The 60,948-nt window shown below is 48.0% G+C and overlaps 2 protein-coding genes across 5 annotated transcripts in view; both read right to left on the bottom strand.

Moving 5' to 3' along the window:
- Positions 1-717: 717 nt before the first annotated feature.
- ACTG2 (actin gamma 2, smooth muscle) lies at positions 718-26,959 on the bottom strand. Its single transcript, XM_074285469.1, is given in 10 exon segments — positions 718-954; positions 2,381-2,562; positions 4,932-5,123; positions 8,006-8,167; positions 10,241-10,326; positions 12,434-12,494; positions 12,497-12,545; positions 14,245-14,373; positions 16,699-16,860; positions 26,932-26,959. Coding segments are annotated over 9 exon segments (1,131 nt in total). The 5' UTR covers positions 16,825-16,860; positions 26,932-26,959; the 3' UTR covers positions 718-810.
- Positions 26,960-44,819: 17,860 nt separating this feature from the next.
- Positions 44,820-60,948, bottom strand: part of STAMBP (STAM binding protein) — a 17,064-nt gene continuing 935 nt past the window's right edge. The window contains exons 2-11 of one of the 4 annotated variants that reach the window (XM_074285454.1): positions 60,390-60,480; positions 55,420-55,637; positions 50,158-50,233; positions 49,752-49,847; positions 48,124-48,490; positions 47,025-47,149; positions 46,624-46,761; positions 46,008-46,120; positions 45,551-45,650; positions 44,820-45,393 (exon numbers count right to left, since the gene is read on the bottom strand). In XM_074285454.1, coding sequence (XP_074141555.1) covers positions 45,337-45,393; positions 45,551-45,650; positions 46,008-46,120; positions 46,624-46,761; positions 47,025-47,149; positions 48,124-48,490; positions 49,752-49,847; positions 50,158-50,233; positions 55,420-55,622 — 1,275 coding nt within the window. In that variant the 5' untranslated portion in view covers positions 55,623-55,637; positions 60,390-60,480 and the 3' untranslated portion in view covers positions 44,820-45,336. Of the gene's footprint in view, positions 45,394-45,550; positions 45,651-46,007; positions 46,121-46,623; positions 46,762-47,024; positions 47,150-48,123; positions 48,491-49,751; positions 49,848-50,157; positions 50,234-55,419; positions 55,638-56,475; positions 56,596-60,389; positions 60,530-60,948 lie in introns of those variants that run through there. The other 3 variants (XM_074285455.1, XM_074285456.1, XM_074285452.1) reach the window with 3 other exon arrangements.

The raw sequence follows: 60,948 nt of genomic DNA, 5'->3' as shown, positions 1-60,948 counted from the left end.
CTTTTAGCACATTATGACTAATGTAGAAATATATTTTGTAGAGCTTCACATATATGTGTATATATGTATGAGTATATATGGATATATGGATGTTTGTAATATATATGTATATAAATGCATGTATATATATCTGTATTATAATTCTTGCCTTCTCAATGGCAAAATGGCAAAATGGTAGGGGGAAGTAGTGAAGGAGCAGAGAATTTGGAACTGAAAATAAAAACAAAACTGAATTAAAAAAAAATAAACTGATGCTGATTAGATGGAATTTGGCTAACAAACTCCATCTAATCAAAGCAAAGTAGGGAGCTATTTTTGCCCTAAGTCAGAGTGAGGTTCCAGAGAATTAAATGATCCATGTATTATTCTCCATTTGTACATCATTCTCCATGGTTACTCCCGGAGGGTCAGGGCAAAGGGTGCCACCAAGAACTACATTGAATTGAAATGAATGAATATTTATTGAGTTAATATATTAGGTTCAGCTGGGATGAAGGAGACCTGCTTTCTACTCTTGCCTCTGTGTGTTCTCAGGCACTTCTCTTCTTTCTGGGATTCAGTAAAATGAAATGACCATTTTGAGTTGGATCAGATTTCTCTGAGATCCTTTCAAGCTCTAAGTTCAATAATTTTATGTCCCGCAAAGCTGGTCTCCATTCCCACCAACATTCAAACTAAAGGCATTATACGGGGAAAGAAGAGGCCCATACGGAGAGATAAGGCTTGCGAACTTTAATGCATTGGGATCAGCAACAGAGCAGAGGGTGCAGGAGGAAGAGCAGCGCCAAGGAGGCCCAATGGACCCACTCCTTAGAAACACTTCCTGTGGACAATGGAAGGCCCAGCCTCATCGTACTCTGGTTTGCTGATCCACATCTGCTGGAAGGTGGAGAGAGAGGCCAGGATGGAGCCCCCAATCCAAACCGAATACTTGCGCTCAGGAGGAGCAATGATCTGTGAAGAACAAGAGGGAAATATGATGGTCAGGGTTCAAGGCAGTGGGAAAGGATATGCTGAAATCTCCTTAGCCCTTCCCAGGACCCTTCCTAAGGTGATATTCCACTCTAAGACAATCAAGACTGCACCTTAGAGATACCATAAAATTCTTTCACCTGAAAGTTGGAAGATGTCTTAGAGGCCATTGAATGAAACATTTTACATAGGAGGGAACTGGCATACAGGGAGTAAAGTCACTTGCCTACTCACATAAAAGTGAATATCAGAATCAAATTTTCTTTCTTTCTTCCTTCCTTCCTTCCTTCCTTCCTTCCTTCCTTCCTTCCTTCCTTCCTTCCTTCCTTCCTTCCTTCCTTCCTTCCTTCCTTCCTTCCTTCCTTCCTTCCTTCCTTCCTTCCTTCCTTCCTTCCTTTCTTCCTTCCTTCCTTTTTTCCTTTCTTTTTTTGCTGAGGCAATTGAAGATAAGTGACTTGCCCAGGGTCATACAGCTGAGACTTGTTAAATGTCCAAGGTCACATTTGAACTCAGGTCCTCCTGACTTCGTTGCTGGTGCATTCTTCACTGCACCACCTAGCTGCCCCTCAAATCAGATTTTCTATGCTGGTTCTCTGGCTCCAAATACAATGTTTTTTCCAGAACAGCTCATTTCCCTTAGAAATGAGTTTGGGAGAAAATTCCTTCTGACATTTGAAGATACCTGCCAGCTTATCCAAAGTCCAGCTTCTTTACTTTCTGAGCTTAGATTACACCAAGCTGACCCTCTGAGCAACTCCCTTATGGTTCCATCTACACCTTCGTGATTCCAAACCTAGTACACTACCCATGATCCCTTTTTCTCTCTGTCTCTCTCTCTCTCTTCATAGTTTGATAGATGTATATGTGTGTATATATATATTTTCACATTTTTATTTGAAGATAATTCATGTCTATTACCAAAAACCAAATCAAAACAAACAAAACTAAAAACCCAAACCCAAACCCAAAACATAAAACCCCTGGCACCTCACAGTGGCTTTTAGAGAGGTTAATAAATGTTACTCAATAGCCATGCTTATAACAGAGCCCACCCAACTGTTTTAATCAGTCACCAATTTATTCAGTTCCTTAGTATATACAAGGAACTGTGTTTGGTGCTGGGGATACAAATATGAAAGTCTTTTCCATCATGAGGTAGAATTTCTACTACTTGTACTAAGCAATCCCCTAAACTATCCTGGCCTAGATCTGAACTCTCACTTCCACACTCTCGTAAGGCACTGACAAAATATTGAATTGAGTAGGAATAGAAACTGGGCAGATCCTTCCCTCTTTCAAGAGCATTGATTTGAATCAAATCTGTGCAGTGAGAGGAGGACAGAGGAAGGATCGTCCAGTGACCAAAACAGAGCGAGTCCTTGTGTGCAGGGCTGGGAAAATGACCCACCTTAATCTTCATGGTGCTGGGGGCCAGGGCCGTGATCTCCTTCTGCATTCTGTCTGCAATGCCAGGATACATGGTGGTCCCCCCAGAGAGGACATTGTTGGCGTATAAGTCCTTCCGGATGTCAATGTCACATTTCATGATGGAATTGTAAGTTGTTTCATGAATGCCTGCAGACTCCATACCTGTGGCACATGATAGCCTTTAGTTAGCATCTTGGATGGTGACATTCATCAGGACTTTCCTATTACTACCAAGGATAGCACCATCCTTTCAGTCACCTAGTTTTTTTTTTTTTTTTCTGAGGCTGGGGTTAAGTGACTTGCCCAGGGTCACACAGCTAGAAAGTGTTAAGTGTCTCAGACTAGATTTGAACTCGGGTCTTCCTGAATTCAAGGCTGGTGCTCTATCCACTGCGCCGCCTAGCTGCCCCAGTCACATAGTTTTGAAACCTCAGATTCATCCTTGACTTTTTACTCTCCCTTACCACAATTCCCATATGCATTCAATTACAAAGTCTTGTCACTTCTGCCTGTCACATTTCTCCTCTTCTCTCTGCTCATATGGTTACCTTCCTCATTCAGTTCATTTCTCCTTTTGATAACATAACAGCTAGTTAGTCTCCCTGTCTCATCTTTCCTCTTCTCCAAAACAGCCTCCATAAAGCTAACAATATTATCTTAATGTTCAGGTCTACCTAAGGCACTTCCAGCTCAAGAATATTCAGTGGTTCCCCATTGCTTCTCAGATAAAATACAATCTCCTTTGTTTCACATTCAAGGCCCTTCCGATCTCATGCCGGCCTATTTTTCCATGTTTATATATTTATTCCAGGTTTATAATTTCTCATTATTTATTATTAGGCTATCTTTTTCTTTGCTTTGCTTCCCCAACACATGTACCTGGCACATGTAGACACCTCATAAATGTGTAGAGGCCTGGAACAATGGGGAGCCAAACCAGATATTAGCAGGTTTCCTCTGGGCTGAAGGGTCTTATATCTACCCCAGAATTCCCCCACTATCTGTGGCCCTCTACAAAATATACACTGATTGATCAATTGATGTCATGTATTCTGTATTTTAGGCAAATTGGCCTGCTTGCTGTTCTATAGATTCCACACTCTCTCTTCCATTTCTGTGGCTTTGCACATTCTATAGTCCTGCATTCTGCTCCCAAACCCCACGCCCGGAATTATCTCTCCAGCTTAGAATCTGGAGTTACCTTCCAGGCTGATCCCAGATTCCATAGCCTTTAGGAAGCCTTTCCTGATATTTTTAATCATTAGTGTTCCCTCCATCCTAAAATTATTATTTTTTCTGTTTAGATATTGAATGTGTTCCCTCCTTCTCCACCCCACACAGGGATTTTAAGTTCTCAGAAGGCAGGGATGTTCCCTCCATCCTAAAACTATTATTTTTTCTGTTTAGATATTAAATGTGTTCCCTCCTTCTCTACCCCACACAGGGATTTTAAGTTCTCGGAAGGCAGGGACCCCCTTCTCCATTTGTCTCTATATCTCCAGGCCTATCAGAGAGCAGTTACTTAATCAATTCCTGTTGAATTAAAGCAAATACTATTAGTTAATTCTTTTTTTTTTTTTTTTCCCTGAGGCTGGGGTTAAGTGACTTGCCCAGGGTCATACAGCTAGGAAGTGTTAATTTGACTGAGACCAGATTTGAACTCTGGTCCTCCTGAATTCAAAGCTGGTGCTCTATCCACTGCGCCACCTAGCTGCCCCTGTTAATTAATTCTTAATGAAGTTATATCTTATCTCCCTATCTAGAATGGTATGCTTTAAGAGAGAAGATACTTTATCTTATGTTTTTATGTGTTCACCATTTTACTGTGCTCCTGGTAGATGTTCAATTAAAGTCTGTTGACTGATTAGTTTGATCAGCCCAGAGGAGGCAATAGTCCCAGAAATGGATTTTTTTTTTTTTTTAGTACTTTCTGGATTGTACAACTGATTTAACTCATGGGGATTCAATTCCTACTCATGGAACTATTCCCATACTCCTTTGGGAAATAGTTTCAGTATTTTAAGCTGATTAGGGCTCCGTCACAAGGTTTACTCCAAAGTCTCCCCAAAGGAAAATATCCTTCCAAGTTCTTCCTCTCTGGTTTGCTATCTGCTTTTCTACATAGCATAGTATGATATAGTTGAAGGAGCATTGGACAAAGAAATTCAGGTCTACAACTGCCTTTTTCTATTACTAAACTGTGTGATGTCTAAACGGTGTGACTAAACTGTGTGACTTCTATGAACAAAGTCACTCCCCCTCTCTGGGGGAGGCTGTTATAGTTACCAAAAAGAGAAATGACAACTCACTGAACTAAAATAGGGAGGTAACTAATTTCATCATGAGTAAAATTAGAGTTCTGAATGAGAGAAACTATTTCTGGTTCTAAATCCTATAATTAAAAATTAAAAGAAGTTGTCTAGGCTGTAGGATTGGTTTCTCCTTTTCCTACGTGAAGAACTCAGTCTTCCTCTCTGCAACCCACTCTCTATAAGCTTCCTTCAACACTTCTCCATCTTGCAGGATCTCACCAATGAAGGAGGGCTGGAAGAGGGTTTCTGGGCAGCGGAAGCGCTCATTGCCGATGGTGATGACCTGACCATCAGGTAGCTCATAGCTCTTCTCCAGGGAAGAAGAAGTGGCAGCTGTGGCCATCTCATTCTCAAAGTCCAGGGCCACATAGCAGAGCTTCTCCTTGATGTCCCTTACAATTTCACGTTCAGCTGGTGGGAGAATCAAAATGAGAGAGAGAGAGAGCAGAGGTGTCACATTTCCAGTCTTCAAGTTCATTCTGGGAACTGTGGGACATTTATTCTATTCCCATCAACTACTCAATATCAGAGTCTTACTAAGCTTCTATAAATCAGTGGTCCTCAAACTTTTAAAATAGGGGGCTAATTCACTGTTGCTCAGACTATTGGAGGGCCCAATTATAGTAAAAACAAAAACTCACACTGTGTCTTCGCCCCTCAGCCCATTTGCCATAACCTGGCAGTCCCCATAAATGTCCTCAGCAGGCCGCAAATGACCCCCAGGCCATAATTTGAGAACCCCTGGTATAAATCCTTTGAGAGGGGGGCAGCTAGGTGGTGCAGTGGACAGAGGATTGAATTCAGGAGGACTGGAGTTCAAATCTGATCTCAGACACTTAACACTTTCTAGCTGTGTGACCCTGGGCAAGTCACTTAACCTCAGCCTCAGGGGGGAAAAAAAATCCTTTGAGATATTGACACTGAAATTTCAGTGTCAGTGTCATTTCATGATGAACAAAATGACTTCTCTCATTTATCTTTGCCCTCTTAAATCATTAAAGTTGAGATCTCCAAGAAAAACAATTTCCAAATGTTTTCTCACTCACAAATAGAGCTTAGTTGGCCCCAGAAAATCCTGGGGGATGGACTTCTTTCACTAGTGAATATCTACAGGAGCTGTTTGAGTGCTAATTATTGTCAACTCTGCATTTATGCAGAATAGCCAACTGCCTCTATAGTGTTATTTGAAAGAGGCCAAGAAAGGCCTTCTTATAACTCTCTGCTGCCTAATAATGAGGCTATATTTTAGCTGTGGCCAATGTGCTGAATTGCTTTTGTTCTTCTCTACTGATCTCTTTCAAGGGAGAGCTTTTATTTGGGGGAGTGATGATGATAGTGATAAAAACGAGGAGAGAAAAAATAGCCCCAATGAAACATTAAAAAATTACAGAAGAGCAGAAGGAAGCTCCTAAGGGAACACACAAAACTAGGGCATTACTGGAATTGCCATGGGAAATTTCACATAAAGTTAAAAAAAAAAGTGAATTTGGACATGATCTTCATCATAAATAACTCACTTTTCCTGTTTTTTTTTTTTTTTTTTGTATTAGGATAAATTCATCTTTGTTGATATTTGTGAAGTTTATAATAATGAAAAGAAAACAATTTTTGAAGGTAGGAAAAAGCCTCTGTTTTGATGTCTGAAACAGCATCTTTAAGGTTTCTGTCTTGTAATTTATGGCTTCCTGCCTTCTCCAGAGACTCTTCAAGTCTTTATCTGGCATTAATATCTTGGTGTGAGTTGGTTTATCTGTTTTTCCCAATGGACAGCTAACACGGGAACAAGCTTGGATGGGGGGACAGGGAAGGGAGGTGACCCAGAGCATGAATCGTTGTCCATGGAGGGCAGATAGAAAGGCCAAATAAGATCATAAGGTAACCGGAGAAAAAGAGAAGCAGGGGTGCTGATCATGAACTTGACCCACTTCAGTCTGATTTTATAAGAGTTAAATGTTTCCTTGCTTCTCCTTAACCTCCTCCCTGTTCCCGTTCTGTGCACCCTCAGAGACTGAAAGACTCAGATTGCCAGATATATATCCCTCAGGCTTAATGTATCCCATCTGTAACTCTTAAAATTCTTCTCTTCATTGGAAACAAAGGGAATGTCCATCACGTAGGGAATGGGCAAGAGATTAATGTTATTTTTCAGAAAAAAAAGATGAAAAAGATTTTTGAGAATGTAATTAGACAGTAGAGAATTTTAGAATTTGACAGGTGGAAAGAGCTTTAGTGGGCACTGATCTAGTTGATCCAGGAAAGAATCCCCACTGGGACACAGCCAAGAAGTGGGTGATCAGCCTGTACTTAAAAGGTTTTGGGCAACCTGTTCTGCCTCATTATAAGGAACCTTCCCTGACATCAAACCGAAATCTGTACCTTCAGAAGGTTCCTACATTTATTCTTGGTTCTTGTTTTCTTGATGTGGCTGATTCCCAACCTTCCTACTTCCTCCAGTCATTTCTTATATGGCATGGATTCAAGACTTTTCTGCAGTCTGGTTGCCCTCCTGTGGATGATTTGTAGCTTACCAATGCCTTTCTAAAATCCTGATGCTCTGATTCATTTACAGGAATATGATATTTCAGAGGAGATCTGTTCTCGTCAGAGCAGAGAACACTGGGATGATCATCTCCCTATTTCTGAAAGCTCAGCCTCTTCTAGGGATGTCTAAGATTGGATTAGCTTTAGTAATGGCCACAAATCATTATTGCCTCTCATTGAGCTTGTACAAGGTCCCCTAAGATCCCTAGTTCCTTTTCAGAACAACTGCTGTCTCTCTATGCTTCCTCCAGCTCACATGTGTTAATTTGTTTTTTATATCTAAGTGAAAGACTTGATGTTTATTCCTTGTAGAAACTTGTATAAAACAATACGGAAAGAAGGAAGCAGAGTCAGGAGAAAAATATGCAAAATGACTTCAAGAACATGAGTAAAAATAGCATTAAAAGAATCCAGACCCCGAGTAATTCTAATGGACAATTTTAGTTCAGGAGATTACCTAATGAGACACATATCTCTCTTCTCAACCAAGAGATGGGTGACTGGAGCAAGAATGTTGCATACATTGTCATATAATAACATTTAACAGGTATTATCTTATTTTTCTTATTTATTTTCTTTTCTTATTTCTTATTTGTTCTTTTTTTATTACAATGGAGAGGTCAAATTATGGTTGGAAAAGAGAAAATGAGAGTAATATAAAAATAAACTTTAAAATAAAAGCAGTCCTGCTTATTTCGCATCTCTCTAAAGCCTTCCCCGAATCCCTCTCTTCTTCTCCCTGTCCCCCATACCTGTGGTCACAAAGGAGTAGCCTCTTTCTGTGAGGATCTTCATGAGGTAGTCGGTGAGATCCCTGCCAGCCAGATCCAGACGCATGATGGCATGAGGCAGGGCATAGCCTTCGTAGATGGGCACGTTGTGGGTGACCCCATCTCCTGAGTCCAGGACGATGCCTATGAACAAGGGAAGCAGGATCCATGAAACTCTCTTTCCTGCTTTCCCCCAATCATCTCCCTGATTACTGAATGACTCCCAGATTCCTAGCTTTCATCCTTTCATCTTCCAGGTCCCTCAAACTGTAAAATGAAGTGATTTCCAGTTGATCCCACCCAGCTTAAAAGCTCTGACCTGTGGTCCACATGAATACTTTTGATTCAATTGCAATTCACTTGATATGGTTCTCCAATCAACCCTACTGCCTCAGCCTCAGGGTCAGTATCCTGATCTTCATGACCAGGGTTTACATGAGCATATGTACGCAAGCATACGTGTGCATACAAACACTCAACCACAACTTTGATTACAGCTACAACTATTGCTTGTCTTGCATCTGTTGTAGTGTAAAGGACAAGAGATCAGAACCCACTTCAGAAAGGGAGGTGGGTCATGTGTTAAGAATAAGGTGTAAAAAAAAAATAAATAACAGTCCACATATGATACATTGGAGTTTACAGAGAGCTTTTCAGATATCAACTCACTTGATCGCTACAACAACCTTGTGAATTAGGTGATGTTATTAGACCCATTTTACAGAAGAAAAAATTCAGAGAAATGCAATGATTGATAATAGTCTGAGGCAGGATTTGAACTTGGAATTTTAGATACCAAGCCCAGAACTCTGTCCATTGTTCCACTTAGTAACAGAAGGATAACTCTTGTGTTCCATGTTGACTCCCAGAATGTAAAAAAGATGGGAAAGGGCCTTGAATGTATCAGTTTGATAAGATGGGAAAATTTTTTAAAGTAATTTTTTAATTATAATTTTTTTTGACAGTACATATGCATGGGTAATTTTTTTTTAGCATTATCTCTTGTACTCACTTCTTTTCCAAATTTTCCCCTCCCTCCCTCTACCCCCTCCCATAAATGACAGACAATCCAAGATGGGAAAATTTTTAGGAAGAACCTAGAGGAGATTTGGGGGAGACATGTACCTACTCACCCAGGCTGAGAAGCCTGGCTCACTATCTGCAATGATGCAGCAAATGGCCCTGAAGCCCAACTAATTGACATATTGTCATGTTCTTATCACTTTATATTAAGAATAGTGGTAGGGGGCAGCTAGGTGGCACAGTGGATAGAGCACCAGCCCTGAATTTAGGAGGACCCAAGTTCAAATCTGGTCTCAGACACTTAACACTTCCTAGCTGTGTGACCTTGGGCAAGTCACTTAATCCCAGCCTCAGGGAAAAAAAAAAAAAAAAAAAGAATAGTGGTAGGGGGGCACAGAGGATAGAGCACCAGCCCTGAAATCAGGAGGACCAGAGTTCATTTAACACTTCCTAGTTGTGTGACCTTGGGCAAGTCACTTAACCCCAGCCTCAGGGGGGAAAAAAAAAAAGAATAGTGGTAGAAATCTAGTTGCTCCAATGATATAGCAACTCCTCAGCATAACCTTGAGAAGCAAGGGGGACAAAGATAAATTTTCCTATTTGACTGGTTGGTCAGCTCATTCTCTTGTGTAAACCACATAATAAGTACCCTGTCTCCCCCATATTTCCTCTCCTGTCTCTACTTTCTTGCTTGTTAGGATGTCCACCAGAGGGTGAGCTGGGTTAAGGGGAGGCGTTGAGACCAGAGTAAATGCATTACTTAGAATTCAGAGGATGAGGATCTCAAAGCATATATCAGAAGAGAAAAGAGATCCAGGAAGGGACTTTCATCAACTATTTGTTGAACGGTAGGAATGGGGAAGAGCTAAAAGCATCGGTCAAATTTGAAGGGTTGGTATTCTCATGGATCACACGTCTAACACTTATTATTGCAGAGTTGACTGAAATACCACCAGGGAAACCTGGCTCTCCTACTAGAATGTCAACCAGTTCCATAATCCATAGATTAGGAGGAAAAAGGGACCTCTGAGGTTATTGAGTCCAGTATGAGTTTTGTTAGCAAGTCTAGTCTTCTGGGCTAAGTAAACTCTTGAGAAGCTGAGATTCACCTCTCCTGCCCCATCTACTGTTTTTTCTTCCACCTTCCCCCCAACTTCATCATTTCACAAGGGCAGGGAAGTCAATGAAGCTCACCAGTGGTACGGCCCAGAGGCATAAAGAGGAACAGAACAGCTTGGATAGCGACATACATGGCAGGGACATTGAAGGTTTCAAAACATGATCTGAAAATGTGGACAGGAGACAGAGAAAGTTAATTTAATTCAACAGATATTTCTTATGTTACTGTGTATCTGATGCTCTCCTTGGAATAGAAAAACCCCAAGTTTTCCCCTGATCTCTAGGTGCTTAAAATTATCCTGAGGAGATATAAAATGGAAATAGACTACAAGGATGATGGAGAAATGGAGAAAAGAAAAGGAAAGAGGAAGAAGGAAAGGAAGAGAAGGAAAGGAGAAGGGAGGAAAAAAGCAAGAGAAGGGGGCAGAAGAGGAAGAAAAGGAGACAGAAAAGACCAAGGGAGGTCTTATTTATTATGTGACCTGAATTAAGACTTGAAGGAAGGAAAGATCTTTGAGGAGAAAGATCTTCCAGGTATGGGGAAAAAGCTTGAATAAATGTATAGAGATTAGAGGTAGAACAGTGTTTGTGAAGAATAGCCTAGAAACCAGTTTCACTAAAGTGGAGAGTTAGTGAAGGTGCTATCAAAACAGGCAAATGGAAGCCAGAGAGTGGAGAGCCTTAAGTGACTACTCAGGAGTTATCTTTTGCCCAAGTTATCATTAAATGTTTTTGAAAATGGCAGGGATATGGTCAGATTGATGTCACAGAAAGCTTATTCTGGCAGTTGTGTAGAAGACTGAGTGGGATTGGAGAGTAGAATGGGAGCAGCCAAATCAATTAGGAGTCTATTGCCATCACCTGGGTAAGAGTTGATGAAAACCTTACCTAGGATGATGATTATAGGAGTGCAGAGAAGGGGGCAGATGCAAGAGGTCTAGGAGTTAGAACTGACAAGACCTAACTGATTGGCTATGGGGATTGAGGGAGAGAGAGAAGATGGAGGATGATTCTAAAGCTGAGAATCTGGGTGACAGGGAGGATGGGGATGCCCATAAAAGAAGTAGAGGAGGTTAGAGGAGGGGCAGGTTTAAGGAAGAAGAAAGTGAGTTCTGTTTGGATTCTATTGAGTTTGAGATGTTTAATGGGACATCCAGGAGCAGATGTTGATGAATGTTGGCAGCTAGGAAGAGACATTAGAAATGGGTGTATAAATCTCAATGGTGTCTGCTTAGAGATGAAGGATTCCTTCAAAACTTTAAGCCCATGTGATTGCATCCACATGGATGGTTCATCAGTTACCACTGAAGATCAAAGTCCCTTCACATCTTAGCAGATGATTTCATGAATTGCTTTCCCCATCACTTGGTGGCCAATTTTCTGGGATTGAGCTTTCCCAAATTTAGCAGGCTGAGCTTCTAATATGGATATTTAGTATCACCAAGGTCAGCCTGAGCCATTTCTATCTTACTAAGACCTGCTACAACTTTGGGAAAATTCCAAAACAAAAACAATAAATGTGTGTGTGTGCGTGTGTGTATGTGAAGAGAGAGAGCAAAGAGAGAGAGAAAGAGACAGAGAAGAGAGAAACAGAGGAGAGAGAGAGAAGAGATAGAGACAAAGAAGAGAGAGAAGAGAGAGAAACAGAGAAGAGAGAGAAAGAGAGAAACAGAGAAGAGAGAGAGAAAGAGAGAGAGAGAGAGAGAGAGAGAGAGAGAGAGAGAGAGAGAGAGAGAGAGAGAGAGAGAGAGAGAGAGAGAGAGAGAAGAGAGAGAAACAGAGGAGAGAGAGAGAGAGAGAGAGAGAGAGAGAGAGAGAAGAGAGAGAGAGAAGAGAGAGAAACAGAGGAGAGAGAGAGAGAGAGAGAGAGAGAGAGAGAGAGAGAGAGAGAGAGAGAGAGAGAGAGAGAAGAGAGAGAAACAGAGGAGAGAGAGAGAGAGAGAGAGAGAGAGAGAGAGAGAGAGAGAGAGAGAGAGAGAGAGAGAAGAGAGAGAAACAGAGGAGAGAGAGAGAGAGAGAGAGAGAGAGAGAGAGAGAGAGAGAGAGAGAGAGAAGAGAGAGAAACAGAGGAGAGAGAGAGAGAGAGAGAGAGAGAGAGAGAGAGAGAGAGAGAGAGAGAGAGAGAACAGAGGAGAGAGAGAGAGAGAGAGAGATGAGAGAGAGAGAGAGAGAGAGAGAGAGAGAGAAGGAAGGAAAAAAGGGAGAGAAAGATGACCTAGATGAGATGGCACCTAAGCATTCCCCCGTTATCGCCCTCCTGCATCTCTTACTTGGGTCATCTTCTCCCGGTTTGCCTTAGGGTTTAGAGGAGCTTCTGTCAGCAGGGTAGGTGTTCCTCTGGTGCTACCCGCAGCTCATTGTAGAAAGAGTGGTGCCAGATCTAAGGGAGACAGAAATCACTTTTCATAAGCAAGCTCCAGCTAAGCCAGAGGATCCAGGGCATAAGTGCAATGACTATGCTATGTTCCATCCAAAGAAGAACTCTAGAATAGAGCTGAGACTTGAAGACCTGTTTCCCTCTATGTAAAGCAAAGGGATTAGTCACTTTGTCTTATTTGCCTCAGCTTTCTCATCTGTAAAATGGGAATAATCATAGCATCTCTTTCTAATAGGGATGAGAATCAAATGAGATAAGATTTATGAAGCTCTTAGCATAGTGTCTAGCATATAAATGTTAAACATTATTGCTGTTCTATTTTGAATCCTGTTTCCTCCTAACTCTTGTTCTTTGTTCCAAGATCCCATTCAGCTCTTATGTTTTTTCTTTGTTTTTTTTTCTTTATTAATTTTATAATTATACATTTTTGACAGTATATATGCATGAGTATTTTTTAAATAACATTATCCCTTGTATTCATTTTTCCAGATTTTCCCCTCCCTCCCCTTACTCCCTCCCCTAGATGACAGGCAATCCCATAATTTTACATGTGTTACAGTATAACCTAGATACAATATATGTGTGTAAATCCAATTTTCTTGTTGCACATTAAGAATTGGATTCCAAAGGTATAAGTAACCTGGGTAGATAGACAGTAGTGCTAATATTTTACATTCAATTCCCAGTGTTCCTTCTCTGGGTGTAGTTGTTTCTGTCCATCATTGATCCAGCTCTTATGTTTTATGCTCTATGTTCCAAAGTGCTTGATGTTCTATATTCTAAGATTCTTTCCAGCTTTGACATTATATGTTCTCTAAGGTTCTCTCAGCTCTGATATTCTAGGATCCCTAATGCCTTTCAATTTTGCCATTTTAAAAGTTCATGGTTTTGTGACAAGGAACCAAGATTCCTGGGGTCTATTCTTGCAATTCAATAGGTTCTTGGCTTGAATAAATCCTTTCTTTCTTGTCACAAAATGGAGAAGAATGGAGTTTGATGCAGAGATCTGGGGCCGGAGAGTTCTGAGCTCCTCAGAAGCAGGTACAGGGTCAGGACCACCTGTCCTCATTAAAAACTGCATTCAGTAAGTTATGGCATATGAGTGTAATGGAATATTATTGTTTTATAAGACATGACAAGCAGGCTGATTTCAGAGAAGTCTGAAAAGACTTGCATGAACTGATACTAAATGGAGTCGAGCTGAACCCAGAAAACATTGTACATAGCAACAAGAAAATTATGTGGTAATCAACTGTGATAGACTTGGATCCTTTTCAACAATGAAGTGATTCAAGGCAATTCCAAAAGACTAAGGATGGAAAGAGCCATCCACATCCAGAGAGAGAATTAGAGACTGAATTTGGATTAAAGCCAGTGTTTTCATCTTTTTTTTTTTTTTTTTTCTTTTTTGATTGTGTTGTTTGCTTATTTTTTTTTCCTTTCTCATTTTTTTTCCTTTTTGACCTGATTTTTTTCTCACACAGCATGATGACTATGGAAATATGTTTAGAAGAATTGCATGTTTAACCTATATTGGATTACTTGCTGTCTAGGGGAAGGGGAAGGAAAATCTTGGAACATAAGATTTTGCAAAGGTGAATATTGAAAACTGTCTTGGCATGTATTTGGAAAAATTAAAAAGTATTTAAACAAAAAAAGAAAAAGAAAAAACTGTATTCAGGTGTGGGGGGGAATTCAATACCTTCTCCATGTCATCCCAGTTGGTGATAATGCCGTGCTCAATGGGGTACTTCAGAGTCAGGATACCCCTCTTGCTTTGGGCCTCATCCCCCACGTAGCTGTCTTTTTGGCCCATTCCTACCATCACACCCTGTAAACCAAAGCAAAAAAGGAGTTTAGGCAAAGCTCGAAAAATGCAGTCTTCCTCAAAGACAATGGGTTTTCTGCCATATTGAATCTGTAGCACTCAATCTAGAAGTTAAGATTAAACCCTTTAATGCAGTGGTTCTCAAACTTTTAAAATAGGGGGCCAGTTCACTGTTCCTCAGACTGTTAGAGGGCTGGACTATGGTAAAAACAAAAACTCACACTCTGTTTCTGCCTCTCAGACCATATTTTATAACCCAGTGGGCCACATGAGTGTCCTCAGTGGGCCGCATCTGGCCCATGGACCATAGTTTAAGAACCTCTGTTCTAAGTTCTAGGTTCTCTTCCATTTCCATTACTATCATCATCATCATTGGTCACAGTCATCATCTGCTAAAAAATAAAAAACAAAAAACCTTCAATAGTAAAACCAAACTCTAATCTTTGCAATGACTCTCTTAGTCAGGGAGAAGAGATTGGGAAACACTCTTTTACTTTTTCATTGAAGATGTGGGGAGTTGGAAGTGAAATGTGGCAAACACCTTGGATGAAGTCATTGTGTAGACTGACTATTTAACTGCTTTTTTTATTGTTGTTGTCAAATTGGAAGACAGAAGGAGTGGAAGGAAGAGTTAGCACCAGCAATGAGTATGATAGAAGAATAAATGGCACCAATTCAACTTAAAAAAGAAGCATTAGCTATTTTTCATAAGAATATTCATATTCTTGCCTTGGACATATTGACTATCTGACCATAACCAAATTGCTTAGTTTCTAAGTACAGCCCAGAAAACTTTACAAAAACCACAACTTGTAAAGGAGTTGTCTGTGTGTATCACTAAAGGAAGTTTTCAAAAGAATATTTTATCTACACTGATAAAAAGAGAAAATTCAAAGAGTCAATTTAAAATCCAAAATTTTACTAACAACATATTTTTGAAATTGCTGTTTGCTTGTCATTTTTGTCCAAAAAAGCACAAATCAGTACAAGATTTAGAATTTTTACCAGAAGCCCATTAAAAAAAAAAAAAAAACATTGTTTGCTTTACTTTTTGTATATATTAGAAATAAAGTACCCAAATGCAAAAAGAAAAAAAAAAGAATATTCATATACTTCAAACCCTATAATCCTAGGTAAATCCCTTACCATGCTTTGCTCATTTTGAGTGAACTCTTCTATGCCCCAGGTATCATAATGAAATACCAGAGAAACTGAGGCAAGATAGAGATTGGTTTTTAATTTTTTAATGTGGAGAGTTCCAGACTGGCCGGCTGGATGGAATTCTGGTCCAAAACACTCCGCACCAGAGGAACTGAGGCAGGGAATTTATATAGGGCTTTTTAGCTAATTAGGGTTTGCAAGCAGGCCACAGAAACTGAGAATGCAATTAGTCTAACATTTTGCAGTTGTTATCTTTTCTTCAGAGAGAGAGAGCAGGGAGAAAGCAGTTAACTTGATATTTACAACTTGGAGATTGGCTCTGGCCCTGTCAGACACAGGAGGATGACCATTCTTGGTTAAGAGGATTATAACGAGGGCGCAATTTAGGGCGAGATGACATAATTCTATTTCCAGGGTAGTTTTGGACAAGGATGGAGTCAGAGTGGCGGGCACCTTGATATTGTTTTTCTTTTCTATTCTTCATTGGGTCACAATGGTATATGAAGATGGTAGGAGTTTCAAGGTTTTTCCTGAGCTCTTTTTCCTAATGGCAAGGATGAGGGGGTGGGGGTGGCTCTACAATCATCTTAGTAATAGAACCAGAATTTCTGCAGCACTTTATGCTATCTAGCTCATGTCTTCTCAAACTTGATGATGTTAGACATTAGGGATTTTCTCCAATACCATTAACCAAGAATTAGAAGCAAAGCCTCCAGTCCCAGCTCTGGCATAGACATTGCTGTGACTTTGGGCCTTATCTCTGAGCCTCAGTAAAATGAAACAGTTGGATCACATAGCCCTGCAGAGGGAAGTGATTTCCTTGGGGTCATACAGCCAGCAAGTGCCTGAGACCACACAGAAACTCAGGAAGCACACTATGGTGCTACCTAGCTGCTTGTAGCACAGGGAATTTCCTCTATCAATGCAGAAATAGTCATCCAGTTGCCCAGGTAACAGAGAGAGTAAATGAATTGCCAAGAGTCCCCTAGCCTGGAAAGATCAGGATTTGAACTCAGGTTTTCCTGACTATAAGGCTGGTTCTCTCCCCACCACTCTAAGCCAAGAATTAGTTAATGGGAAGAGGGAGTAATATGATCTCCTTTCATCCCTCCACCATTCACTATGCAGCCCTCCCAAAGCAGTGACACATAACGTTTGGACACTGACCTGATGTCTCGGGCGCCCCACGATAGAAGGGAAAACTGCCCGGGGTGCATCGTCCCCAGCAAAGCCAGCCTTGCAGAGGCCAGAGCCGTTGTCGCACACGAGGGCGGTGGTCTCCTCTTCACACATGATGGGCTGAGTGAATAGATTAAAGGACACGAACACCTAGGAGAGTGCCAGAGAGGTCTATGGTTAGAAAGCGCTCTAATGCAAACCTGAGCATCTCAGTGCGGGAAGTCTTGACCTACTGTTCTCACCTCCCCTTAGATCCGATTCCCCGAGGTCAGGGAAAGCTGTCCAGTGTTTTGAAGAAGAGCGCCATGGAGTCAGGCCCCTGAGACCTCAGGGGAGCCAATATTTCGATTCCACAAAAGCTTAGTGAGATACAAAAGTTGCACCTCTTCCATTTTACCTCCCAGAGCATGTAAGCTCTTTGAGGGTGGGGATAGTTTGTAGTTTATTTATTTATTTATTTATTTTCCTCTGAGGGGATAAATGACTTGCCCAGGGTCACACAGCCAGAAAGTGTTAAGTATCTGCGACCAGATTTGAACTCGGGTCCTCCTGAATTCAAGATTGGTGCTCTATCCACTATGCCAGGGGATACTGTCAGACAGATGGCTAATTGTCAGAAAGCTGGACTTGGATTCAGGAATATCAGAATTCAAAAGCTGCCACTCTGGGCAAATAATTTAACTTTTCTCAGCCTCAGTTTCCTTGTCTAGAAAATGGGGGTTATAATAGCACTTCTTCAGAAGCATTTAGAGCATCAACTAAGTTAGCACAAGTCCAGTGCTTTGCAGACCTTAACATGCTTTATAAATGGTAGCCACTGCACTATTGTTTGGATCCCCAGTCTCCAGCATAGTACCTGGATGACCCACGATGCCCGGGGTGCATCATACCTGGTAGATAGAAGAAGCTTAACAAATACCTATTGAAGGCAGGATCCTGGCTCTAAATGATTTGATGCTCTAAATGCTCCTAGAGAAGAAACTAAGGAACAAAGAAAGCTAGGCAGTAGGGATACCAATACAAAAGGGAGACATTTCTTGCCCTCGAAAAGCTTACATTCTCCTAGGGAGCTACAATATTATCACAGGTAAATATACACACAAAGTGAATACACAGTGATTGAGACTGGAGTTGGGGCTGGGATTAACATGAACAAACAGCAGATAAGGAAGAAGTATCTCGAGTTGAGCCTTGAAGGTAGCTTGGGGTTCCAAGAGGCAGAAGTAAAAAACAGACATGGTGACTGCTCGTGCAAAAGCACGGCAATAAGAGATGGACTGTCATTGAAGGGTCTTTATCTGTGACAAGGTTGGATGAGATCATAACATCGTGAGTCTTGAGCTGAAATGGACCTTAGAGATCATGTGAGAGGCAAGAGATTCGTTTCTGAGTACCTTCTATTAATACTTTTAGAAACATGTGGTGGACAGTACACTGGATTAGAGTCTGGAAGATCTATAAAAACTGCCTTTAGATATTGACTAGCTCTCAGAGCAAACCTAGTCATCCCTCTGGACCTCAGTTTCCTCATCTGTAAAATGGATATATTAATACTTGCTGCTGGGGCAGCTAGATGGCTCAGTGGATAGAGCACCAGCCTTGAATTCAGGAGGATCTGAGTTCAAATCAGGTTTCAGAGACTTAACACTGCCTAGCTGTGTGACCCTGGGCAAGTCACTTAACCTCAGCCTCGGGGGGGGGGGGGGAATACTTGCTGCTACATGAGGTGGTTTTGTCCAGGTTGAAGAGCTAAGATTAATGATATTGTTTTCTCTTGTCTTGGTTGCAAGTGAATTGGATTGAAGTGAGGCAATACTGTGCAAAATCAGCAGTCTCATACTCTCTTTCAGAGGCCATCTGTGCTGAACAGCAAGACATAAATCAGGATGACTGGAGATAGCCCCAGATGCAATAGGAAACTTTGATCTTTCTAAGGCAAGGTCTTTATGAGGTTTAAGTTGTCTGAGCTAACACCCATTCAATCATCAAGGCTAGGTAAGAAAAGAGGCAAAAGATAACTTTTCTTAAAAAAAAAAAAAAAAAAAAAAGGGAAAAGAAAAAGAAAATGAAATTTTTTTTTTAAATTTGGGGAAGGGAAGATCCCCAGGGTTTTGGATGGTAGTTTCTAAGAAGATGCTTTCTAATTGCTTTTTGAGACTTGGAGAACGAGGGTTTAATTTATTGTTCCACTATTGACTAGCTACATAAATTTGAGTAAAGTATCTCAACTTCTTCAATTTTAAAGGTGATGAATGATGGAGAATCTTCCCAATCTTATCTTTCATTATCAGCTTTCTAAGTTACCTTCCCCCCAAGCACATACAGAGAATGTTCCTCTATATCTCCATCCATTTAAACAAACCCTATCCTACCAGCAACCCATTTCAAATGCAGCTTATACCAGGAAGCTTCCACTCAACCTGAGGTTGGAAGGGAATTCTTCCTCTTTGATACTCTCAGAGAGGTTGGTGCTTCTCCTGCAGCACTCCAACTCTGACATTTGCTAAGCATCTACTTTGTACAAGGTATTCTTTTAGAAGCTGGTGAAAAAGATGAAAAAAAAACAACAAATAAACAAAAACTACTACCCTCAAGAAATTTAGAGACTATTAGGAAGGTAAGGGCAGAGATAAAATGGGCACAGATTGGAGGCAGGATAGTGCAGTGAAAAGGGTTAATTACTTTTCTGTTGTTAATCTTTTCATTTGATTTATCACACTCTGTTAATGAGTTATTGAAATCTCCCAATTTGATTTTTATAATTCTTTTTTTGGGGTGGGTAAATCATCTGATTGTCTTTAGTTCTACATTTATGATTGTTTGAAAGTTCAATATTCATAATTTCTCATTATCAGTGGTAACTTTAAGTATCATATAAGTTCTTTTCTAACCTCTTGGTATTTTTGAGCTTGAATTGAATTTTGTCACATATACCATTAATTCAATTTCACACTTTCTTAAGCTAACTGTAATATGATATCTTTTAACATTAGACATATTTCTGGCATTTTATTGGATTATCTTAATCTCTGGTGCCTCACATATTTGCTTACTACATGTTTGTTGGATTTAATTGAACTGTTTAACCTAAAGTCAGAGGATCTGCATTTGATTGTGATCATTGTGACTATTTAACTACGACTGTGGGCAAATCCCTTAGTTTCTCTAAACCTCAGTTTCCTCCCCTATAAAATGAAGGGCTTAAAGATCCTTTCCATTTCTAATTTCTATGCGCTAATTCCCCCCCCAATGTTGGGGTTAAGTGACTTGCCCAGGGTTACACAGCCAGGAATTGTTAAGTGTCTGAGACCAGATTTGAACTCAGGTCCTCCTGAATTCAGGGCTGATGCTCATGCTCTATCCACTGAGCCACCTAGCTGCCCCCTTCTATGAGCTAAATTTAAATGTAAAGGATAAAAGAAGAAACAAGACCAAATAACTGAGAGCAGGCTAAACATATTTTAGTTAGAGAAATTAATCATAATTCTACTGGTCTTACAATTAATTTCCCTCCTGATTTTTCTTCTTCTTCTTTTTTTTTTCTTTCCTGAGGCTGGGGTTAAGTGACTTGTCCAGGGTCACACAGCTAGGAAGTGTTAAGTGTCTGAGACCAGATTTGAACTCTGGTCCTCCTGAATTCAAGGCTGGTGCTTTATCCACTGCACCACCTAGCTGCCCCACTAATTTTTCTTCTTAACAACAGAGCATTGAATAGTAGAGCTGGAATGGATTTTGGAACAGAGAACATAGAACATCAGAGTAGGAAGGACCTTAGTACATAGAATATCAAATGCCAAAGCTAGAAGAGGCATTAGAGCAATATAGAACACAGATCGTTAGCTGGAAAGGATCTTAGAGGGGAGAAAATATTAGTGTGAAAGGGGCCTGAGACTAGGAAGGTCACTGCTAGAAGGAAGCACAAAGGTCTTTTAGACCCACCTTCTCATTTTATAGATGAAGATATGAGTTTATTGAATTAAGTGGAGATAGCAAAAGGCAGAACCTACACAGAATTAGAAAACATTGCAGCCTGGAGAACATGGTCTAACTCCATTTGCAACTGTCCAAAGGGTCAGGAAATGGGGGCTTAGTGAAATGAATTCTGGGGATTCTTCTTTCTCTTCCTCTCTCCACTAAAAGTCTGTCCCTCAGTTCTTTTGGGGTGCAAATGATCCCTTAGCAACAGAGACTGGCCTCAGTGTTGGGTCCAGGTGAGGGGAGGGAAGAGGTGCCCAGAATTTGTTCCACTAATCCCTTTTCTATAAATCATTTCTTGGGTCTTTCAATGACAGGTAGACAAACAGAGTTAACCAGAGCTACAATAATAACAGCAATAATAATAATGATGATGATGATAGTGATATTTATAAGTACACAGCAGAAAAAGTGATCAGAAAGGGACAAGGAAGAGAAGGGGGTTGCTTTATTTATGTCAAAGATTGAATATTCATTTACAATTGTAAATACTTTAGAATTTATTCCCAACAAGGTAGAACAGCGGATAGCATAGTAAGCATTTTATAAGCAGTTTTAAGGTTTTCAAAGAGCTATAGGTGTTATCTCAGTTGACTTGGCGTAAGCAAATCATGAGTTCAAATCCTGCCACAGATACTCTGTGATTCTGGACAAGTAATAACCTCTTTCAGTCTCATTTTGCTTGTCTGAATAATAGCAGCACCTACCTTACAGGGTTGATATGAAGATCAAATGAAATCATATCTGTAAAGCACTTTGCAAACATTAAAGTATTATATAAATGCTAGCTATATATATACATATATACATACACACACATACATACATACATACATATATATATATATATATATATGTATATATATATATACATATATATATATATATATATGTATATATATATATATATATATATATATATATATATATATATATATATATATATATATATATATATATATATATATATATATATATATATATATATATATATATATATATATTTGCTGAGGCAATTGGAATTAAATGACTTGCCCAGGGTCACACAGACAGGAAAGTGTTAAGTATTTGAGATCAAATTTGAACTCATGTTGTCCTGACTTTAGGGCTAGTGCTCTATCCACTGCACCACCTAGCTGCTCCTATTATTATTACATAAGGCATTTAAGTATGTTCCCTCCCCCCCCCCCCATTGGCAGTAAATCAATTTAGAAGAGTAAAATGATAATAAACCAGCCAATGGAAGAATTTGGGCTAGATGACAATCTGGGATTCCTTCTACCTGAAAAGTTCTGAAATTCTGACCAAAAATGGTGGACCAAGAGGAGGCAGGGCAAGGGAGCCCTGGAAAGAGACCAATCTCCTCAAGAAATCTTTGAGTGAATGAAACCAATGAATCTCACATTCATTGTGCTGAAAAAACACAAAGTTTATTTTGGTTCTCTTTAATGTTCCCAAGAGAGACTCAAGAGCTGCCAACTCATTTGGAAAATGGTACCTGGACTGCTCCTCGTCTGATTTTTAACTCCTTGTTGTTTATCTTCCTCTTAAAGTACATATCCTTGTTACCTTATTGTGATTGTGTCACCTGCTAAATTTTGGCTGGCTGGGAGCAGGGGTGGGGGGAGAAACTCAGAAAGAAATGGGTGCTTATGAGTAATGGTTTTAAGTAGGAGATGGACCAAAATGGATGCTAGAAACCCTCACTTAGCTCCAGGGACTATATTTGTAGTGCTACATTGTTAATTCTCTAGCCTTTTGAAATGTGCTCATTGAGTTCCATCTGGAGACCTTAAAAGACATTCAGTCCCATTTTACAGATGAGAAAATGGAGGCACATGGAGTATTATTTAGGCACAGTCACATGGGTAGCATTTGAGGCAAAAAACCAGGAATTCTGTTTCTAAGCCAGTACTCTTTCCACTGCCTTTTCCTTGTAAGCAGTCCTGGAAGGTAGGAAGTACACATCCCCATTTTACACACGAGGAAACTGAGACAACAGAGATTAAGGAACTTGCCAATGTCACACAGCTAATATGTGTCTGAGGGAGGATTTAAAGTCATTCAGGTTTTCCTGAATCCGAGACTGACTCAGTCTCCACTTCACCTTCCACTTACCATTCTGTAGGGCTACAAGCACTTTCCTCAGAGTATCCCGATATTCTATGCCCCTAAGACTACTTTTCAGGAATACTGACTTTCTTCGACTTCTAGGTTTGTACCTAGAAGGGACCTTTGCCACTCCCTCTTGTCAGAAATTTGAGGGAAATGACTTGCTCAGGCCTTAAATAAAGGGCTGTCCTGAGGAAGATGGAATAGCTTTGCTCTGATTGATCCCAGAGAGCAAAACCAGGACCGAGGGTGGGAAGTTGTGGAGAAACAGATGGAGGATCAGGGTCTGGAAAAATAACACGGAGGAGCTGTCCAAAAAGGGATGAGTAATCTCCGCTTTTAGGAGCTCTTCCTCGTGTGGAAGTCTTCAGGACAAGGCTGAAGAATGATTTGTTGGTTGGTTTTGCCTGAATTCTTTTTTAAAAAGGCATGGATTGCATTAGCTCCTGGCTGTGGAAGTTCCTTCCGTTCTAAGCTTCTGTGATTCAGTGATTGGGAATAAAGCATTCTGGGCTCTCTTCCCATCTGGGTGCACAAAGGACCCAGTAAACCCCTTTCATTGGACCTCGGGCTCTGAAGGAGCCAAATTAAGGGATCTTAGTGGCTCCATTCAGCTCTAGATCTGATGATCCTGGAAGTCTTTTCATGTCTGAACCTTGACTGCCTTGGCTACAAACTAGAAGGTCAAAAGCCTTGCAAGCTTTCCTTTACTGGGAGGGCCCTGATGGTGCGTTAGTGGAAAGAGCCCGAGGCTCAGAGCCAAGGGAGCTCCAGCTTGTATTCTGGACAGTGGCCAGACTGCCACTCTAGAACCAGGGGAGCCTGAGCTTGTATTCTGGGCAGTGGCCAGACTGCCACTCTAGAACCAGGGGAGCCTGGGCTTGTACTCTGGACAGTGGCCAGACTGCCCACTCTAGATCCAGAGGATCCTGAGCTTGTATTCTGGACAGTGGCCAGACTGCCCACTCTAGAACTAGGGGAGGTTCAAATCTAATTGCTGGTGTTTATCAGCTGTGTGAAAACAGGCACATTTCTCAGCCCCCCTGATTCTTAGTTTTCTCTGGTATAAACAGTGGGAGGGACAGTTCTCCTCATAGTCCCTCCCTCCCAGGATAATGGTGAGATAATGAGAGCAAAGGGCTTTCAGGGCTTCATTTCTATCCTAAGCAATGTTGGTTGTTATTATCATTTCAAGCTTCCTTCCAGTCCTAACAACTTGGCAGTTTTGTAAGTCTGAGGGGCACCCTACAAGTGGAGTACAGGATGAGTGGGGAGACTGGATTTTTAATTTCCTTGGCATAAGGAACCTCCTGCCAAATCAGGCTGGCATTTTAGCTACAAAATAGGGTCTTAGAGAGTTGCCTAGATTACTGAGAGGGGAAATAGAGTCACAGAGTTGGTGTTTGCCAGCAGGGGGACTTGAACCCGGTCAGGTTTCCCTAGCTTTAAGGACGATTCTAGCTTTGGTCTGTCCCGTGGGCTACAGTGCCTCTCCTAGTTCTATGCATTTGAAGCAAAGGGTCTGTTTTTTCTCCTCTGGCCTTGTCCCCTTGAGGTCCTCGGCTATATGGCACCGGCTGGATTTATTTATTCACCCTCAGCCAAGAGGAAATTCGAGGGCAGGAGTCTCTTAGTTCATCAGTCAAGCCTGAGGCAAACAGACACCCAGCTTCTCCTCGAGTCCCATTTTCCCCAAACATGGAAATCTTATTCCTACAAGAGATTATCTAGACAGGCCATTTCCTCTGAAGTCCCAGCTAGGAACTCCTTCAGAACAATTTGCATAGCAGACATACGTGGAGATGAATTATGGGATTGATTGGAGCCAATAGTCTGCTGAAACTATGGCCCTCTTCTCAGAAGAATGTTTTCAAATGCATAAGGCAAAATTCCCGTGCTTATAACAGGCAATAAATCACACTGAAATCCATTTGTCAAAACATGTTTTTAAGTTCACAGACCTCAGCTTAAGAACGCCTGATTCTAGTTTGGCCTGTCCATTTTCCAGATGAGAAGATAGATAAGGGAAGTGATTTATTTGCTCAAGGACCCACAGATAATAAATGCAGCAGAATTAGAATCCATGCCTGCTGATTCCAGACAGGATTCTTTCCTCAGTGCTTTATGACCTTGACTTTATTCCCCCTCAGGACCCAAAAAGCCCAGAGGCCCCCTAAGCCATGGATATGAGGAATATAAACATCATCCTGCAGTCTCCCTTGTGGAGGGAGCCTTGAAACAAATAACCGGTGGCTATATGACTCAAAATCTAGCATCCTTTCCCACACTCTCACATCCACTAATGAGTTTTACTCTTGTTGTTTAGTAACTTTCACCCCTTTTGGGATTTCCTTGACAAAAATACTGGAGTGGTTGGCCATTTCCTTTTCCAACTAATTTTACAGATGAGGAAACTGAGGCAAACAAGTGTTAAGTGACTTGTCCAGGATCACACAGCTAGTAAGTGTCTGAGGCCCGATTTGAACTCAGGATTGCAGTCTCTCCAGGGCCCCACACCCTCTCTCCCCAATTGAAAATGGTGGGCTTAAAGCTCGAAAGCCTTCTGCCACCAGACCTGAGTTTGAATCCCGCCTCTGACGCTTGCTAGCCAGCCGACCGTGGACCTTAAGGTCCAAGCCTCGGTTTCCTCATCTCCAAAATGGAGAACAGCTATGTCACCTACCTCTCAGGATCATTGTGAGGTTCAAGGAAGAGCATGTATGCAAATTGCTTTGCCAACCTTTAAATACTCCTTAAATGTCTGGCATTCCTCTTGCCTCTTCATCATCCTCACTATCACAGGCAGAGCGAAGAGAGACTTGGCTCCGAGATCTACTTCCAGGCTCACCTCCGGCCTGAGCGACTTGTCTCTATATTCTGGACAAGTCACTCGACCCCTTTAGGACTCCCCGGGCAACTATCTAAGGCTCTGTGTGGGGTGGGGGAGGGGAGTTTTCTCACTATGAGCTTCCTGCACCCAGTGAAGTCACAGTCCAGCACCAAACAGTGAGCTCATGGGTTCAGGGCTGGAAGGGACTCCCTGACTACAGCCTCCTCTTTTATAGGTGACTGACCCAGGATCACACAGCTACTAAGTATTCGAGGTGGGATTCAAACTCAGAGCTTTTCACTTTACCAATGTGCCTCCACTGGCCCATTGTACAGATGAATAAACTGAGGTACAGAGAGAAGTCAGCTCCCGAGGCAGGATTGGAACCCAAAGTTCCATGACTACATCCAGTATTCTTTCCACAGAAAAAGCCTCTTCTGAACAGACCAACCTTCTACCTAGTCCTAGTCCTAGTCCCTAACATTGTTTTCCTTGAGGATGATGGGAATTAGAGCTAGGCGGGAGTGGACATAGTCTTGGGCTTGGTGGGGAATTGGTGGAGGGTTCCTTGTACCCCACATCCAGCAAGAGACATCCTGTTGCCCAGGGAGGGGAAACGCCCATCTCCCAGAGTGACCTCAGAGCAGCTCAGCCCCTTGTGACATAGACATTGAGAAGTGACCCAGGCAGTCAGCAGCAGAGCCAGGTTGGAACCCCATGCCCTCTGGGATGGCCTGGCTCCCTGTCCCTTATCTGTCCCCAGCAGCCAGGCGAGAGCCCTCAGAGATGTTAGAAAGGTAGCTGTCCACACGGCACTCTTAGCAGTGTTTGCCCCAAGGCAGACACTTAACAAATGATTATTGACTGACTGGTAGATCCCAAGTCTCAAGGAAGGCCTGGGACTGGGTGGGGAAAGGGGGATTTCCAACTTCACTTCACTTCTAGAGACCCACTTTCCTCCTCCATAAAGCCTGGGCTAGACCTCTGAGGTTTCTCTAGCCTTCCCCCACTCTAAATCTATAATGCAGTGAGGAAAAGTGCTGAATTTGAGTCTGAGGACCTGGATTTAAATCTCAGGTTCTAGCTGCAGGACCTTGGACAAGTAACCTCCCCTTGGGACCCCCCAACAAAGAGGTAGGAGTAACTTGGCCACGGAGGGTCCCCGATCCTGTCACCCAAGATCCAGTGTCGCCAACTCAAAAACAGCCCAATCAAATCCCATGCCCTCCTCCTCCCTCTTTCTCTCCCTCCCTCCCTCCGTCCCAGAGGCCTCAGCATGGGCTGCAGCTGAGAGGGCTACTCACCGAGGTCGCAGGATTTCCTGGTTTCAGGGCCCTGGATCTGCTGTGGCTTTGGTATAAATACCAGAGGAATCGAAAACTTGGGAGGCGGACCTTCTCCAAGCAGATCCCCTAAAAGGGATGACTTAGGGTGTGTTGGAAGCATGGCCATATAAGGTGTTATATTTCAATATATTGACCTGGAGAGGGGATGCCGGGGAGTTGAATGAATTATCCCTTTAAAAATGTTTGCAAAAGGCCTGGGGAGGTGGAGCAAGCCCCTGGGTGCTACTAGCTCTGTTCCCTTCCAGCTCTGCTTTCATAAACAAGCAGAGCACAAGTCCTTATAAGTTGTCTTCTGTTAGGGCCCAGAGGCATCTCCAAATTACTGGAAGAGAAAGCTACCGAGAATGGCAATCTGCTGGAACCTCTCTGCCTGGGCTCTTGGGGCTCAGAACCTGCAGCCCCCCCTCCGCAATCTGGGCAGCGGAAATCTGGAGCTGGGGGCTCAGAAAGAAGAGGTTTCCCCAAAGGAGGAGGGGAGAAGAAATGTTAGACTCCATGGCTATGATCTCCAGGGACCAGCCTGCTCTAAACATGGGGGGAAAAAGATGGGGAGCACAGCCCCGGGAGAGCCACTGGGTCCTTCTCACCCACAATTCCCCACTTAGTGCAGACTTCCAGTTAGTCATTAGTGTTAGTAAATGGTAGGTGACAAAGGACCATAGATGGAGTGTTGAAAGGGCCCTCCAAGGCCAAGCCCTTCATTTTACACATGGGGAAACTGAGGTCCAGGAAAGTTAAGAGATCTGCTCAAGTACATATAAGTAACAGACATATAAGTAACAGATATGAGAGTCAGTGACTGTGCCATATTGAGCCTTTCTGTACCCTTTGCTTATAGGTTTTAGAGCAAGGAATGGATCATTTGGCAGTAGAGGCCCAGAGAAAATGTCTCACCAGCAGCAAGTAAGATGAGCCAGATTCGAACCCTCACACTTTCTACCATTGCATTAAGTTTATTTGTGGACTTGTCTTTTGCTCCAGTACAGAATCACAGAATTGGTTGAAAGGAACCTCACTGATTGTCCAGGCCTACGTCCACAAGAGGAAATGCCTTATGGGATTAGATTGCACAGTCTTTGAGAGTAGCATTTGTGTCCAGCTTTATGATAGGGACAGGAGGCCAGGGCTTCTCCTTGGTTAAAAAAACAGAGATAAGGCCCACAAAAGGGTCTGAGGAGCTCCGTAGGTCTGTAGGAGTGCTCATTTCCTTCAGAGCTCAGCCAAACTGCCACCTCCTCCATGAAGCTTTCCCTCATACTCTCAAGAAGCCGGTTACATATACCACATTGCCCATATACCGTGATGGAGGCTGACTTCTCCAGTAGATGAAAACTCCCTGCGGGCAGGAGTTTTATTTTCCTTTATATTACATGAACCAAATTTACCATTTGTGTGACACTGCACGAGTCATAATCTCCCCTAGTTTGTTTCCTCATCTGTAAAATGGGAACATTGGACTCAATGGACTTTCTATTTTTAGTTCTAGTTTCCAAAGAATAAATGCATTGATTTCAATAATTTGATAAATTTGTTCTCTTATTTTTTCAGTGAACCAGTTTATTCATTTTTTAGTTCAGTTTTATTTTCATTTCAGCTCACAGCTTCAAGATGAGGGCAGTTTGTTTAGGTAGCAGGTATTCTGAAAACAATCAGGGGATGAGTGGACTTCAAGTTCACTGGAAGTCAGCAGCAGGATGTGGCTGTCAAAAAAGACAATGGATTCTTGGACGGCAATTGTGCACAATCTGGTGAAAGACCTGAGTTCAAGTCATATCAAGATCAGTTGGAGGAATCAGACACAGTGACCCTAGAGAGAATAAGATTTAAAGGGATTAAGAAAGATGTGGTCAAATATTTTAAGGGCAATCCCAAGGGGGAAGAAGAAGATTTGTTCGTTGTATCCCTGAGAATGAAACAACAGGTAGAAACACTGTAGAAACACTGATTTCGGCTTAAGACCGGGAGAAATTTTCTAACACACCAAGAGCCATCCCAAAGTGGGATGGGATTCCTTGGAAAGGTGGTCGGTACCCCCTTCTTGGAGACCAAACAGAGGCCGCAGAAGCACTTGTTGGGTATGCTATTGTGTAATGTGAATGGTGCTAGATGGTGAAGTGCACAGGGTACCAGGCTTGGAGTCAGGAAGACTCATCTTCATGAGTTCAAATCTGGTCTCGGACACTAAACCTTGAGTTTTAACCCTGTTTTCCTCAGTTTCCTCATCTATAAAATGAGCTGGAGAAGGAAATGCAAAGCGCTTCAGTGTCTTTGTCAGGAAAATTTCCAAAAGGGTCTTGAAGAATTGACAGGGTTGAAACACCTCCTGAAAGATGCTATGTCCTAATGGACAATGGCTTCTTTTTGTGTGGATAGATTCCCTACATGCTCCTGTCTGTAGGTATTATTGGACCAATTGAATGAGATGCTAGAATGCTGTGAGCCTCCTCAGGGAGATCTACAGAACTCAAATCAGTTCAGCTTAACAATCTACAGGGGAAAACCCAAGTGGATGAAAAAAGCCATTTGCTCAGATGATGATATGAAGGGCAGGCTATCAAGTAACTCCATATCTGAAACAAGGGCTGCAGAAAGACAATACACAGGCCCAAGAAGTGAAAGGGGGGAAGAAATTAGGCTCAGTTGCTTTGGGGAGCTTGGGCAGCTTTTTCAATGACTCCAAGTTGCTATTCGCCATAAAATCTTCCATTACCATTGTTGTTGTTTGTAATGCCCTACTCTTCATGACTCCATGTTCCTGGGCTTTTCTTGGCAAAAGGGTTTGGCAAATAGAGCTTAAGTGTCACCATGACCACCTCTGATATAGATCCTCCTCACCTTATCTCTGGATTATTGCAATAAATGGACACTGCTTGGTCTCCCTGCTTCAAGTCTCTTTCTTTTCCAATCTATCCTCTCCGTTATGCTTGCTTTATTTATTCATTCATTATTATGTTTTTATTTTAATATTTTTGAAAGATTTTATTTTTAATTTTAATAATATTTTTGGTTTTATTATTTATTATTTTTAAAATTTTAATTTATTATATATTATTATATAATATCACACAGTAGCATATAAGCCCCCAAGTCAATGAACATTTATTAAGCGCCTACTATGTACTATTGCATTAAACACGGAGTGTACAAATACTAGAGAGAAAGGTGGCCGAATGGGGAAGAGAAGAAACTTGAATTTCCTTTTGGTCTCTGCCTCCCTATCCCTTAGCACAGTACCTGTGTGTCCCATTGAATTAGTTGTGACTTCATGGAATTTGACAAGGGCTGTAATAGGGTCAGGAACAATAGTAGGGAGGGGCCCCTCCCAGTTTCCCAGGTTACATTCCAGGAAGGGAGTTAGCTCAGGAAAGGGTTATGAGGTGGTATAGAACAGGCTCTGGACTTAAGAGTCAGCATCTGAATGAACTTAAACAAGTCACTTAACTCTCTGATCCTGTTTCCCCACTTGGGAGAATGATCCCAACTAGAACAAAATTCCATGACTGTAAATCGAGGTATTGTCAGGTCCTAAGGGATAATGGGATAACGAGAAGTGTCTGTCTCACTTAGAAACAGGGCGGCTTCCTTTTTGGACAGAAAAACAGAATTTTTCTCAGGCTAGATTATTAAAAATTGTCCTGGTGGCTTGAGTATTCAGGCACAATGCACATTCCCAGTGGGAAAGGCTGAGAGGGAAGGAGCAAAGGATCAGAAGGAAAAAAAAAAGGAGCCTTGGAAAATTCCCTGTCACAGGTCTGGCATTTGGAGAATTCACCTGGCCTGTTCTGAGAATGCTGTTCTGCTCTGGAAAAGTTTACTCCTTATAGAAGATAAGATCTTGAGTAAGTGCATTCTCCGGGCTGAATCTTTCCTTCAAAAGCAAGATTTGAGTGTTTCTCTGTCTCTTTTTCTTTATCTATCTCTTTCTCTTCATCTTTCTGTGTTTCTATCTGTGTTTTTCTGTCTTTCTCTGTTTCTGCCTCTCTCTATTTCTATGTTTCTGTCTCTCCTCTGTCTCTGCCTCTGAGTTTCTAATTGTGTTTTTATTTTTCTTTCTCTTTCTTTGTTTCTGTCTCTATCTCTGTCTGTCTCTGTTTCTGTGCTTCTCTATTTCTTTGTCTCTTTCTCTCTCTCTTTCTTTGCCTCTCTGCCTCTCTGTGTTTCTCTCTGTCTCTTTCCATCTTTCTCTGTCTCTGTCTCTTTTTGTCTCTCTGTCTCTGTCTCTCTTTCCCCACCTTCCCTGTAACACTTTCTCCAGTTAACAAAATACTTTTCTCACAACACTTCTTAATGTTTGTAAGTGGGTCAGTGATGTTATGTCCCCCATCTCTCTCCGCCCCTCCCTACCCACACTCCAAATACCATGAAAGTCAGGCTCAAATGGGAGAAGAGACAAATGGTTATTCTCCTAGAAAATGGCAGAGATAGTTCTGGAACTCAGTGTTTCTGAGGTAAAGGGTAGCTCAGTGGAGAGAGCTGGGCCTAGAATCAGGAACACCTGAGTTCAAATCTTGCCTTAGATACTTTCTAGCTGTGTGACCCTGGGCAAAGCCATGTAACCACAATGACTGGGACCTAGAAGAAGATTTGAGAATCAGAATTCATGGGAGTTCATGGGATCCCCAAGTAAAGTGGTACCGAGGAAGAAGAGGCTGAATGCTGGGACACCACAAACAAACCAGAAAAAAAGAAGTGAAATAGCATGTATTGATTTTCATTCAGTCTCCTTCGTTCTTTTTCTGGATGCAGACGACATTTTATAGCCAAAGGTTATTGGGATTGCTTTGGATCACTGAACCACTGAGAAGAACCAAGTCTTTCATAATTGATCAGCACACAATCTTGTTTTTTTTGTTGTTGTTGTTGTGAGGCTGGGGTTAAGTGACTTGCCCAGGGTCCCACAGCTAGGAAGTATTAAGTGTCTGAGACCAGATTTGAACTCAGGTCCTCCTGAATTCAAGGCTGGTGCTCAATCCACTGTGCCACCTAGCTGCCCCACACAATCTTGTAGTTACTGTGTTACACTGTCTTCCTGGTTCTGCTTGTTTTGTTCAACATCATATAAATCTTGTAAATCTTGCCAGGCCTTTCTAAAATCAGCTCATTCATTTTTTATAGAACTAATTCTCTCTCTATATATAATAATACATTATATTCTCATATATTATATATAGTAATAATTATTATATATTATAATTATATAATATATTATTATATAACATATATAATATTCTATTACTTTCATATATCACAGATTGTTCAGCCATCCCCAATTGATGGGCATCTACTCATTTTCCAGTTCTTTGCTACCACAAAAAGAGTTGCTGCAGACATTTTTGCACATGTGGGTCCTGTTTCCTCCTTTATGAGTAGTATTACTGGGTCAAAGGGTGTGCACTTTGATAGTCCTTTGGGCACAGTTCCCTATTGCTCTCCAGAATGGTTGGATCAGTTCACAACTCCACCAACAATGCATTAGTGTCCCAGTATTCCCACATCCCCTCCAACATTTATCATTATCTTTTCCTGTCATCTTAGCCAATCTCAGAGGTGTGAGGTAGTACCTCGGAGCTGTCTTAATGTACATTTCTCTAATGAATAATGATTTAGAGCATTTTTTCATAATTTCATCATCTGAATATTCTTTATCAATTGGGAAATGACTTGTATTCACGTAAATTTGGCAGTTCTTTCTATATTTTAGAAACAAGACCTTTATCAGAAACACTGGCTATAAAGATTTCCCCCCCAGTTTTGTACTTCCCTTTTAATCTTGTTTCTGTTGGTTTTGCTTATGTGACATTTCTTGAATACTCCCTGCTCTGGTCTGCCCGTTGCCTCATGCTTGGATTCTAACAGTAGCTGCTGGTGAGTCGGCCTGCCCTAAAAGTCTCCCCCTCCCCCCCCAATTCATCTTCAGTCACTGGAATGATTTTCCTAATGTGCGGGTTTCATCTTGTCCCTCTCCTAGAGGGGTTCCCTGTTGCCTCCTGGAGCAAATACACAATGCTCGGTTTCCTAACCCGGCTCCCTCCTGTTTTTCCTTACCTCTTAATCCTTGCCTTGTACTTTCCCTAAAAAAAAAGGCCCTTCATTCTCTGCTCCGGGCATTTCCCCGAGCTACCTCCCAGCTTTTCACCCTCTTCCTTGCCCCTTTTTCAAGCCTTAATTAACCCCCCTCCCCTTGTACAGGAATTCTAGTCCCCTTTAAGTTAGCCTTCTTATAGTCCCCTTTGAAGATAGCCTCCTTAGAGCTTGCACAGAATTCTTGATGTCTTCCCTGAGGACAAGGACTGTCTTTCTCCTTTTTTTGTCCCCAGTGCTTAGCCCAGTGCCGTGCATACAGTAGGTGCTGATAAATGCTTATTTACTGAAGATCTGGCTATAAGTTACTCTTACTCCCATCCATGCACTCTCTGCATTCCAGGCTAACTGGCTGGGTTTTCTGCTCCCTATCCATGATGTTCCCACCGCCAGATCTTTGCAGAGATGGCCCTTCAGGTTCAGAACTGATTTCCTTTGCTTTTTTTTTTTTTTTTTTTAGGCTGGGGTTAAGTGACTTGCCCAGGGTCACACAGCCAGGACATGTTAAGTGTCTGAGACCAGATTTGAACTCGGGTCCTCCTGAATTCAAGGCTGGTGCTCTCTCCACTGCACCCCCTAGCTGTCCCCCCCCCCCCCCGCCTCTTTTAATCTCTCTTTGTCTTGAAATCAGGACTTTGGAGGCTGCTTTATGTGGGCATCAGTTGTATCTCTCTCCCTTCCCCACTGGCCTTTAGTTGAGGCAACTAGATGGCCCAGTGGTTAGAGCACCAATGTTGGAGTCAGGAGGAAATGAGTTCAGACACTTGACACTTACTAGAGTGTGACCCTGCTGGTCACTTAACCCCAGTTAATCTTAATCTCCAGTTGTGTAATCTATATCCGGGTCTCCTGGCCCCAGATGGCTCTGGAGGGGAAGGTGAGGCAGGTGTCCTTGGCCAGCCCTCCCTCACTGAAATCCAGTTCCCTTGCTGGTCCTCTTCCAGACTGAAGGAGAAACGATATAACGAAAGCTTTTATTTGAATGAAGTTCCCTGAGGGCAAGAACTGAATGAATTTTCATTCTCCCCCCCAGCTCAGTCTAAATCCTGGCACCCAGTAGGTGATTAATAAATGTTTATTGAAGCTAGTTGAATTAGAGCGTTATATAAACTGTATAACCTTGGGCAGGAAAGCTTCTTGCCTTTTTAGGGACTCGATGCTGAGGTATGAAGCTCTGGGGCATTAGGTGGAGAGTTAGGGGGGGCAGGGAGAGGGGACCAGCGGAAGCCACCCCCCAACTCTGCCTGGGAGCCGAGAACAAGGACTCTATTCTTCGGGACCTCCGAGCTACTTCCCTTCCTTTCAAGGGCTCCTCTGACAAAGCTCACGCTGGCTGGATTCTCCTATTCATTCTCTCTTCTCTCATCTTCCTAGAGCCTGAGGCTGGGGAGCTAATGCTGCCTCAGTTACCCTGTGGGGCCCCAAGCTTTCCTCTGAACATTGATGGGAGGCGTTCTAATGCTTGCATTGGCTCTCCTGATGGTCACAATTCGATTCAACAAATCTTTGTTCAGAGCAGCCCTCTGGGGGAGTGGAGGCAGCTCACTTAGCTGGAAGACAATGGGGCTAAAATGGAAATTAGGGTCTTTTCACTCCTGCTCCATGGGGTGTTCCTTCTGATATGCAGGACTGATAGGCAGTCTAAGATAACATCTGGGACAGACAGTGAGGCCTGGTGGGTAGAGCTGATCTTGAAGTCCTGAAGATGTGAGTCTCTGGTCAGCCTTTGACACATCCTGGGTGTGGGGTTCTGGGAAAATCTCTCAATGTGTCAGTGCCCTCAGCAAGTCTCAGACTAGAACAGACCTGAAAGAAATCTGCATCCCAAAGAAACCCTAAAGGGAACTTTCCTGTCCACTGGGCTTTCTCCATTCCTGCCCCTCATTTAGCTACTCTATGCCCCTCAAGTATCTTCAGGCTTGCTTTGAGATCTCCAGTGTCCCCCAAAATCACGACTTGATTTGAGATCTTATTATCCCCTCTTAAACTACTACCAGAAATTGGGGGCTTGGCCTGGGATCTCCAATGTTCCCCCTCAAACCACTACCAGGAATTGGGGGCTTGGCTTGGGATCTCCAATGTGCCCCTAAAACCACTACCAGGAATTGGGGGCTTGGCTTGGGATCTCCAATGTGCCCCTAAAACTACTACCAGGAATTGGGGGCTTGGCTTGGGATCTCCAATGTGCCCCTAAAACTACTACCAGGAATTGGGGGCTTGGCCTGGGATCTCCAATGTTCCCCCTCAAACGACTACCAGGAATTGGGGGCTTGGCTTGGGATCTCCAATGTCCCCCTTAAACCACTACCAGGAATTGGGGGCTTGGCCTGGGATCTCCAATGTTCCCCCTCAAACGACTACCAGGAATTGGGGGCTTGGCTTGGGATCTCCAATGTCCCCCTTAAACCACTACCAGGAATTGGGGGCTTGGCTTGGGATCTCCAATGTTCCCCCTCAAACCACTACCAGAAATTGGGGGCTTGACTTGAGATCTCCAATATTTCCCCACCCAGCCTAGCCCACATATTCTATCTGTCTTGGTCACCTCCAATCTGTCCCATGTCGCTCATTCTTTCCCGCCTGTGTCTGTCTGTGTGGACCCCCATTGTCCTCCTTCTCTGCTTCCCTTCCCTTCTGTTCAGGCTCTCATGTGGTCAGCTCAGCCCACATGTTCCTCTTTCTGCTCTCCCTTCTCTGCCTCTGGTCCCGCATGACCTTGAATCATCTGCCCAACCCCTCCACGGGCTCATTCCTTGCCTTTCTCCAGCCCCCCCCCCCCAACCTTTCCTTGGGCAAATTTACATTATGCAAAAATCCCTAGAAATAAAGGTCTGTATAATGTAAAGTGAGAACTGTCTGGAAGCCAGAGAGGGTGACAAGTGAAAGGAGAAGGGAGTTCCCTCACCTGGGAGTTCCCCATACTGATGAAATGTCAGGTCAGAGCCCATCCGTATTCTATGATCTTAGAGGCCTGGGAACAGTGGAAGTAACAAGGACCAGGTCTGGCCCGGACTATAACGTAGCCTCAGGACCACTTCACACTTATTAGACGTGACAAATGATGGAGAGGAGAAAAAGTATGCTCAGGAATAGTTGGTAGAGTAGTGAACTGACCCAACCATTCTGGGGAACAATCTAGAACCAGGAGCAAGAGCTATAATACTGTTCATCCATTTGGACCCAGCATCCTTCTAGTAGATCAAAGAGGCACGATAAAAGAAAAGGAAAAAGGACCGATATGTATGAAAGTATTGATAGCGGCTCTTCATGAACTGGTCCAACCATTCTGGGGAACAATCTGGAACCAGGGACAAGGGCTATAATACTGTGCATCCTCTTGGACCCAGCATCCTTTTAGTAGATCAAAGAGACATGATAAAAGAAAAGGAAAAAGGACCGATATGTATGAAAGTATTGATAGCGGCTCTTCCTGTGCCAGCAAGGAATTGGGAACCCAGGAGACGCCCATCAATTGGGGACTGGCCGAACGAGTCATGATACATGACCAGGATATGTATTGTGCTGTGGGAAATGATGAGGGGGAGGAGGGTTCAGAAAAACCACGGCCGAACTCTATGAATGATGCTACATGATTGAGGAGAAGCGGGACTTGACTCAGATGAATACAAGATCCGAGCCGATTCCAGGGAGCGCCGGGGAAAAGCCCTGCACCAGCCAGAACTGAGGAGCCCTGAGTGCAGGTTGAGCGCCATTTCCTCACTTATTTTTCTTGTTTCTTTGGGAAGCATGGCTCATATGGAAATAAGGTTTTTCATGATTCTACAGGTCTAATTGATTCATATTGCTTGGGGGGGAGGAGGTGGGAGAGATGAGAGAATCTGCAACTCAAAACTGAAAAAAATCAAAGAATGTTATGAATAAATATATAATGGAGGCAGCTAGATGGTGCAGTGGATAGAGCACCAGCCCTGAAGTCAGGAGGACCTGAGTTCAAATCTGGCCTCAGACACTTAACACTTCCTGGCTGTGTGACCCTGGGCAAGTCACTTAACCCCAGCCTCAGGGGGAAAAAAAAGAATAAATATATAAGACATTTAAAAAAAAGAAAAAAATTCATCCTCAGACACTAGTTGTGTGACCCTGGATAAGCTCCTTAAACCTTGGTTTGCCTCAGTTTTCCCAACTGTAAAAAGGGGGTAATAGTACCTGCCTCCCAGGGTTGTTCTGAGGATCAGATGAGAATTTTAGTATAGCACATAGTAGGGGCTTTATAAATGCTTATTCCCTTCCCCTTTGTCTTATTCAGACAAGGACTTTGGGACATATTTCAGTCTGTACCATTCCACTCTCCTGCCAGTTCAGAATCAGACTTCTAGATTGAGGGGTGGGAAAGGACTTTAAAAGTGACCTTGTTCCAACCCATTTTGCAGATGAAGGAATGAAGGTCCAGCTCCTCGCTCCCTCGGCTGACATGGCCCCAGCGGGCAGTCTGCACAGCTTGGACCTGACTCCAGACCAAGCTTGGACTCCGCTGCTGCACCTCCTGCCCCCCTGGGTCCTGCTGCGCCTCTTGGAGCCTGGCTCGGCAGCCCCTCACTTGCCCGCCTCTTCCTGCCTCCCTTCCCCCCTCCGTTCTGGCCTCTCAGCCCCTGCAGACGCTCGCCATCCTCGGCAGCTGCTTTGGTCTCCTGGCTCAGTCCCCTTTCCTTCCTGGCTCTGATGCTGACTGACTGACCAGAACACTGAGCCTCGGTTTCTGCATCTGTAAAGTGGGAATCATGACTAGCAGCGGCTACTTCACGATTGGTTATAGGGAAATACTTGTAAACCCCCAACTCCTCTTCACTGGCAGGAAAAAGCCCCCCCCCCCCACAAGTTGTTTCTTCTGGTCAAGCCACGCAGAAGTGTGGGGTCATGCGCCTGTTCCTGGGAGAACTCCCCTCCTCATCGGAGAGCGCTGCTCCTCCAGGGCCGTGAGGCCCTGCCCCAGGCCCATAGCGTGGGCCACCGGGCTCCCTGCCCCTTTCCACCTTCTCCTCACATGCTGCTCTGGCCAAAGAGACCCAAGCGTTCTACCCCTCCCCACCCAGGCCTTCTGCTCCCAGCCCAGCCTCCTCCTCTTCCTCCACGGGATCCTTGCCCCCCCCCCCCCCCCCCCCCCGTCAGAGGCCAGCTTTGGCCTTGCCCTGCTAGAGCCCAGGACTTCCGCACCTTCCCAACACGCCCGGGGCATTGGCTCAGGCCTGGCTGTACTGGCCCCAACCCAAAGGTGCAGCCGGGCCCGGACAGCTCACTGCACTCTTCCTGGGGCCGGGAAGGCATGGGGCAAGGGGGAAGCTCCACAGGGCGCCCCCATGGCCAGGGCACTCAGCGCCAGGAGACGCCAGAAGACCACAGTGGCTGGGAGAGGCAGGAGATCTAAAATCCTTGGCCCTGTCTCAGCACCCTGAGCCTGCCCGGCTCAGCCAGCTAAAGGGTCCCGGCCCCGCTCTCTTCCACCTTCCTCTCCCCAAATAAGGGCATCTCGGGCACTGGGAGACAAGAGAAATGGAGCACTTGGAACGAGGGAGGTAGTGCCTGTGTCTGTGGTGGAAGCCGCCCGCAGAGGGAAGACGGAGAAATGTGCATTTAAATGTGAACTTGGCCACGGGATAGCGCGGTCTCTAGCGCGCAGGGGCCCTGAGTTCGGATCCTGCCCCATTCACCAGCCAAATCATCGAAACTCAGCTTCAGGTTTCTCTCCTGTGCAGGAGGGGCCGGAGGTTACTAGTTTACAGTAGTCTGCCAAATGCCTTTCGGTTGGCAGAGGCCTCAGACGCATGGCATTTGGCCCTCACAAGCATCCTCTGAGGCAGGCGCTGGGATTATCCCCATTTCATAGATGAGGAAATGGAGGCTGACAGAGGTAAAGTTAGTAGTCAGGGATCAAAACAGCTCCAAAGTGTCGAGGTGGGATTTGAACTCGGGGCTCCTGGTTCCAGGCCCAGCTGTCTATCCTTGGTGCTGCACTCCACAATTAGATGTGTGAGCCAGTCAGGGCAAGGATCTTCCACTGTCAGAGCCCCCAACCTTCAAGTGGGCCTCCAAACAGCTGCCGCCCCTCAGGGTGCTTGGGAGGACGTCAGAGGGCTTCGTAAGCCTGAAGGTGCCGTCCCGCCCCACGAGGGTCGGGGATTCAGAGCTAGGAGGGATCTCAGTTGGCCCCACGCACCCATTGTACAGATGGGAAGGAAAAGGATTGCCCCAAGCCACCGGGGGGTGAGTGGCAAAGTCAGGATGGAACCCAGAATTTGGATCCAATCTCAGCGCCATGTAAATGAGTTACTCTTACCTGGCTTTTCCCGGTGAGACAATGAAGCGGCTTCCCGGGGTCTGTGGCCCAGCAGAGACCCGGTCAGGTTTGGGCTGACAGGTTTTAAGCAGGACTTGGACGAGCCACAGACAGGGCAGAGTGAATGAGTGTGCGTGAGTGTGAGTGAATGTGAGAGTGTGTGTGTGAAGGGATGAGGGGGGGTTCCTCGGCCCCTTGAGCCCCAGCCAAAGGACCTCGGTTTTCTGCCGGGAAACCCCGAGCCTTGACGGGAGCTGAAGGAAGGGCGAGGGTGACGGCTCCGGCAGAGGACCACGGGTGGCGGGCTTGGGCTCCGTCACAAAGAAGGGCTCCCCCCTCCTCCAGCACTGCTGCCCTGGGAGGGCCCGGCCTGCTCCTGAAGTCCCTTCCGCGGCCGAGCTTGTGGCAGGCCCAGCAGATGGGGGGGACAGGCCACGTGACCTCTGCCCCAGCACAAAGTAAGCACAGCCCGGCCGGCTGCATGGGGGTGCGGATGGACCATTCCCCGTTCTGGCCCTTGCCTTCTCCCGGGCTGGACAGCCTCCCTGGAGGCTCTGCTGGCCCGGTTTAGCCTCCAGAAGCTTACACTCTTCCCCAGAGGCAGGACTGATAAAGCCCAAATCAGAACGGGGGTCGACCCTCAGTGGGGGGCGGGAGGGGCTGTCTTGTCACAGGAATCCAAAGGAGGCAGGGCAGCATGGGCTGGGGCCCCTGGGGAGGCTTCATGGCAGTCCTGCCCTTTGACCTGGGAGGGGGAGAGGGAGTCGCAGAGGCAGGACTAGGGTCCTCAGGTGGAGGCAAAGCCCAGCGCCTCCTTCGGAGGCCGGGGAAGCCCTTGCGTTAAGCCTTAGCGTTTTCAAGGCGGTTGGAGGAAAGGCCTCCCACTGTCCTCTAAAAGCCCCAGGGAGGCCCTTGGGCGCAGCAGGGGGAGAGGGGAGCCCCTCTGCAGGACTGGTGGGAAAGCAAGCCCAGAGCTCGGCCAGGGCCTGCACAGGGGCTGTTGCTTTTTGTTTCACATCTTTGGTTTTTTTTCCCAGTGTGGGAGAGGATGGGAGGGGGAGGGAAAGAAAATAGATAAAAAAAAAATGAAGGACCCGGAGATTGAGCAAGATCCCCGTGGAGCCCTTGAATCAGTCCCCTGGCCCGCAGAACGGCTCCAGAGCCCAGGATTCCTCTCTACACGAGGGCACTAAGGCCCGAAAGCATCTCCGTTCCCCGCCTGCTCGTGACCGAGCTGGGATCCGAGCTCAGCCGGTACCGAGAGAGAGAGAGCCCCTTCTGGGGATCCCCCAGGAGCAGCCCCCACTTCGGCTTCCTCCTTGGGGCCGGCACTAAATGTCAGGGGCTGCTCTGGTGCCCCTGGCTTTGCCTCATGAGGATGAGCGGGGGAGGCTGGGACAGGAAAAATGGCAGCTCCCCGCTGAAGTCAGGCTTGTGGAGAGCAGGAAAGGCAGCACCGCCGGGCAGCCCGATGCATCTCTCCGGCCGCAGAGGCCGAGCGGGGCCCCTTACATCAGGAAGATGGGGGAGGAAGCAGCTTTTCTTCGGGGGGGGGGGGCGGATTGGGATACAGCCTAGCCGGTTCCTGACCAAACATTAGAAACTCGCGCGCCCTGGAAGGAGCCCCAGGATGCCCATGGTGGGTGCCTGCCCTGCGGCATTTCGGGGCTCTGCTCCCTAATAGGCTGGTGCCGGGGACTCTCCATGCGTACCATAGGTGGACTGGTGGAAGGAACGGGAGACATTTCCCCGGAAGAGACGTCTGGAGGAAGATGGGATCGCTAGCTTCCAACATCGGAAAGGCCGCCCGTGGGGAGAGGGGCAAAGGACCAACTAAGGGCTGCAAGTTCCGAGGAGTCAGATTTCAACCCGGAGGCCCAGGGGGAGGAGGGAGCTTCCTGTCCTGAAAGCTGGCTGATTCCCTGGGGAGGAGGTCACAGAGGGACCGGGGATGCTCCGTGAGACCCGTCCCATCTCCAGGATGCCCCGGTTATCTCGGAGGGAACGTCTGGGGCGGCCAGGACAGGCACAGCCTGGCACCACACGCAGCTTTCTGGGTGGGCCTCCCTCTGCCTTCCCTGTCCTATCCCCGGTAGTCCAAGCCCCTTGAACATTTCTTCTTTTCTCTCCCCACCACCCCACTAAGATGTTTTTGTCCCCCCTTCCCAGCTTCTGGTCATTTCCTGCTAAGTGCATTGGCTTTTTCTGAGGCCCCCTCCTGGACGGTTAGTTTGGGCCTTGAAGGCTGCCCTGGCCCGATTTCTCCCCATCTCCTCTCCGTCCCGGCCTGTCCTATTCCATGCTGCATCAGCTTATGGGGAAACAGCGCTCTGAAGTCTTCCGAGACCCCTGACAGCCGCTCGGTCTGAAAAGCTCCCAGCCGCCAAATAAGGCCACATTGCTGGGGTCCGGCCAATCACGCGTGGCAGGAGCCTGGCCGAGGCAGGGGGGCGGCTTCCCTCAGCCCCGGGGGATGGGATCCAGACCCAGGATTACTGAAGATGGTAGCTGGGCAGCAGCAGGGGAGGAAGAGGCAGGGAAGGAGGACAAGGGAAGGCCATCACTAGGACTCAAAATCCGAAAGCCTGGCTCCTGCCACAGCCAGAAAGGCCAGAAGGATTTCAGGAGATATGGAACCAGAGGATTTGCCATTGGGAGGAAAAGAATAAAAGTGGGGTCCATTGGCAGAGGCAGGTGAGCCAGGGTCCTTGGGGAGCCTTAAAGTCAACCCCTGCAGGTAGGCCCGCAGCACGTGAGCCTCTTCAATCAGCCTTTCCCCCCTTAACTTCCAGCTCCTCCATACCCCTGGTCTGGCTCTGACAGCCTGGCCCTCCTGGAAAAGGCCGGCTCTGCTTTCTTACCTTCAGCCAAGTCTTTGTTTCTTGCCGCCGGCCACTAAAACTGGTGGTCTTAGAGCATCTCCTTGTAACGTGCTCTCCCGGCAGTTACAATTACTGTCTGTCCTAGGCCCACCAGAGTACCTTTGACCACTGTCCTTTGCAGTGTGACCTCTGCCTGGCTCACCTCCTCTGAGGCCTTCTAAGGTCTCTGGCCACAATCTCTTGAATCTATAGCCTAATAACCAGTAGCGCACTCAAGAACAGCCACGTGTAATCTTAAAAGCCTTTATTATACCTACTCACATCATGCCCTGACTGATGCCCTGACTTGTTGGTTCCCGGGTGAACACCTGGTCTGAAGACCCACGTGTTCACTACCAAAATCCTTACCTCTTTTGGCTACCCATCTTGGCTTGGCCACCCAGGCTGGGAAGCCAGGGTGAAGAGCGCCAGGTGAAAGAGAGCGACTGCTGCCTGCAGTGGGCTTATAAAGGGCCTGTGAGGTCACACACACGGCCAATCAGCGAGAGAGTCACCCATTACGAAGCTATCTCAAAATGGCCAGGATCCCGCCCAAGGGCAGTCCTAACATCCACAGAAATTACTTCCGGACCACTCAATCTCCTATTGTGCTGTGGCACCCATTTAAAGGGCCCTTACGTCTCCGTGTGACCTCTGAAGCTCCTGACCTTGGGCGGACCCTTCCTGGGTGGTGGCCATCTTCTCCCCTCTCCCCATCCATGGAATTTGGGCTGCTTCCTTTCTGGGGCATGGCGTCAGCTCTTCACTGGGCACGTCCATGGATCACATCTCTGCCTTCTGTGCTCAAGGCCGCAGTGTCAGCGTGACGTCCCCCCATAACCCCTCAGCAAACCTCCAGCCCAGAAGCAGGCCGGATCCTACGGTCATTCCCCGGCCTCAGGAGCAGAGCACGGTCAGGACATGACCTGAGCGGTACAGAGTGCTCCCAGAGCTGGGAGAGGCAAGCTCGCCTCTGGAGGGAAGGAGGGACTGTAGAGCTGGGCCTGCGCCAGCGGGCCCAATACAGCAAGGGGACAAGGGAGCACTCTTCTGGGACGGAGGCTCCAGAAGCAAAGGTCCTGAAGGGAGGGAAAAGCCCAGGGTGGCTGTGGAACAGTGTGGGGGAGGGGGAGGAAGGGAAACTGGAGGTGGAAGTGGTCTCCTTGGGGAGGCCCAGGCCAAGCGCTGAAGAAGGGAAATCTGGCCAGGAGCTTCCTGGGGCAGCACACGAGACACAACTGGGGGCCCTCGGTGAACGCTGGCGAAAATGACTGAAAAGGTTATGGGAAGACGGCACGCCGAAACGGTGGCCGCGCTAAATACACTGGCGCCCCTGGTGGAACCGCCCAGCCCATTCAATGCCGAGACGCCACAGCTGGCCGCCTGCTGCCCAGGGAACTCGGAGACGAAAAGAGAAAGCTCTCTCTGTGGTGACATAAAGAACTGCTGGCAAAGTGGGTGCCCACTGCTAGCGGAGGGTGCCTGCGCCAACTGGGAGATGGACGTAACGGGACACAACTGGGCCGTAACAAATGACAAAGACCGAAATTTCTCAGGCCGGCGAGAGCCATCTGCGCCGAGAGAGGATGGTGGGGGCCGAGCGTGGATCACAGCAGAGTATTTTCACCGTTTCTGTTTTTGCTTGCTTGCATTTTCTTTTATTTTTCATTTTCTTTTCCTTTTTGATTTTTCTTGTGCAGCATGATAATTGTGGTGATGTATAGAGAAGAATGGCACATGTTTAACATAGATTGGATTATTTGCCATCTAGGGGAGGGGATGAGAGGAAGGGAGGGAGGAAAATTTTGGAACAAAGCTTTTGCAAGGGTGAATGTGGAAAACCATCTTTGTATGTATTTTGAAGAAAAGCTATTACTTAAAAAAACAAAACCCAAATATCTGAATTTCAGAGAAATTAGAAGCTTTGTACGAACCGATGCACAGGAAAGAAGCAGAACCAAAATAACAATGATAAATGACTAACAAAAGCGTAAATGAAAAGAGTGGTAGAAGAAGTCAACTTGGGAGAACAACAACCCAGGCCCCAAAACGAGCAAGCCCCAACCCCAGCCGGTCCTGGGCCTCTCCTCCCGGCAGAGGGCAGGATGTCCCATGTGTCGTCAGCAGAGTTCACGTATTTGTGTTTGTAATGAGCTCTTTCTCTGGGGGAAGCAGAGGGGGGGAGCGGTGCTCCCAGAAATCATTGTGATGTAAAATCAAAAGGTCTCCATCATCTTTTTTTTTTTTTTTTTTTTAAGAAATAGGACGGAAAATCGACAGCAGCTTCAAACTACCCCTCACTTGGGATACGATATGGGTCAAGGAAAGAAAGCCAAGGCGACGAGGCCACAGAAGATGGCTGGGGGGAGATGACGGGACGGCAAAGGGCCGGACCCCGCCATTCTGGACAAAGAGAGGCACAATAAAGTCCTCCCATCCCAGGGAAGGGCGCCTCTCCATCTGGCAAAAGACATTCTGGCTCATGAGAAAACAGAGAAGGCAGGATGGGGGTGATGGGAGGATGTGACGGAGGACAGGTGCCCCAGGCCGCTCCCAGCCAGAGCGCACACCCCGCTGCTCCAGCCGGTTACTCCAGGGCAGAAGGTAATGGGTGAGTTTAATTAGCCACTTTATTTCAGGGAACTACTCGTTAAACAACCAAAATCTCTGGCCGGCCGCACCCAAGCGTTGTGTGGGCTGCGTTTTCCCTCGACCGCCCGGCCAGATTTCTCTGGGCTCCACTGCCTGCCATGGGACACAGAATTCTACCTTTAAGGTGTCCCCGCGTTTAACCTCTTCGTAAGTGGAAGGAGCATCGAGAGACGCCTTGGATGGGTCAGCACATTCTGCCCGTGCGGATGCTCACTGGAAGCAAACCCAGCAGCGAGCCAAGAAGGGAAAAGGAGGAGCTAAGTTAGAGACAACTGAGAAGTCGGGTTAATGTATCAGGGAGAAAAGGGCGTTCCGTCATTCCCGACAGCGCGGAGGCTGGAACAGCTCTCCCTCAGGGAGCCAGACAGCCCCTGCTACCTAAAGGCAGACCTCCCCCGCAAGCTTCCAAGCTTTTCCGGACGACAAAGAGAAGGGGAGAGATCACGACAGTGTCTGGAAGGGGTTAAGGCCAACTTTTCATCGAAGGTCAGTCATGACGACCGCCCGGTCCACAACGGTCACGTGGCTGCAGGTCTGCAAGGGAACGAAGCACAAGCCTTAATCCTGGGCCGGGCGCGCCGCCCAGCCAGAGGCCCCCCCTGGAACACCCCAGACCCGGGGCTTCGGGGATGGGCCGGAGGCAGCACCCGTGGGTCCGTTCCCTCCCGGGTCGTTCCGCACCCACACTCACACAGAACAGAGGGGGATCCTTGCAGTGGGGATGAAATCCTTTTTGGCGACAGGAAGAGATCTCCTCCAGCCCGTGGTCCGTCAGCCTAAAGAATCCTGTTCTGAAATGAGACCGGAGGGTCACCGTGAGTCCCAACGGCCTGGACACACACGCTACTGTCTCCGTGCTCCCCCCAAACGGACCCTCCTCAAGAGAAGCAAAGTCAAGGACAAATCCCTTGGGGAGAAAGGGTGAGGTGGGGCCCAGGATGCTCTGGGGGCCAGTCCCATTTCCAGCCTTTTCTTGCTAAGTCTCCAAACTGTAGTCTGGAAATGACCTGAGGGGGAGGGGGCACGCCAGCCTCCCCAGAGGGCCTTCCATTATGGCGCCCACAAATTCACAGGCAGGGTGGACAGACCCGGATGGCCCCTCCTGCCAGGCCAGCGGGCCCTCACAGAGCCCCAAGTCATTTACTCACTCCTGAAACTTGGGGGAGCAGACGATGGCGATCGACTCCGGCAGCATCATCTGGTACGAGCAGTGCGTGTGCAGGTCCACGCTGGACAGGAAAGCCGTCTGCGTGGGGTGAGTCTGCGCGGACACAAAGCAGACAAACGCCCGTCATCCTGAGGAGCGGCCTGTGCCCGTCCCCAAAAAACGCCCGAGTCCTAAAAGCCAGACCGGCTTTCTCTCGCACTTGCTCCCCAGGGCCGGGCCGACAGCTGGTGCTTGATAAACCCTGGGCCCTTTCCCCAGGGAAGGAAGGCTAGAGGGTATTTATGTGACAAAGTGCGGCTGGGGCCAGAGTATGAAACCAGAAGCAGGGAGGCGCCCCCCCCCCCAACGGGGTCATGTAGCGCGCCCTGGAGAGACAGAACTGAGAGAAGCCGACGTCTGAGCACCTCGGCTCACCCCCGGACAGCACAGGCAATGGGCACTGCCACAGTTACCGGCTCTCCTTGGCTGGGCTCACCCCCAGTTTCTGCTCATGGACCGGAGCAGCCCCTGAGGCCGCACTCCCAGGGAGCAAGCCCCGGCCCCCCCGCTGGGTGGAGAGAGAGCAGGGCAGGGGCAGCAAGGCCGGGGGCGCTTACGTGTATCCAGCCCAGGGTGATGAGGCCCTGCTGGTCCTGGATGAGGAACAGCTCTTCCTCGTTCTCCGTGTTGCAGTAATCGGGCCCCGAACTCTGCTTGGGGATGAGGACGTGGGTGATGGTGAATTCATTCTTCATCTGCCGGAGGGCATGGAAGGAGAAGCAGAGTCACGCACGGGCAGCTGCTGAGGCTGCTCTGGTGTCTCCATTCCACTCCTGAAGGCCCCAGGCCGGGCCCTGGGCTCCCGGCAAACTGGCCCGAAGCTCGAGACTTCTGGGAGCCTCACAAGTGGGGGGCCCTGGGTCAGGCACGAGGTGGACTGGGGACCTCCGACATCCTCTCCCATCATCCCTCTGCTAAGGGGCCACGGCTGAGGAGACCTGGGAGGGGTCTACTTTACCAGCTTCCCACAGAGGATCCCGCACGTCTCCACGCCACGGACAGTGTTGGCGTCAGCAAACTGGAGGAACTGTGGGCAGAGCATCTGGGGGACCACCACGTGGCGAAGTCCATCTATCGCAGACGCTGCAAAGGGCAAGGGGGGAAGGTCAGAGGTGACAAGCCTGGGATGTGCTGAGCCATACGCCGTCTCCACTAACCCAGCCTGGGCTCTGCCTCACAAAAGTGGGGGGCCAGGTGCTGCGACCCCTTCCAGTGCTTGTCCGTGGGCACTGAGGGTACATTTCTCCCAGGAGCCATGGGGGAAAGGGAAATCCTGCTTTTTTTCCTGAATATCTGGATTTCTATACCATGAGAGCATGAGCAGTAGTAGAACCCAGTGGAGCCCAAGTGACGGACAATTCGGGGATCTAGAACAAAGAGCTTTTCCAGGCCCCCCTTTCCTGGGCATCTTTCTGGAAGTCATTATGCAATGCTCCCTTAACTGGCGCTCCAGAACCCCTGACCCAGTTCGGATTTCACTGGCTTTTCCTGCAGCGAGAGCGTGGCGGGTGGTGTGTGCCAAGCCCCGCGCAGGATTTCTGTCTCTGCACCTTCTCAGGTAGCCGGTCCTCCAAGCACCCTTCAACAGGGGGAGTCAGGGAGGCCGGCCACAGGGGAAGGAGGGAAGGAAGCCGGGAGCTGTTTTTCTGACCTAATTGTCCAGAATGTTTATTTTGGCCAAGGCCCTCAGGGACCAAGAGTGCTTTCAGGGGGAACACGATTCCCTGGCGTTACCCCAAAAAACAAAACCAGTCTGGTGCTGGGATGGAGCCCAGGAGGTGCAGGATTTCCTCTGAAAGGAGGATGGACACAGTGAGAAAAACCCAAATCTCTCCATAATCCCAAGGTCAGCCCCGGCAACGTGGGCTCTCACCCGTGGGGGCTGAGACTGGCCCTTTTCTAGTTCAGGGGAAAAACAACCTCGCTGCTGGCCACGAGGCCCGGAACGGAGGCCCCATTTCTGAAGGCCTCTGAGGCCACATCCCCGAGCGGGCAGTACGAGAGAGGGGCGACAATGGCTGTCTGTGGCCAGGGAAAGAGGCAGCAGGGAGACTCACTGTGTTCTGGGCTGCTCAGAGCTCCAGGCTTCAAGGACCTGTCGACCAGCGGGGGCTTGGCTGGCGTGGGCCCCGAGTTGGGCAGGCCCGGCGCTGCGGGCGCCGCGGGCAGCACCTCCGTCGGGGGCCTCTCCACACCGGGCACCAGGGGCCCACCCGGAACCTCGGGGCCTGGGTCTGGCTTCCCAAACTCCTGCACTATGCGCAGCCGCTCCTTTTCCAGTTCCTGCCGACGGATCATCTCTTCAAAGGCGTGGAACTGCTCCTGCTCTGCCTGCTGCTGCTTCTGCTGCGCTACCCTTTGCCGTTCCTCCTCCAGCTGCTGCTGGAGGGCCAAGTTACGAGCAAACTCCTCATTTTCTTTCTTCTGCAAGGAAAGAAAGTGATGTGGGCTCACACTCCAGTGTGGAAGGCTGCCCAGCAGCATCACTCAACTCCACTGGGACCGGCTCCCTTCTGGTGCCATCCCTCCCCCTCCTCCATCGCCCCTCCTGGACGTGGGGCCAGGGCAACAGCCTTCTCACCGGACCCTGCCCCAAGCCTCTCCGGACCTCGTCACCCCCTTCTCAGGGAGGTTCCCTGGCTCCCCTTTACTCCAGTGTCAACAACAAAGCTCTCCACGCTTTGCCTCCAGCCTTCCCAGTGTCATTACACCGCCCGGGGCAGCCTCGCCGTTCCCGGCCCATGCGTCCACCTCTCATCTCTGAGCCTTTGCCTTGGGGGGGCTCCCATGCCTCTCAGAATCCCCCATCTGCTTCAAGACTCGGCTCCGCCCTCCCAAGGGACCAGAGGCCTGCCGTCCTCCCCGGCCCGGCCCCCACGAGAGGCCTTCTCGCCAAAGCTCCCTTCCCTGCACTCGGTGGCATCTTCTGGGACCGAAGGCTAGAAGGGCCCGGCAGGTTAGCGCTTTCCCACGAGGATGCAGGCTCCCGGAGGGGAGGGGCGGCCTTTCTTTGCTCCACTAGCGTTCTGTGCAGTGCCGGACACACAGCCAGGGCTTACTAACAACCGCCGCTGCCCATTGGGGTCCACTGGGCCCACAGCACTCAGCCCCCCTTGAGCTTTGCCGTGCCCCCGCCCCCTGATCTGGGGCCGCTGCATATTTCTGAGGGCCCCGTCCCTGTTCCCCGAATTCCTATTGCAGTTAGTGTGGGTGGGGATACCCCGTTTCAGCATTCTGCCCTCTCCCGGGAGACAGGCAGCCCAAGGATTCCCGGCCTCTCGTTACACTCAAGGAGGCCGACTTCGGGGGGGGGGGGGATACCTGCCCCCCCAGTGCCCAGTCATGGCAAGACCAGCCCAGGTTTTCCCCACTGCCTCTCCCATGACACACAGGGGGCAGTGGAGGGAGCGCCAGACTTCGAATCAGGAAACCCTGGGTTCAAATACGGCCCCAGAGAGTTACTGCTTGTGTGACCTGGGCAGGTTAGCCTCTGCCTGCCTCAGTTTTCCTTTCTATAAAATGGAAATAATAGCCTACCTGCCAGGGCAGTTGTGGAGCTCAAATGAGAGGGGATGAAATGTGTTTGCAAACCTAAAAGCGCTACAGAGATGTGTGAGCTACTGACACTGTCCCACTGCAGCTCCCTGGGGCTGAGCCAGCCCCCCGGGCTCCGCCACCCACTGACCTTTCTCCCAATGTATTCCACGTATTCTTTGGTGTATCTCTTCAACAGCTCCTCCTTCAACTCTTCCGCTTTGGGAAAGGCGATCTCTTTGAGTTTCTGGGACACAACAAAGGACAGGAAGGTTAAGGGGCATCCCCAGCTTGTTGGGGGAGGGGGAGTGTTAATGATGAATGAGAGAATGGGCAAGACCCCCAAACAGTGATCTGAGCGGCCCCTCCCGGCCCCTCTGGAGAGCTGCAGAGGCCCCGGGTCTCAGAGCTTGCCATGATTCTGAGCGGGCCTGCCCCCCCCCCCCTCCTCTTTTTCTTTTAAAATTTCTTTGCTATGAGGGACAGCTCTTGAGGAGCAAGTGAGAGGCTCGGCCAAGCCAGGCGGGAGCTTCTCAGGGGGGGGCGGGCGCGGGCACCTTCACAGTGTCCTTCTTTTCTGGGATGACCGCCGTCTTGTAGTCTCTGTGCTTCGGAAGCTTCTCGAGAAAAAGCCTGAAAGAGAAGAGAGCGGCTGATTACGCCTCCAGGGACCCAGTGGGCCCAGCATGCCCGGTGGGCTCCGGTGGGCAAGAGCAGGGCCAGGCCAGCAGGGGGCAGGCCGGCCTCGGTGGGGGCCCCCACAAAGAAGCCCCACTGCAGCCTGGCCCTCGTGCATTGTCCTCCAGGGACATCCGCCTCCAGGCAGAAGGCTTCAGGACTTTGCAGAGGGAGCGCTAACTGGCAAAAGGGCCGGACTGTGGCCTCCCTCGGGCCTCGTGCTCCTTGAGGATGTCAGCCCATCCACATGGATCCAGCCCCTGGGAGGGGGATTAAGCCTCACTGTGCTGCCTGCTCTGCAAAGCAAGTTTCTTTCCTGAGAAATGAGAGGCCGGAGACTGAGAGGCTAATCCCCGCCTCGCAGCTCTCCTTGGGAGGGAGGGGAGCTCCTGCAGCCTCCTCAGCCGCAGCCGCCACCAGCCTTTGTCAGACTAGTTACTCCAGGCCTCGGGAAGCGACTGGGACCGACTCCCTCTGAAACGTTCAGTCACGGGCCCGCTTCTGCTGCGCGAGGAAATCCGCCCCAGCAGCTAACGGCCCTGCCGGCGGACCTTGGGACGGGGCTGCTTTTAATAGGTCTGAATCCGAATAAACGGCAGCGGAGGCCCAAGCAAACAGCTGGAGCACGAACTGCTGACGGCCGGAGATCCCAGAGCCAGAGGAGGCCGGGCTGGCGGCCTTCCCTCCATCCTCAGGAGTAGAGGCCCGAGGACGACAGGGCGGGAGTAGCCCATCCGGGATGGAGGCCTCGGCCCAGGGTCAGCAGAGCACCGAGGAGCGAAGGTGCCCCTGCCCGTCTGCGTGCCCCTGCCCACCGACTGCTTCCCTCCCTCTCCTGGCCCTGCCCTCAAGGAGGCCACAATCTAACGGGGAGACAAAGAGTTCCGTCTCTACAAGATACAAACACTAAAAAACCAGGCCCGAGGTCAGAGACCCCCAGGGACAAGTGTCGTCTCAGAACTCACCATCGTGCAACCCTGACCCCCCCCCCCCCCGTTTCCTCATGTCTGATATGACAGGGGACAGTAACAGGACCTCTGCCCCCTACTCCCTGCCTGACCGGAGAGGCCGGACATCAGAGAGCTCCTCCCACAACCTCCACTGAGTGACAGTGACAATGGAGAGGGTGAGAGACGCCATTTACATAGTGCCTCCCCTGCGCCAAGTGCTTTCCATGGTCTCCTTTGGAAGGCAGGCAGAATCATGACTCCCCCCTTTCAGGGATTGGGAAACTGAGGCAAACAGGGCTAAGAGACCTGCCCAAGCTCACACAGCTGGTAGGTATCTGAACATTGGAACTCAGGGCTTCCTGCCTCGGGGCCTGGAGCTCTAACCATTGCACCACCCAGCCAGTGGTGGCCCCTTGGCTGCTCCTTGTCCCGTCCCCCGGCTGGAGAGGAAGGTTCCTTCCAAATCCTCCATTTTTCACCTGAAAGCAGGACTTGGGCCTTGTGCTGGGGGGTTGCCCCCATCGGGGGCCCCTTCAGAGCTGGGGCTCCTTCCCGTGGCCTGGGCAAAGGCTGCCCAGCATGTCCCTCTGTCCCAGTGACCTTGGCTGACCGGGCCACTGACGGAAACACCTGCTGAGGCCCCAGGAGGAGGAGGCTTGGCCCGAGGTCGCTTGCCGGGGGAGGGGGAGGCGGGCGCTTCCCGAGCTCTGTGGGCAGAGCACTACCGTACTGTCCTGCATCCCTGCGGGCTCAGGGTACCCCCCCCCCCCAGGCTGAGAAGGAGACTGACTGGGGAGGAGGCCCGGCCTCCAGCCAAACTTCCTCAGCAGGCTCTCCCCCCCCACACACCCCCAGACCACCCTCCACTCCCCAAGCACTGGCACTTGGTCATATTGTGCACAGAGCCCGGGGAATATCAGAACCTCGGGCCTCTAGGGCCCGGGGCAGAGAGAGATGGTAAAAATGCCCTTAATCGTGGCCTAAAACAGGAGAAGGGAATGGCCAAGAAAGCCCCGCAGGCCACAAAGACAAGAGACGGCCGAACAACGAGCTCCGGGTTTCAGCTGGGAGGGACAGCGGAGGCTCAGGGAGGGGACCCGGCAGCTCCCAGCCAGGCCGGGGCTCCTGGGGGAGGTGGCGGCTGCGAGGCCTTTTCCATAAGGGTTGGACTTCGCTTCCACTCTGCCTCGTCCAGGACCCCACCGGCTCTGCCATCGTGACTGCTGTCTACACCGGCAGCTTCCCTGGCCAGAGAAGTGTCAGACTCCCATCCGCCCCCAGCAAGGTGACAGAGCGGATAGCTGCAGCCCAGATGTGGCCAGGCAGTGGGGTCACATCTGACTGGGGCCCAGGGCGGGCAAACATGTCAAAGGGGAAAGAGATTCATCAAAGGCTGCACAAAGGCCTCCAGCCACAAGGCCCGGGGCCTCCCTCCCTCCCCTGCCTGCAGGGAGGGGAGCCCAGGAGCCCGCAAGAGGCCCTCGGAGCCCAGGGAGGACCTGCCTCGCACAGCCCAGATCCCTTCCCCAAGAGCTCACCAATGCCCATAAAAAGCTTTGAGAGCGGCCGCAGCAGGGGTGGCTCCTGCTCCGTTAATCAGGGAAAAATGCGCCGAATTCCTCCTGCTGAGGATCCTTCCCTTAAGCTCGGGCCTCCAAAAGGCAGCACATTCCTAGGGGAAGGGGGGCTTCTGGGAGACCGCCGACCGTAGGCTGGGGAGCCTTGGCCGGCCCGCGGCCAGTCGCTCCCAGCGAGCCTTTCTGGCCTTCTTTGGGGCCTGGCTGGTCAAGCAGAAATAAAATGCCAAGGTTCCGGACTCTGAAGCTCGAAGAGCTCGGCTTTGGGACTTGCAGGGAGTGAGCCTGGGGAGGGGAGCAGCTACCAGGAAGTGGGGCGCACTCCCGGCAGCCCCCAGGCAGCTCTCCTTAAGGGCAGCAGAAAGAGCTCTGGCTTGGTGGCCGGGGTGTACGTCCCTGAGCAAGGCCCACCACTGGGGCTCTCTGGGTCTGAGGATACCGTGAGTTCTCTGACTGCCGCCCGGACCGCTTACGCGCCTTTACTTTTGTCTCTTATTCGCGCATCTAGCATGGCGACTAGCACATAGAAGGCTCTTCGTGACGCTGACCTTTATCTGTAGGAACTTGGACAAATGATGAAGCCCAATTTCCCCGTCTATTCCCCAGCTTCCTTCAAGGCTGTTCTAATGTAGCTTTCTATAGGCTTTCCCCCCCGAGATGACCGCCTGACTACTCTGCACCCAATCACGTTCATGATTATTTCCCCATTAGAGCTGGTTTGTACCTCAGGGTTTGAGCTGAGCCTGGCACACAGCAGGTGCTTAATAAGTGCTTGGCTGAACGTCAGTCTTCCTTTGGAGGGGGCTGCATCTGGACCCTCCAGCCCACTCTCTGCTCCCCCTCTACAGTTCTGCTTGCTTGGACTCCATGGAACCCGATGCCCTGTGCCACCCCCTTCCTTCCCCCACAGGACAGGACTGTCTTTTCTTCCTTTGTAGTCTCAGTGCTCAGCAGCGTCTGGCACACAGTAGGTGCTTAATAAATGTTTACTGAATTGACTCCTATCTCCAGGCTGCTGTGGGCGGCTTTATAACCCCCAAAGCATCCGAGGAATGTGAATGGTCTTGTCCAGAAACATTCAGAAGTTTCACAATGAAGTAACTGAAGCGCCCCCCACGGCTGCTGCTAGGGCCCCCCACCACGCTGCCTTCTCTGCCACGCGATCGGTTTCATGAGCTCTCCTGGGATACGCTCCCAGGCTGAAACGGCGGGCTCTGAAATACGCCCTGCGCGCTGCTCAGAACCAATGATGGGCCACAACTGAGGGGACTCAGGTAAAGACAGAGCAACTTATCTGCCAGGAAGAAGGCCACGTTTTTTAGAGCCAGGACCCTTCTTCAGAGATCCACAGACCCCCAAGGGGGCACAGAAAGTCTGGGAATGTGGCTGAGGGGGTGGGGAATGCCCTTTTTGTACCCAGACACGCTCTAGAATCAAACCTTGGCCACACCGTCAAAAGGGAGTCTGAGAAAAACCAAAGGGCCGGACCCCCATCGTGGAACCTGAGATCAACAGCCGAAGCCTCTCCCCTCTCTGGGCCTTGGCCCCTTCACCCCTCAAATGAAGGGGGTGGGTGAGCAGATCTCTAGAACCCTAGCTGCCAGATGCAGAAGCCTCCCGACAGTGTCAGAGAGGGGACACCCGCGCTGGGACATGAAGCAAGGAGGATTTGGGTTCCTAAAATCTTGGCTGCTTCATGCCTAGAATGGTCAGTGGAGGACCCAGCACCTGCCTGGCCTGGGCTGGGCCACGAGGGTGCAGCTCCGGCCTCTCTAGCACAGCTCCTTCTGCATTCAGCTGGATCTTGCCAGCCCGTGCCTGCCAGCCTGCGCCTGCCAGCCTGTGCCCGGGCTCCTGAGAGCTCTCCCTGCCTCTGGTCTCTCCAGCACAGCCCCTTCTGCATTCAGCCAGATCTTGCCAGCCCGTGCCTGCCAGCCTGCGCCTGCCAGCCTGTGTCCTGGCTCCTGAGAGCTCTCCCTACCTCTGGTCTCTCCAGCACAGCCCCTTCTGCTTTCAGCTGGATCTTGCCAGCCCGTGCCTGCCAGCCTGCGCCTGCCAGCCTGTGCCCGGGCTCCTGAGAGCTCTCCCTACCTCTGGTCTCTCCAGCTCTGCCCACCCCAATGCTCTTCCTAAAGCTGATTCCTGTCTCAGAAAGCTGCAGAGGTTTCTTCCCAAATGTAGGCCCGTGCTTGGGCCTGTTTGGCATTTGACCTAGTAGTGCCCCGTGCCACAACGCATTCTCCTGGCATTTCTCACACACGACACTTTGTCTCCCACCCCCCGAGCCTTTTCTCGACCCCTGGCCTCCTTCAATCCCCCTCTTAGGGGTGGCCTCCTCTGATGTCTTTCCCCCCTTTAAGATCCTGGAGCACTTGGGGGAAGGGATGGTTTGTGTCATAGCAATCCCAGCACCCACGAGAACGCCTGGCACACAGCAGGTGATTAATAACTGTTCTCTAACTGGCCAGTGGACGCTACTGAGATCTGAAGCCAAAGGCTGGGAACACTGCCTTCCAGGGTAACATGGCCCCAGTGCTAAGAGTGCACCTGCAGCCGGCAGGGCAGGTTCTCGGGTGAGAGTGACCCCGGGGGAGGGGAAGGGACGGGCTCTTACGTGATGTATTTGTTGTAGAGGATGAAGGCGTGCTCGATGTTGCCCTCCTCCGAGTAAATGGACGCCATGCGGATGATCTCCACTCCGGAGCGAAAGTACCGGCGAGGGGGGACATCTTCGTTGACCTCCACCGCGCTGCCCACCTGGATGAGGGCTCTGACCCTCTCGTCGGGGGGGAGGCTCACATCCCCGTGGTCAGGCATCAGGCCCAGGACGTTCTGGAGGGAAAGGGAAAGCACACGGTCCTTAGAGCCTTTGCCCACCTCACTCACCCTCATGCTCAGACTCCCCTGAGGGGGTCACTGGGCCAGCCTGGGCCTGCTCCATTCTCCCTGGCGGCCTGAATCCCTCCAGGAGGCTCCCAAGGGCCGCTCGGAGCAGCCCCGACTGCTAGAAGTCTTTCCTCACATGTATAACCACCACTGCCAGGATGGCTAACTCTTCTACAGCACCCACACCTCGCCAGGCCCACGAAAGGCGCTTCACCATCATCTGGCACCTGCACAAAACCTGGGAGGAAGGGGCTGTTATGGTAAATGGCTCTCCCTGCAGCTTCCTCCAGTGGATCCCTGGGGAGTCAGGCAGAACAAGGCCGGAGAGCTACCACATCCCCCACTTGGCCAGCTCCCCGGAGTCTCCCTCAGGGATTCTCTCCCAGAGGGCTGCCCTCGTCTGGAAGCTCCGTGGTTGCCCCCAGATCTCCGTAGTCTGGCCAGGGCCCGGCACAGTCAACAGTCACAGCCATCAGTTCCCCAGACTGTCCAATGTTCCTCCCGATTCAACCTAGAATGGTTTTATCCCTGCTGGGGATCCACTAAAACCCTTAGATCTTTTTCAGAAACAATGTTCAGGCTGCCTTCTCAGTAGCTGACAAGCAGCAATCATTCCCATGTTTTTGTTCATAAACGGATGTCAGAACTTGAAGAGGACCAGTCGTCACTGTGAGGAAGACCACGGATAAGGGAACTGGGGAAACGAAAAGGGGGGAGGCTAGCTGCCTTCAGACACTTAGGAGCTTGTCTCCTAATGGAGAGGGTTTTCTAAATGGAAACTTGCCCTCTTGGTCCCAGGGAGCTGAGAAGCCGGGGTCAGTGGGTGGAGGTTCAGAAAGGATGATTCAGGCTTCAGGCAGGCAGGTTCTCCTGAGGCGGGACGGATGACACTCAGGGCTCAAACAGAGGCTGGTCTGGACAAGAGCCTCCACCTGAGGTTGTGGATTCAGAAAAGGAAGGATGTCCCAAGGAGGTGGTAGAACCAGAAAGGGGCCCTTGCGCCAAGCCCGAGAGCCAAGAAGGTGGAGCCAAGCCTCCCTGCCCCGTCCCCCTTCCTGCACCACCCCGGGGCTCACACGGCTCACGAAGAGTGTCCAATTTCTCCAGCCTCTCCTCGTGGGGGGCTTTCAGTTACGGCACTGCCCAGGAGGAAGTGAATGAATTTTATTTAGTCTGCTGGAAGCGGAGTGCTTTGGGCTAATTTTGTGACTCTGGGCAGAGGAGCAAGTGGAAGAACCAGCTCTGAGTACTTCGTTAGTCCTCGGTCTGCTCCTTCCGTCAAGTCAACATTGTCCATCTTAGCACTACAAGGAATTGAAGACTGAAAACAATTTCCATCGGGCCACTTTCTCTTAAGCAACTGAAGGGCAAAAGGACAGGTAATTACTTACGAATGCAACACTGTCCTCTGCCTCAGGCCCCAGCTAAGTTTGACCCCATTCCACCTTCGAGACTGAATACTGATCGTATCTTTGGGAGCGGATTTGAAATTCCCCATTGGAGGTGGTCTGGCTCTCGGAACCAGGTGGAAATGCCGATGTGTTAAACCACCAGCTGGCTCTGTTAAAGATCCCTAATGGTGTACATTCTCACCCTGGCATTCGATGACTTTTGTTCACTGGCCTGCCCTTACCACTTCAGGGCTCTCCATCCTCCTCAACTCTTTTCATGCTCTGACAGAAGCTGGACTCCACACAGCTATTTAGGACACTGCACCAGAAAGTCTTCTCTCCCCTAGGCCAGATCCCACACTTCTGAACCCTAGTTCACAGACCTCCCAGAAGGCTCCCCAGTCCAAATGTAGAGCATCGACTGGGAGGAGGAGGAGGGTCCTTGGATAAACTTTTCAACTACCTCTTTCCTTCTGCCTGGAAGAAACTTGGGCTCTGAGAGGGAAAGGGATTTGGCTAAGGCTATACAGCTAGTACTGACAGTTTTTAGACCCAGCCTTGTCCTTGTGCACTCTGGGTAAATCACTGTCTGAACCTCATTTTTCATTCTGTAAAAGGAGGGTATCGGACTAGAGTATCTTCTAAGGTCCCTTCAATGCCATGATTCAGTGTGAAAGACACTCTAAGGAGGACTATGGGAACCGAATGTGGATCACAACATAACACTCTCACTCTTTTTGTTGTTGTTTGATGTGGATCTCGACACAACATTCTCACTCTTTTTGTTGTTGTTCGCTTGCATTTTGTTTTCTTACTCATTTACTTTTCTTTTTGATCTGACTTTTTTTGTGCAGCAAGAAAATTATATAAATAGGTTCCCACATATCAGAATTAATATATATTTTAACATGTATAACATATATTGGATTGCTTGCCATCTAGGGGAGGGGGTGGGAGGGGAAAATTTGAAACACAAGGCTCTGCAAGGATCAGTGTTTAAAATTTACCTGTGCATGTTTTAAAAATAAAAAACTTAAAAAAAAAAAGAAAAGTAGAAAGTCACTCTAACTTTAAATGTGTTTTCAACGAAACAAATCACTTTGTACAAGTGTTTAGAAATAAAGATGCTTGCAAAGAGTTTGGTGGGGTCCCCATCTAAAGTCATTTAGAGGTGAAAGGTGGACAGTACCGCATATACATTGTAAAGACTGGAGTCAGAGGACAAGGGCTCAATTCCGGACTGCTATTTATTATGTGTGCCCCTTCTGGGAAGTCACTTTGCCTCTGAGCCTTTGTTTCCTCATCTGCAAAAAGAACCAAAACTAAGCGATCCTAACAGTCCACCTCCTGCAAGTCAGTGATCCAAAAAGACGGGAGACAACAAATGAGGCTGGGCTGCGATATTATCTCTAAAATCTCCCCATTAATAACAGTGAAATCATCATGTTCTACTCTGCACCTCACTTCAGTGTTGCGCGTGCCAAAAGCGAAAGGAGGAACAGGATTAAGTAACAAAAAGAGGTTGAGCTGAAGCAAGAACAGAGGAGAAATCTGTGCTCACATCATTTTGAAAGCACCGCAGGATGAGTTCACAAGCTAGCTATCTTGAAGAGGATCCCAGGATCAAACTACAAGAAAATCGCAGGTAGCGTCATCCCCTAAAAAAGGAAATCGGCAACCACTGGCTCAACGTGAGCCTATTTTGTCATCTCTTTAGAAAAGACTTCCCTCCTCTTGGCAGAGGAGCAGGGAGCTGAGCAGGGGATGATGGGTAGAGAAGGCCTTGTCTATGATTACATGTGGTCACTACTCAGTTGGTTTGGCTTTAATAAACAACAGAGGGTTTATTTAATGCTAGGGGAGGAGAGAAGGAAGACTATTCAGAGATGACTGTGACATAAAAACAAATGGCAACGACTTATTTTATAAAGATTTTGGTGGGAATGATCCATGTACATACACTTAGGGTACTTTCAATGAAAATGTGAGAGAGCTGGTTTGCAGACCATTCTGATAAGGCCACAGAACTAACTCAGAGGCGTAGAAAATACAAGCAACTCTGCTTTATCTACCGATTACTGCGGGTGTCTGAGGAGGCAGAAGAGGCAGCCTTTTCAAGCATTTTGTCTGACATTGTTCAAGAAAATGAGAAGATCAGATGCTCAGTTCTTTGCTCCCCTGATGACGAACAAGGACAACTTGGAGGACAGAGCTGGATGGTGACCTAATACATTCGCCATTGTCCTGGACACTGTCCAGCCCAGAATTCAGATGGAAGATGGGAGGGTTCAGATGGTTGGGTTCTCCAATGCATGACTGTATCAAGCCCCAGAGTGTTCCTACAAGGTTCTTCAAAGGCCACCTAAGAGACCAACTGAATGGTGTAGAGGGGAAAAACTAAACAGATGAAAAATGCTGATGACAAACCGTTGCTTGAATCAGTCCATCAGTCAATAAATAATTTTTATGCGCTGACTGGTGCCGTGCCAAGTGTCGGAGAATAAAGAATTGTATTGTAAATATTGTATTTAACTTATGCTCTAACATATGTAACATGTATTGGTCAACCTGCCATCTGGGGGAGGGGTGGGGGGAAGGAGGGGAAAAGTTGGAACAAAAGATTTGCAATTGTCAATGCTGAAAAATTACCCGTGCATATAGCTTGTAAATAAAAAGCTATTGAACAAAAAACAAAAAAAGGGTCCTGGCCCTCAAAAAGTACACTCTACCAGGGTGGATAAAATGAAAGTAACTCCACAAATGGGAGTGCTAGTCTACAGAGGGATGGCAAGAGAATTCAAAGAAAAGGCTTCCCGTGGAAGATGGGGTTTTGATTGGGACCTAAGGAAGCCCAGCCGTTCAGGAGCTGGGACAGGGAAACCAGATGCCAGAAGTTGGCAGATGGAGGGTCTTGTTTGAGGATCAGCAAGGAGTGCCGCTCCCTGCATCACAGGAAAGGGTAAGAAGGCCGGGCAGCTAGCAGGGGTCAGGCTATAAAGTCCTGGTTGAGCCATTTCAGTTGTGTCCAACACGCCAACCTTTTGAGGTTTTCTGGAGTGGTCTCTCATTTCCTTCTCCAGCTCATTTTACTGATGAGGAAACTGAGGCAGACAGAGTACAGTGACTTACCCAGGATCACACAGCTAATCAATATCTGAGGTTGGATTTGAAATCAGGTTTTCCTGACTCTAGGCCCAGCTGCACCACCTAACAGCCGAAAAAGCAAGTATTGCATTTCATATGTGATCTTGGGTTAACCAGGAGCATTAAAGTTTGTAATTAGGAGGGGGGGCACTGTCTTACTTACAATTTAAGAAGAATGGTTGGGAAGAAAGGATGATAATCAGCATGGTGGCAGCACTGGGGAGCTTGGCTTGGCAACAGATTGGTTATGGAGGCTGGCGAGAGGAGTCAAGGATGCAGGAGGAAGAGGGGAATCCCAAAGAGGGGAGGAGGGGGTGGGAAGAAAGAAGGAGGCTTTGGACGGGGTGAGCTTGAGATGTCTGCTGGGCAATGTCTAGTTTGATATGTCCAATAGGCAGCTGGAGACGTGAGACCAGAGGGTAAGAAAGAGGTCAGGGCTGGAAATCCAGGAATCATCAGAATAAGAAGTAATTAATGATAAAATCCCCAAGTAGAAGAGCACAGAAGAAAAGGGGAGGGAAACTGAGGCAGGGAGTGTCTACTCCATATGAAGTAAGAAAAGAAGAGGTAACAGGAGGGGGCAAGCAAAAGGAGGGGGTATGAAAGGGAAGCGGGGCAAGACTAAGACGGGGGCGGGGGGAAGGCAAACAGAGACAGGGAGAGAGAAAGGAGACAAGAGAGACAGAGAAGAGAGACAGACAGAGAGAGGTGAACGACAGAGG

Source organism: Sminthopsis crassicaudata, chromosome 2, assembly GCF_048593235.1.
Source record: "Sminthopsis crassicaudata isolate SCR6 chromosome 2, ASM4859323v1, whole genome shotgun sequence".
NCBI classification, from domain to species: Eukaryota; Metazoa; Chordata; class Mammalia; order Dasyuromorphia; family Dasyuridae; genus Sminthopsis; species Sminthopsis crassicaudata.
Note: the sequence above shows the minus strand (reverse complement) of the source record. Positions and strands in the feature narration are given on the sequence as shown.